Raw genomic sequence first — 72,089 nt, forward strand, 5'->3', positions numbered from 1 at the left:
CTTTTGAGGTAAATTGATGCAGAAACTTAAATTAAAGCCTTGAAGAAGAAGTTGAATTAAGAGAGCATCTTGCTTAGCGCACAAGACACGCCCAGTGCGATGCCTCGCTTAGCGACCAGCTCAAGCTTAACGCGAAGTAGGCCCACAAAGAAACTTGAAGGCATGCGTAGCGCGAACTTCGCGCTAAGTGCGTGATCACCGCCATACTCACTAAGCACAATTGTCACACTTAGCATGAGGTCGTGTGAATTTTAAGCTAAGTACAACTATAAAAAGAGGAGCAAGCCAAGGAGAAAGACACACCAAGACTTAAAGCTCTCTACTTAATACACCTAAAACCCTGAGCATCTCAATAGGGGAAACTCTATCTAGAGCCATCTCTTCCCTCCTTCTCCATCCCTATTATTCTTCTTCCATCCCCATTAACTCCTAAAATGTAAAGTCTCTCATGACAATGAGAAGTTAAAACCCCATTGTTGGGAGCCTAACAACCAAACTCTTGTAATGTAATTCTCTTTTCCTACTATCTATTGAATGCAATTCCAATTTTCATTGTTCCTTTTATATGCTTATTGTTATTGATTGTGGTTTAATCATCCATACTCATGCATCTTTTTAGGATTTAGGCATTGGGAAGTGTTTATTTTCTAAAGAATTGGGAAAGAGCATCTAAATGAATCATATCTAGGGATAGAGTGATTTTGTTTAGCCTGTTCATGGATCTCTATTCTTAATGCAATTTACTGCTTTATCTCTGCAAAGGGATTTGGGAGAGAAAATAAGGGTTAGAGTATCAGAGTAGATGTAGGTAAAAATTGGGATAATATTAAATAGAGAAAAATTATTAACATTACATCTAAAGTAGTTTTGGTATGCTAGACCGCAACACATTTGCATTCTGAATTGACCTTCACATCAAAGTGTTCATTTTTCTTATCTTTCCTAAATTTTTCCTGTGCTTGATAATCTTACTTTACTTTTCATTTCCCTTCTCTTCAATTCTTTGCTTAAAAATTAGGTATACACCAATCCAAGTACAAACAAAATCCTTGTGAATTCGACACTCAAACTTTCATTTTAACTTTACTACTTGTGACAACTTGGTACACTTGCCAATGAGTTAACAATCCCCATAATTGGGTTCCCTGACCCTAACTATGGTATCGAAAACTGTAAACAAATAATAAACTCCTCTCGCCTATCTATATTTCTCCATTATTTCCTCACGGTGTTGTTCTGAGATCTCTTAGGTTTGCATCCTTTGGTCCTAAAGCAGAGCTCTATATACCAAATCAAAGAAAATTCAATATAGATATCAAAGACAAGGTTAATATTAACATTTGAGACCAAATACCCATTCAATTTTAGAAGTGACTAAAATGATGTTTTTGGGTTATACATCAAAGAGATGTCTTTTTGAAATTCTGATCACGCCAATATGATTGGGGTTTAGCAAAAGTCACAAAAACGATATCAATTTTATAAAAAAGCAACTTTTACAACGTCTCCTTTTTAAAGGTTTTTCAAAGTGTAAAAAATCCAATAACGGTACCTAGATCACAAGAGATACTAAGAGAGGCTCAATCTAACTAGGAGAAGACAAAGAAATCATGGTTACATCGAAGAAACCACGAAAGGAGGGTTGAGAGCTTCGTTCTCTATTGAATCCTCAAGATGGGTTTTGAAGATTCTGCTTTGATTAAAGTGTTCCTCTCCATGTGGTGGTCTAGCGGCAAGCAATGAAAAATCTTGATGGTCATTGATGGTCGTGGGGGGTGGAGGAGGAGGGTTAGTGCTTTAGGTGAGGGTTTTGGGAAAAGAGAGAGAAAGGAATGCATTTTCTGGCACTGATGGGCCAGTAGGTGTGTAATTTTAAAATTCTTTTTTACATTGTAATTTATTAATTTTGGATCTTCCAGACACCGATTCATTTTATATATTTGGGCAGTGGTGGTGTTCCGCATTGTTTTCCACAATTTGGTCCTAGTCCAATTTAGCAGGTATGTGTGCACCTTTAATCCACACTATTGTTTGCACTTCATCTTGTTCTTTTTTCCTGTATATTTTACTTTTTATGTTATATCTGCTGAATTAAAATACAAAAATTTGAGTATTTTTAATCAATAAAACTTGCTTCTCTTCAGTGAAATCATGAGCGGTGTGATGATTAATATGATAGTGCCTTATAAAAATAAGTACCAAATTAATAGTTTATTATTAATAAAACGTTGAGTGTATTTTTTTTCCTTTTGAATTAGGATACTAAACATGACAGAAGAAAATGGTGATTGGAAGCCAAAAATTGGTTTAGAGTTTGAAGATGTAGAAGAAGCATGGTAACTTTGGAGTAAATATGGTGAGAAAATAGGTTTTGGAGTTAGAAAGAAATTCAAAAACAAGTGAAAGGAAGATGGTGTTATAACCTCTTATAGATATGTTTGTTACAAGGAAGGGATTAGAAAGCTAGATAAAAGAGATGGAAAAGCTACCAAGCACGGAACTGAGACCAGAACTAATTGTTTTGTAAGAGTTGGCTTGTCATTGGGGAAGAATAGAAAATATATAATCCATGAGTTTGTAGAAAAGCATAACCACCCATTACAACTTCCAGAGACAACACACATGCTTGCTTCACATCGTAAAATAACAGAAGTTCAAGCTCACGAGATTTAGTTAGGTGAAGACTCTGAATTATGCCAGAAGGCATCATTTCAACTTATGAGCACACATGCGGGGCATAAAGCTAATATTGGATATACTCGGTTAGATGCAAAGAATTATCTGAAAGCAAAAAGACAAAGATATATGGTGTACAGGAAAGTTGGTTGTCTACTGCAATATTTTCAACAATAATTATTAGAGAATCCCTCATTTTTTTCATGCATACCAGGTGGACATCGATGAACAAATCACAAATGTATTCTAGGCAAATGCAAAAATGGTGTTGGATTACGGGTATTTTGGTGATGTTGTCTCTTTGGATACTACTTATTGTACCAATCAAGCAAATAGGCCACTTGCTTTGTTTTCAGGTTTTAACCATTATAGGAGTTTAGTAATCTTTGGTACAACTTTATTATATGATGAAATGGATGAATCTTTCAAATGGCTATTTAAGACATTCTTGGAAGCACATAGTCATAAAAAGCCTCAGACCATTTTCACTGGTCAAGACCAAGCAATGGCTAAGGCACTTGTTGAAGTAATGCCTAAGACACATCATGGTTTATGTACATGGCACTTGATGCAAAACGGAATTAAACACCTCAAGCCAGATGTTGATATAAAGAAATTCTTTTGTCACTTTGAACGATTTGTTGAGGAAAAGTGTTACAATGAGCTAGTTTGTGAGTATGACTATTGTCATAAGCTAGTAAAGTTGAAATATGAAATGTCTCCAATATTGAAACAAATGGGAAAAGTTTACACACACGTTGTGTTTGATTTATTCCAACAAGAGTTTGCATTATTCTTCACCTCTTGCATTTCACAAAGAAATGAATCACTCCCTTTGTTTGAATATATCATCATAAGGATCAACCATGAAACATCCTCGAAAGTTTTATTTGATCGTGCTTCAATATCTATATCTTGTAGTTGTAAAAAATTTGAGACAACTGGTATATGTTGTTCTCATGCATTGAAAGTATTTGAAGCAAATGATATAAAGGTTGTTCCCAAAAAATTACATTCTTAAGAGGTGGCAAGAGAAGGTCATAGTGGCATTATACATGATTTTAGGGGAAGAGAGGTTGAAGATGATCCTAGACTTTCTAGCACAGGGAGGTATCAACATTTGGCATCTAAATTGATTAGGGTGGCATCTGATGTATCTCTTTCTAAAGAATATTGTCAGCTGGTAGAGGAAAGTACAAATGTCATGTGCAAGAAAATAAAAGAGCTTCGCTTACAAGCACATAGCATTTACAAGAACAAGGATGATGCCGTTGCATTGGCGATCAATGATGATACACAACCTAAGGGGTTCAAGAAACGACCTAGCATAAAGAGGCACAACCAAAAAAATTTCAAAAGTTGGTCTGTGTTACAATTAAAGAAGAAGAAAAAAGCTCTAACTAGGGTCAATCACAAAGTCAAACATCTAAGGGGTATGTGTGTGTGTATAACTATTCATATACAAATTATTTCTTATTCATTATTTTTTGTTCCTTGTTATAACCATATGTTAATTTGTTATGAAAACTTTAGGATTATGAACCATGTGAAATCCAGTCTTCGACAGCTCCATGTTATGATCTACCTCAAACATTTGAGAATCAATTTAGGTTCACATCATTCTTGATGGGACAATCACTTAACTTACATTATATTTCCTTCTTTTTTAGTTTGTAATGTTGGGTATTTGGTCTTATTATGATGCAGACACCCCTTGATAATAGAGATGTTTCAACATTAGATGACATAAATTTTAAGAATCTTTGATTAGCCTTGACTAGATTCTTATCACATGTTGCACTTGATCTAAGTTTCATGGATTTATATTAGTATCTTTTGGATGAAACGTATATATGATCCCTTTTTTGGTGGAATTTTTTTGTGATCATATTAGCTAATGAAATGTATAAAGATATTTGTGATCATATTTTGTAATTGATGTCAAAAACTTTTGTCAATGGTATTCTCCTTAATAGGTGGTTGGAAAATATAAAAAAAAGGCAATAGTCTCAAATGTTATAACTGCGGGGCTTATAATTTAAGGCACTGAAATGATGGAATAAATGTTGGAGGAATTCATGTGGGCTCAAGACAAATTGAAAAGAAAATGCAATATTTTGTTGCCCATGTCTTAAGTTACTATTTATTTATAATGTCTTTTTATACATAGGTAGTAACACAAGTACTTTGCTAATAGGTAGCAACACAGTCACAAGATGCATTTTTTTTTCATGAAATCTATGTGTTTATGTACTTGGGTTGAAGTACCATTTGTACCATTTTTCAATATATATATAGATACAATAAATCACAACAACTTTAAAGACAAGAAGAATCTCAAGTTAATAAAAATTCTCATTCTCATTACAAATATCATTAAATAGCACAAAAGGTATAAGATTATAAGAATACAAGTCTCATTTCAAGACAAAAGTTTGATTTCAATGCATAAATTTTCCTAATGAATTTTTCATCTTAAACTTTAGGCACATCTCAGTTCTTGAACAAAATCAACTAAAAAGTTTCTCCTCTTGCAGTCTTGCTCATCTTGGTTCTTGCTTCCTATCTTTGACAAGTTACAATATTGATGCAATTTTAAATCCTTTCAAAAATCTCATTTCAATACAAAAGTTTCCCTCTTGTGACCCAACATGCAGTTGTAGTTGTGAAAAGAAAAGCTTATATAGACACCAATTTTAGTCTTATGACAACAAAAACATTGGATGATTAAAAAAAGCAAAATTTAATATCTTTGAAGATAAGAATCCAAAAAATCTAAATAAAAAACTGTACGGATTTTCTGAAATTTAGGAAAAATAGAAATTTTAACAATATATACAAAAAGAAGTTCAATATTCTCCAAGTATATATAATGAAGGCAGAATAGTTGAAATTGTATTGGGCAAGACTAGGCCAATACCTTGGGTGGCTTGAATGGATAATCTGGAGGAAAATGAATAGTAACTAGAAAAACACCCCCAACATAAGGGCTATAAGGGGGATCCATTTTAGTTGCTTGCCAATGAAACATATGTTCCGCTACGGGACCTATGAAATGTAATAATCATTAGAAAATAACAAACTTAACATTGATTTCAAATATAGTATTAGAAAATAATGTATAACGTGTAACAGACAAAAGAATGGAGTTTAAATAAAATATTCAAATATATACAGACTCACAACTTATATCTGCTTGTTTAATGAACACATTCATACAACTCAGATACATAATAAACATCTAGAAAGATAATAATCCCAGCCAAATATAATCTTAAAGTAAGAGTTATCTTTCAATGGATTCAGCAACCAAAGACAGAGATAATCACAATAGTCTCTCTATCTTCAATCCATGATAGTTGTTACAAATCCATAACACAAACTTAGAGAAAATCTCTAACAAAAGAAGGCAATAGAGACTAGAGAGATTCTAATTCCTAAACAGTCACAACACTTGTAGGATTTCAACTTCAGTAGAAAGAACACAGAGAGGAATTAGTTTTAAAAAAAATGAAGAAATTTGAGACAATTAAAAACAAAGTTAAGATACAACAAACTTATGAATCGTTGGTTATCACTCTTAACCATGAAAAGCTTCTTCTGACTACCAGAAAAGTCTCACAAAACATCATATTGACAATAATCTTTTGAGGTCACTACCTAGGAAGTGAAGCTTATAACAAATATCTCATCCTACTTCCTTAAAGATTGTAAATTTATTACATTAACGTACGTAAATCAGCATCTAGAAACACATATAACAAAACCCTAACAAACTTACAAAACAAGGAGGGGGAAAAATACACAACGACCCACATACGTGTAAATTCCAAAAATTCATAGATTGAGCAACATATGAAGCTTAATAAGGGTTTGGGATAGATACAGAGCAAAAGGGGGGCAAAGAGAAGAGGAAAAATGTACCGGAACTGCAAGAGGTTGGAGGGTCTTTCTAGAGGTCCTTGAGTTCCTTTAGAATCCGCTTGGAGGCCATGGAAGAATATTCTCTTTCAATCTACGAAGGAAGAAAAGGAAGAGGGGAATGGATCTCCTCAATTTATAAATAGCTTTATAGCAAATTATGCACCTACCGGTCGGGGAAGTGAGCATAAGCTTGGACAAATTCGCCTCTCCCTCCATAAGTCGCACTCCCAAAGATGTACTACTTGCTTGTTAGCCATAGGAAGATAACATGAAAGAAGTTGTAAAAGGAAGCAACCTTTGACTGACTTAAAAAATATGTGAAGTAAAACTGTAAAACAGTGAATTTTGTTAAAATTCATCGTAACCATTAATTTTAATCTACCGATTATTATTTGTTTAAATTGAAATTCTCCAATTTTTTATAAATTGAGGAGATTCATTCCCATATATTGGTCTTTGAGTATAATATTCAATAGAAAGAGATAATTTTAACTTATAAGGTATTCTTCTAATACCGTGGGTAGAATATTTGTTTAAACAAATAAATTATGCAAATAGTGTTCATAATAAAATTAAAATGGTTAAAATAATTGGGTTAAGCAAAATATTTTTAGCCTACATTTGAGATTTTTTTTTTCTTTCTGAAAGTAAGATATCCTACCGACAAAATTTATGAGACTAATCCTTCAAAGAAGTAAAGTATCGGATTATCACGTAAAGGAAAATTCATCTCCCATATGTGTTGCTCTATTCACATAGTCAAGGATAGGACTCTTAACATATACTTAAACGAGATATTTTAGAACATATTAAAATAAGGATTATTTAATTATATTACACTATTTAATTCTTATTATAATTTTTTTCAAGCTTTATTAGCAGCAATTAAAACAACAAGTAATTACAATATAATTTATCAGTTTAATTGGTAAAATTCATATTTTAATGCTTAAATATATTTTAAATCCTTTAAATTTAGAGGTTTATATCTTTTAGTCCTTCAAAATAGAATTTATATTTGTGATAAAAAAAACTTGTTACAAATTATGCATCCAAATTGTAAAAAATAATCAATCAGGAAGGACTAAAAAACCCATTTTACAACTTAAAGAGACTAGAAGAATACAAATTTTAATTGAAGAAACTAAAAAACATATTTAAGTTATATATTTTTTATCATTATATTTAAGTCTTGTATAAATTATTAAGTGATGTAAGTCAAGATCTTTACAGGTTAAATTACAAAATTATCTTAATTTATTTTATGATAACATTGATGTAGAATATCATTAATTTTATTAATGATTAATCTACTTCCAAAATTAAATTTAAATTGATCATATTTAATGATGTCTCACTTTTTAATTACATTTTTTCAACTCAATACTCCAGGTAGAGATTTTGATTAAGAGAATGAGTACCGGTAAAACCAAACACTTGATGGTGTTTTACTAACATAAAATATAACTGTCCGGCACAAAGAGTTCCAATTATTTTTCCGACCGAAGAGTTAGATACATGCGGTGCAAAGAGACCCACATGCACCCAAACCATCTGAATGGTGGAAGTTGAAAGATCCCACTTCTATTCTGTCCTTTATACCGAATTTAAATAATTTAAATGAAATAAAAAAAGAACGAATTATTAAAAAAATCTGTATAATATTGCTACGTGTTCCAAGTCCACTACTAGCCTGAACGTTAAAACTTATTTGAAGCCAGAACATCCTAGTACCTCTGTGTTCTCTGCGGAGGGTGTCTCTGTTGTCCCAGGTATGTAACAAATTTCCACTTTCAACCTGAATTGTTTCTATCAATTTGGTAATGTTATTCTGTAAGTTATCTCATGTGGGCATGTGATTTTTCCTTGCAAATTTGATTAAACTTAATCTTTCTGGGAGTCTCATTCAAAGGGTTAAGTTACAACGTTGTGATTCCAGTTGCTTTGAATTTCTGAGCAAAATTTGTTCATGTCCAATGGAGTATAGGTTTCTCTATTGCTTTATACGATGTTCTTATGTTTTGTGTTGGGAGTATATGAAACTCTAACTTTTGTATATGGGTTGGGGTACTCCATTTAATGAATTTCTTTTAGCTGATAAAAAAAACTGATAAAACTCTAACCTTTTCCTAGTTGGCTTTAGGATTTTCTTTTTCTTATTTAAGTTTGATATATGACAACAAATTGTGTCTAACAAAGTGGCTAGTCTATACCGGAAGATATGCTCACATTTAGTACTTGACCGTGAAAAGAGCAAGATTGGCTCCATTGAAGGATATCTGTCAGAAACGAAACAAAAAGTTTATATCTGAGATGGAGTTCATTACCTTTATGTTTTATTGGTTGGTTTCCTGTATGAAGAACATTTTCTTTCTTTCAACCCCAAAAATTGTGTTGGCCCTGTTTAACTACACAACATCACATGTTTGCTGTCTTACTGATTCTCTTAAACCTGGTGAAGAGAAAGATATGGCATTGGCACATGGAGGTGTTGCCAAATTAATTGAATTTCATTTATTTCTTGTTTACCATCTGAAATTCTTAACACTTTTCTGGAATTTTTTCCTGATCCTTCAACCTCAATCGACCCTCTCTTTAGTCTCCTTTATGCCTTGTTCTTTTGTGCTTCCATATATCTTGATTTTTTTTTCTTGTGTTAAGAACTAACTGGACATTTATTGTTCTTTTTCTTTTTGTATTGATGTTTTTCAAGGTAACATCATCTTGAATGGCAGTAATAATGGCTTTGAATGGTTATTATTACAACAATATAAAGTTGGGAAATCAACGAAGAGCACCACACAATCTCAGTTTTCCAGGATCAATTTCAGTTCATAAATTGCCAAAGAATAGAAGGTCAAAATCTTACAAGTCAGGGAATGATAAATTTCCTAGGTTCCTGGTAGAAATGCGACAGACAGAATTACCTCCATCAAAATATGGTACAAATGGTAGAGCTGTTAAAATGGTTCCAGCAAATGAGGTAGTGAAAAGAAAGACAATGTCAGAGAATAAAGTGGAAATGGCGAGGGGTTCAAAGCAAGCTGTTAATGGAGCAAGTTTGGTAGAAAGAGATCCTAGCCTGGCCTTGACAAAGACAAAGAAATCTACAACCTCTAAAGAACTTCCACCACTGGAAGAGCTAAAAGTTTTGCCCTCAGATGAAGGATTCAGTTGGGCCAATGAAAATTACAATTCCTTGCAAAGATCAATTGATGTTTGGTCTTTTGTTATTTCTTTACGTATTCGAGTTCTGTTGGACAATGCAAAATGGGCATATTTGGGTGACTTTACAGAAGAAAAACAGGTAGGTTCCGGAAGCTATTTTGTTGCCAAATTCTTCTCTTCCTGACTTTAATCATTGCCGGTGGAGACCCTCTCAACAAACATTTCTCCAGCACTCATCCCAATTAGTTTTGTAACTGATTAAGTTTCTGTTGTGTTTTTGCTTTGCTGACTTGAAGTATTTTAATATTGCATTTCAGAAAAGCAGAAGGCGGAAAACTGCTGCATGGCTAAGGGAGTGTGTATTACAGCTTGGTCCAACTTTCATTAAACTTGGACAGTTATCATCAACAAGGTCGGATCTATTTCCCCGTGAATTTGTAGAGGAGCTTGCAAAATTGCAGGTACTTTTGTAGATTTTTGTTAACTTCTTTTTACAAGGCTTGTAAGTGATTCTTTAATTTAGATTATTAATAAACTTGGATGCCAGATTAAATATATTAATAATTTTTATTCTTAATGCAACATTCTGCAGGACAGGGTCCCCGCATTTTCTCCAAAGAAAGCAAGAGGCTTTATTGAGAGTGAATTAGGAGCTCCCATTAATATATTGTTTAAAGAGTTTGAAGATCGGCCCATTGCTGCTGCTAGTCTTGGTCAGGTGAATTATGCCTATGCAGACAATCATCCTTTTCTTTTTTCTTGTATTCTAACTAGCGATCTGATGGGAACTTAGAGTTAGCAGCAGCTATGACAGTTATGTGTAGAAAATAACCGACTTAGAAATCAGGTCTGTATTAGAAACTCAGATAGCTGCTTTAAAAAACAGTTCTGTATTAAAAATTGCAGAATGGTAGTTATGTGTAGAAAATAACTGCCGGTAGTTATGTATTAGGAGTATTTATTTAATAGTATGTTGTGTACTTAGTCAGACTGAAGTTATTTGTAATTTGTGGACAGAGAATACTCTCTGTAGGGAACTTTTGTCTCTTGGACAGTAATTGTATTGCTGTATTTGTGTCATACGAGACTGATAGGGACTTGGGTATTATGGGTTCCTAAGTCCCACATTGACTAGTATGAGATGCTCGGTGTAGTATTTAAGTGCTTGGTTCTCCCCCCCTTTACAGCTAGCTTTTGAGGGTGGGTTCCCTAAGTGCTTGGGTGCTTATCAATTCATTTCAGAGCCTTCCACCATGTCTCTTAGCTGCAAACAAGCGGCACAGGTGGTGATGCCAGCATTATTGTGTTCGCCTGGGATTAGTCAAAGGGCTAGTGCACAGCCAGCTCATGTGGGCACTCGGGCTGTGGAGTGTGTTGGGATGTTAGGATCCAATTGCAAGTATGGGACTTGAGTCCAATGTGGGACTCAAGGCCTTGGGCTCTCCAACTACAACAGCTAGCTTTTGTGGTGTGGTTCTCCCAAGGTTCTTATTTAGAGACTTTTTTTTATCTAGGACAGCAAGTGTATGCTGTATTGTGTGTGATTTCAGTGTTCAATATTCTCTTCTATTACTTTTTTTTTTATCGGCAAATGTTAGTTTGTTAGAATGTTAGCTAGTAGAGGGGATCAAATCCGCGACTTTTCCCCTCTTCCCTTCTCCCTTAACCATCCAACCAATCTTATGTCTCCCATCTTTTATTACTTTTATCAACTGGTGTTCCATTATGATCTTAATGTGTTGATATTAGTGGTGGCCTTCACATAGTGCTAGAACACTAAATTTGGAAGCAACTGCTTTGTAGTACAGACAATCAGATGAGATAATTAAGCTCTTTTTTACTTCAATTTTGGGGGCCCTATTTGTAGGTTCATCGTGCTATTCTACACAATGGAGAAAAAGTAGTTGTCAAAGTTCAAAGGCCTGGCCTAAAGAAGCTTTTTGACATTGACTTGCGTAAGTTGTGGGCATTTTGTTTCTTCCATTTGCTAAATGTTGTGATTTTGATAAAGTTGTTGTCACACTTGAGATGGATCAAAGGATTTCTGAAGAAAAGATATATACTTCCATACATGGTTTTCAACAAATTCAAAGAAAAGATATCCTTATTTATTTGTTTTATCTTGTTTTGAAGTCTTATAAATATAAATATTGTTTCAAAGTGACGCTACTTGAATTTTATATAATTGAGTCTGATCAATGGATCTGGTTGAATTATTTTTTATCATTGTTTTGAGCTTTAGTGATACCAATTATGGTCAACTAGTGAGACTAAAGCTTGGTAGTTGTTGAAATTTTGCTTTACTCTAACAAGTTTGCTTGTCCGTCCAGAAAACTTAAAGCTGATTGCAGAATATTTTCAGAGAAGTGAAACTCTAGGTGGTCCAACGAGAGATTGGGTTGGTATATATGAAGAATGTGCAACGTAAGTAATACAAACATTATGTTTGAAGCAACATTGCATGTTAAAGTCTTAGACTCTTAGTAACCTGTTTTGGCTTCATTTAACTACTATCATTAATTACAGTGTCATTGGTATTTTGCCTCAAGTAATTTATATTGTCCTGCACATGCTACTTTTCAGGATTTTGTATCAAGAAATAGATTATATAAATGAAGGAAAGAATGCTGATAGGTTCCGCCGAGATTTTCGAAACATAAAGTGGGTCCGAGTACCTGTATGTTTCTTGTTGCAATACTACATCCTGCTGGATATTCAGATAGTTTCAGCTTCCTTGAAACTTAATTTACCTCTCCTGTCTTCCTAATTTCCTGCCTAATATGTTTTAAACACGTTGAATGTAGCACATATTAATCACTAATGTCTAGCACCAATGTTAATTTTAACTCCCTATCCTTCATTTTCACCTTTGCAGCTGGTTTATTGGGATTATACTGCATCAAAGGTGTTGACATTGGAGTATGCACCAGGTTGTCAACTTGACTAGTGTATATTACTTGTTTTCTTCTTTTTCCTTACAAATGGAAGCTAATAAATAATTTTCTCTCTTCAAGGGTTGTATGTCATCATGCCATTGAACTTTAGTTTTACTATCTGGAAACAGGTATCAAAATAAATGAAGTGGATATGTTAGCTTCACGTGGTTATGATCGATTACGAATCTCATCTCACACTATTGAGGCATACTTGATTCAGGTACACGGCCTTGTTTCTCTCTGAAACTTGATCTAATATTCAATATTCAATATATTCATCTCTTTGGTTCATGTGAATGTTTAGTTTCCTATGTTCCTGTGTTTTTATAAACAGAAAAAAGACATTGTTGCTTCATGATAGTTGTAGATAAAAGTATTTTGAGTATTAAATCTTGTCATTCAGATATTGAGAACGGGTTTCTTTCATGCTGATCCACATCCTGGAAATCTTGCTGTTGATGTTGACGAAGCAATTATTTATTATGACTTTGGCATGATGGGGGAGATAAAATCTTTCACCCGAGAGAGACTGCTTGAACTGTTCTATGCTGTTTATGAGAAGGATGCCAAAAAGGTCTAGTTTCTACTATACTTGCATCTTTGAAAAAACTGGAGACATGTTTTCCGTTTTTGTCTTCATGGACCTAACTCTAACTTGACCCCCATATTGTGATATATTGGGACTAAGGTATATAAACATTTTTTATGTACAATTTGAGCATTCATGTGAAATCAATATCCATTTTGTACATGTCACAATACTAATCAAGATTCATCAACATATGTTGAGGTTAGCTCAACCTATCAATTCTTATCTTTAAGGATTGTGGCATTGTTCTATCACTTCTAGACCTCAATCCACTTTCTTTTCTATATTTTCTTGAAAATTCATCCAAAGATATTCAAGGTTATGATGCTGAACTTTGATCCATAGAAAGGGGTTTGCATCACAGTAAGTCTAGAATCATTTGCATATTAAACACATTAGAATAGATGGATGGATAAGTGTCACTGCTGAATGCTGATAGTTATCTAGTGCGTAGGATATAAGTTTGCTATTGATTTATGCTAGAATTGAGAAATCAGTGTTCTAGATGGAGGTAACAATTTCCCTTAAACTTTTGTTTCAACAGTAATTTCATAGTTGACTTGTCCTTCTGTTTTTAGTACAACTACAATTGTATATTTATAACTGATTAACCTGTGACAGTTTCCAGAATAAGGAATTTGAAGTTACTCAGAACTTGAACTTAACATTTCCGGGGCCCCTTTCACATTTACTCTAACTTTTTATTGACAATGGTGCAGGTTATGCAATGCCTTATAGATCTGGGAGCACTCCAACCCACTGGTGACCTGTCATCAGTAAGGATATTTAGTACCTGTACTCTTATAAGATGATCATTTAACAGTTTGAAATTATGACTCATATCTTGATCTTATAAGTTTCTTTATTTGGCTTCCAGGTGAGGAGATCTATACAATTTTTCTTGGACAATCTTCTAAGCCAGACACCAGATCAACAACAGACTTTATCTGCAATTGGGGAGGTATGTGAGTATTTAGTAGTATTGAATCAATAATAGCTTAGTTCCTTCATAATTTTATTGGGTGATTATTTCACTGTAAATGAGGATCGGCCAAAGATGGAAAATCCTTGGTTTTCTAGGGTTTTGCAAATTTTCTACAGAGTTTATACTTATTGATGGAGTTTTGTGGCAGGATTTATTTGCAATAGCACAAGACCAGCCATTCCGTTTTCCATCTACCTTCACCTTTGTTATTAGAGCATTTTCTACACTTGAAGGTTTACTCCCTTCTCTTCCCTACTCTTTTCTCTCAATTGGTGATCATTCTTTGAAGTATTTTTATTCTTTAATTTACCCATTGTATATTATTAATTTAAATTCCCATTCGTTTGTGCATTATAAGATGATATTCCACCTTTTTGTGTGGATAGTGCTGTAAGACTTCACAATTAGAATAAATGCATAATTTTTGTAGAGTGCATGATTATTTGATATGGTTAGGACAGATCCCAAATTATTTACCTTAGATTTAGATTTATTATTGGCAGTTATTTCTTATGTAACTTTTCATTGTGACAAGCTTTATCCTTGTGCTATCAAGGGTGTTTTATTGGGTTATGCTTTTGACAAAATGGGATAGAAATTATATCATCCTTCAACTCATCGTTTTTAGGTTTCTATTGATGTCACCTTTCATGAAGATGAGTCATACTTCATTCATCCTCAGCTTCAAGGGGATAGGATTCCAGAAGCCTAGTCCTTCTCTGAATCCTTCTTTCCTTCTAATGGCATTCCTCTATCTTTGCTTCATGAGCCTGTACCAATGTGCAGGTCAATCGAGGCTACCCTTTCTAATGTGCATGTGATCTAGCACCTCTTCTTGGTGTACCACATGTAAAATAGATAAGGTCAACCTACCTAAGGCCCCGACACCAAAGTTGGTGTATTAAAATGAAAGTGGACCTATATTGTGATAATTAGTATGATGGTATAGTGGTTTGTTATTATGCAAGATTAGTTACTAAATATGGAATTAACTACTAGGAGACACTTGCTTTAGTAGCAAAGGTAAGCATTGTGTTAACAATAGGTCTATGTAGAGAGAGAATGAGAGGAGAGAGAAACAGAGGGTGGGAGAGAGTTAGGCATAGAGGCAAGGTATTCGAGAGAGAAAGAGTGAGACTGAGAGCGGGTTCTCAATGGACACAAGCCAGGAACGGGGATGGGCAACAGCAATACTACAACCAAACAAACTAGAGGGATCGAAATGAGATATCATCCTCCTATTTCACGCGATTCTCCGACGATGTCACCGAGAAGGACCTGTGGTATCAATTCAAAAAATGGGAAGACGTGAGGGAGGTATTCATATCCAAAAAAAGAAACAAGAATGGTCGAAGGTATGAGTTTGCTAGATTCAAAGGCGTAGACGACGAGCACATACTTGAGAGGCAACTGGACAGCATTGTTATCGGAGGAATGAAGCTATATGTCATTATCCCACGATATGGGAGACAGAGGGGAGGAAAACAACATGAGCAAGTGCACAGGAATGAGAACGAAGCATCTCGTCCTATCCAAAAAGGTGCAAGAACAAACCACGCATCTTTCGCGGAGGTGGTTGCGAGGAAAGAAAATAAGAATGCATCACACAGCCGCGAAGGTGGGCTATCATCAATATACCTCGAGCCCTCTTTGGACATGCTGAAATGGCTTAGTGAAGCTTGGGTAGGGAGATTGACGAACCCGACGATGTTTGACAAGGTGGAAGATGAACTGAGGTGGGATTTTGGAGTGGATATCTCAACCAAATACCTGGGGGATGACATGGTCCTGCTACTTGGTTTGACTGGCGCAAGAGCAGAACAACTGATTCAAGAAGAATGCCATGGCACACTTCCTCTGTTTTACTCGTTGCAGAAGTGGATGCCGAGTCTGCGTCCGGGCTACAGGCTGACCTGAGTCCAGTGTTGGGGAATCCCAATCCTAGCCTGGGACGAGATGTCCATCAAGAAGATAGTGGGGGGTAATGGGAGAGTTGGTGGAGGTTGACGATGACGTTGATGAACGCCGGTTGCTGGAGAGAGCACGGGTGCTCATTAAAACACCATGGAAGCCCTCCATCCAGCACACTGTAGATGTCTACATAGATTCAGAGGTGTATGAAGTGCACATACTGGAGGAACGCGGATACACCACTGACAAGTGCCAGTGTAGAAGAAGCAGCGTTACGGCGTCGTCAGAATAAATTGACTCCGACGGAAGCTTCATGGGGTCTCCGGCTACGGAGAAATCACATGAGCCGGTGATCGATGTTGGTGCGTGGGATACGAAGGCGCAGCCAAACAACGATGGACCACGACAGAACACCTCTAGTTTCGATGGCGGGGGCATTGAAGACCAGCACTCGCCTTTACCCAGCGGTCGAATCGAAACACAGACCAACGGGTAAGAGTATCTTCCTGCGGACAAAGGGGGTGAGCCAGAAAGGAACTGCAGAGGACCTTATAGGGGGTATCGATGCAGAATGGGCAGCGTGCCAATCAAGGGGGACTGGAGGCAACCTTCCATATGAGGAAAGGAGCCAAGCTGGTAGCAGACAGGTTGTCGGGAGGGACAAAGGCACAGCAGAACAGGATACTAGCTATGAAAGAGAAAGTGGGTTAGAGATAATGAGTGGGTATGAGGCACGGGACCTTAGTAGGAAGAAGAAAGAGGCACGTGAGCACAACGTGGAACAGGAAGTTTCAAATAACATGGCCTTTTCTATTCACACCCCTGCCAGAACCCCAACACCCCAAGTTTCCAGCCCACCAACTAATAAGTCAGCTACAGCTACCTCTTGGAAGGTGTACTCTCGAACCAGGAGGTGTCAAAAGCAAGTGAAGGAGGGATGGGCAAATTCTGAAGCCCAACACATTGGCCCAACACTACACAAAACAAGCATCCAGCAACAACAAAATAAAATAAGTCCACAGCAGCAACAGCTATTGGACAGCGACAAGGAAGGATTGCGCATCCAACACAATACTGGTTATAGAGGAGAAACAACAAATCAGGATGTAGTGGAGGAGACAAGCTTAGGAGAAAATAAGACGCAAGAAGCAACAGAGATATGGGAATTAGCAAAACAGTTGGGGGCAATTGGAGTTGAAGACCAGGGGAGGATGGTGGAGAAAATCATGATAATGGAGGATAGAGACAGGAAAGAGGCAGAGAAAAAAAACATTCAACAGGGGGAAAAAACATCCAACAGTATCCTGGGAGGCGCAACCGACATCTAACTCAGCAGGGGGAATCCTATGCATGTGGAGTGAAAAAACATTCAAATTAGAAATGAAAGTTATCGGAAATGGGTTCATTTGGCTGACAGGTCAGTGGATTAAGGAGGCACTGCAGGTTCATATTGTAACCATATACTCACCATGTGACATGCAGAATAAAAGAATCCTATGGGATGCCATCAAACAATTGAAAACAGCAAATCAAGGGGGACTATGGTGCATTATAGGGGACTTCAACAGCATCAGAGATCTTTCGCAAAGGTTGGGAGTTTGTCAAAGGGGGATGGAGGAGAGTAATATCAAAAAGTTTAATGAATGGATTGATGAGCTGGAGGTAGAGGACGTGCCATGGGTATGAAGAAAATTCACGTGGTTCAAACCCAATGGAGCTACAAGGAGCAAGCTGGACAAATTTCTAGTATCTCCAGAATGGCTTGCCAAATGGCCCGGAAGTACACAACACCCACTGGATAGGAACTTTTCTGACCATTTCCCGGTTTTGCTTAGGTCCAAGTTTGTAGACTGGGGCCCAAAGCCGTTCCGGATCCTTGACTGCTGGTTCCTGGACAAATCTTTCAATTCAATTGTGCAGGTTTGTTGGCTGTCCCACCAGCAAAGGGGTTGAGGAGGGTACATGCTTAAAGAAAAAATAAAGGGATTGAAAGAAAGGCTGAAGACATGGAATAGAGACCAGTATGGTGATACTCTTAAGAAATATAAGAAGATTGAGGTAGAGTTAAATCAGTTGGAAGTGAGCACAATTGACAGACAGCTTTCTCCTCAAGATCGAGGTGCTAATAAGAAAACAGCTCCAAGAAAATTTGTGGGTAGCTGCACAATCTCCTCAAGATCGAGGTGCTAATCAGAAAACAGCTCCAAGAAGATTTGTGGGTAGCTGCACAATCTCATGAATCTTTACTACGACAAAAGGCGAGATTTAGATGGGTAAAAGAAGGTGATTGCAACTCCCGTTATTTCCATTTGATGGTTAATGCAAGCCGTAGAAGTAACTCTCTGAATGGAGTATGGATTGATGGAGCATGGATTGAAGAACAGGCGAAAGTAAAAGAGGCAGCTAGATTATTTTTCTTCCATAGATTCCAAGAAGATGATCAACATAGACCCTGTTTAGATAGTATTTGCTTTCAAACCATTGGCCACCACCAAAATGACATGCTATCGGGCAGATTTCAGGAGGAAGAGGTAAAAGATGCAGTTTGGGGATGTGGGAGTGAGAAAAGCCCGGGCCCAGACGGAATTAATTTCAAATTTATCAAGAGATTTTGGCATTTATTCAAACCTGATGTCCTGCGGTTCTTGGATGAATTCTATGTCAATGGAATTTTTTCAAGGGGTTGTAATGCCTCATTCATAGTTTTAATCCCTAAGGTGGAAAATCCACAAGCTCTGGATGAATACAGACCTGTATCACTCATTGAATGTATGTACAAGATAGTGGCCAAGCTGCTGGCCAACAGACTGAAGAAGATTATGCCACTTATAATAAATGAAAGACAATTCGCATTCATAGAGGGCAAACATCTGTTACAAAGTGCATTGATAGCAAATGAGGTGGCTGAAGAGGCTAAAAGAAGACAAAAGCTGTGTATTGTTTTCAAAGTGGTTTATGAGAAGGCATATGATTCGGTCTCCTGGGAATTTCTAGTCTACATGCTCAAAAGGTTGGGCTTTTGCTCCGAATGGATCTAGTGGATAGAGGGGTGCTTAAAATCTGCATCTATTTCGGTATTGGTAAATGGTAGTCCCTCATCTGAGTTCTTCCCACAAAGAGGGCTTAAGCAAGGGGATCCATTAGCACCCTTCCTCTTCAATATTGTGGCGGAGGCATTGAATGGACTGGTGAGAGAGGATGTTAAGAAAAACATATTTCGGGGATTCCCAGTGGGCTCAAACAATGTCGATATTAGCATCCTCCAATATGCGGATGACACAATATTTTTTGGAGAGGCATCAATGGAGAATGTCAAGGCAATTAAAGCAATTTTGAGGACCTTTGCACTTGTATCAGGCCTCAAAATTAACTTTGCAAAAAGCAGTTTTGGTGCAATTGGTATGTCGAATAGGTGGAAGCTTGATGCAGCCAGTTGTTTGAATTGTAGTTTGCTGTCCATCCCATTTGTCTACCTAGGAATACCTATAGGTGCAAATCCGAGGCGGGGTCAGCTGTGGGATCCTATTCTCAAAAAGTGTGAGAGAGTATTAGCTAAGTGGAAGCAAAGACACCTTTCGTTTGGGGGGAGAGTGACGCTTATCCAGTCAGTCTTAACTTCCATTCCCATTTATTTTTTGTGTTCTTTCGGGATTCCCAAGAAGGAGGTGGACAAGTTAGTCAGTTTGCAATGTAGATTCCTATGGGGAGGAGGAGCAGATCAAAACAAGATTGCTTGGATTAAATGGGAGACAGTATGCCTCCCAAAAGAAAAAGGGGACTTGGGTATCAAGGACATAAATACTTTCAATCTTGCTCTGCTTGGTAAATGGAGGTGAAACCTATTTCAGCATTAAGGACAGTTGTGGGCTAGGGTCCTGGAGTCTAAATATGGTGGTTGGAGGGGTTTGGATGAAGCACCTCGTGATAACAATGAGTCCATTTGGTGGAAGGACCTAAAGATGGTTTTTCAAACCTCACAACAAGGTGAGGATGTACAAAAGAGTATACAGTGAAGGGCTGGCCGCGGAGACAGGATCAAATTCTGGGAGGATAAGTGGATAGATGGAGAGGTATCACTAGTAACAAAATACCCCAGACTGTTCCTAATTTCGTGTCAACAAAACCAATTAATCCAGCAGATGGGAGGCTATAAGGAAGTGGCGTGGGAGTGGAAATTATCATGGAAGAGGCCATTGTTCGATAATGAGATACCAATGGCTATTAATTTCCTAAAAGATATTGAAAGGAAGCCTATCCAAATACATAGAAGAGATGAGTGGGTGTGGATGGCAGATCCAAGTGAGCGATACACGGCGCAAAGTGCTTACAATTTGTTGAGGGGGGAAGTAGTTGAGGGGATCCAGGATCGGGCTTTTGAGGAGCTGTTGAAGCTAAAGGTTCCAATCAAATTTGCAGTGTTTGCATGGCGGCTACTTAGAGATAGGTTGCCTACTAAAATAAACTTACACATGAGACAAATAGAGGTCATGGATAGAAGCTGTCCATTTTGCAGAAGTACAGAAGAGAAAGCAGGACATTTGTTTTTTCACTGCAGTAGAATCATCCCTATTTGGTGGGAATCCTTATCTTGGGTGAACAGTTCTAGAGCTTTCCCGAAAGACCCAAAACAGCATTTTCTCCAACATGGATCGATAATGATTGATGGGATTACGGCTAATAGGTGGAAATGCTGGTGGCTGGCTGTGACTTGGACTATTTGGCAGCAATGAATAGGCATTCACCAACATGAGTGATGTAAGACTCCACAACTAGAATAATTGTGTAATCATTGTTGATTATATGAATATTAGGACTGATTATATGGTTAGGACACATCCAAAAGTATTTTTTTCTTAATTTAGCTCTACTCTGCATATTTATCCTCCAAGTCTATTATTTTTACAGAATAATTATCAGAAATAATATTCAATTTTAATTTTCCATTCAAGTGATACTAAAACCTAGTAACCTACTCATAGTATAAATAGCATGAGAATGAGAAAACAATATTTTTCAATACTGTTTTTTTTTCTTCATTGATTAATCTTTATTTTACATTTTATTTTTCTGTAGGCCTAGGTTACATACTCAATCCAGATTTCTCCTTTGTGAAGATTGCCGCACCTTATGCACAGGTTCAGACAGTCTATAACCAGTTACTCTGTTCTTATTCCCTGTTAAAATGTAGTACTAATATATACTTTTCTTATAGGAACTTTTAGACATAAGGCAAAAGCGACCGACTGGGCCACAACTCGTGGAGGAGATAAGGAAACAAGCAGATGATGTACCACATTACTTGAAACTTCCAATTTAGCTTTTCATTATAGATGATGTTTATTTACAATATAAAAATCTTATGGGAGCCATTATTTTAGTCATGTCATTGTGTATTCACTTAAATTAACAAGCCTCGTGGAACATTTCTAGGCAAGAACCAATTCAATATCGATGCCTTACAGAGTTCAAAGAATAGAGGAATTTGTCAAGCAACTTGAGGCAGGAGACCTGAAACTCCGAGTCCGAGTACTTGAGGTGAGCAATTCTCTTTCTTGATTTCTTCACATGGTATATGTAGTATGTCCAAATTGAATCACACTAGATCTTGCATTTTCTTGTGGAGATAAGCCATTTTCAATTAGGATTAATTTGATAACAACTTAGAATTTCGGTTGAAGGTTCTGGGACTTTTAACTCCAATTTTTCAAGGTTATTAAATTGTCCAAAGTAGGCAGACATTTTGCAACTTTTTTCTCCCTCAATTGAAGCTGTGTAACTTGATTTGCTAGTCTGAAAGAGCTGCTCGAAAAGCAACAATATTACAAATGGCTACCATGTATTCAGTATTGGGGGGAACCTTGCTAAACCTTGGTGTCACTTTGAGTAGCCAAGGCAATCAAGCTTTTGCAAATGGATCATTCATTGGTGCAGGTGACAGTTATATCATACAGCTTTTCTCAAATATTGTTTGATCATGTTCTTGTTTACATCAGCTGTATTCTTGTGATTTTATTGATATCTACTTGTCCATTTGCAGGCATTTTAGGGGCTCTATTTTTAAGGTCTATGCAACGGGTGAAGAAACTTGACAAGTTTGAGAACATGATATAATTCGTTCCCACCAAATTCAACTCCTTCGGGCTTCAAGCATATGCATGATATATATATATATATATATATATATATTCTTGATCTCTTTTTCCATTCATATTTTTCTCATAAGCATAAGATATACGAGTACGAGTTGTACAGAAACATGATTGGAGGGTAATGAAGCTGCAAGAAACTGTTCCTTCATGATAAAGTGAATATCATTGTTTTGTAAGGAGAAAAGAAATTTTCATCAACCATTGGTACAATAGTTAGCCAAATAACTTTTAGTTTTCACATTTTCATTCTAATTATGGCTTCCTCAATCCTCCAAGTTAAATTAAGTATACGCCCTAGAGGCAAATTGTATATTGATCTTACTAGTTTGCATCGTACCATGTCGTTTATTGTATATACAAGACATTCCATTCATTGTGTTATTTATTTAGTTTACGACCAAATCTAATGTGGACTATTCTAGTATGTGGTTTAGGGTGGACCTCTTTTTAATAGCCATTTGATATATTATTAAAATAATGAATGGTTTTGATATGTTATCTTGTATTTTATATTTATAATTAACAATATATTGTAGTTTACTGATTTGTGCTCGATTTGATTATGAATTAAAATTAATTATTAAATGAGATTTATATTTATATTAGTAATTAAAATTAATCACTACATAAGATATGTAGCTTTCATTTTTGTTTCCACCAAAGTGTTGGGGGCAAGGGCATACTTGTCGTCCGTAGTTGTTTAATTAGGGATCGATCATCTTTCACATTCTGTCTGTGACGCGTGAAACCTGTGGTGGAGGGAAGAAGAACGAAAGAGGATAAAGGGGGTTTGGTTGTCGAAGCATGACTTTTATATCCATGCATATATTTGTGTCTTATGGGAAGATCTTACGATAGGTGTTATGATATTTTAATTTACGATTTTTTTATCTCCCTCGATCCTGTGCAACATCTCTATTTTCACAACATTGATCTCCATCTAAACATGGTTCATCACGTCTTCTTAGAATATGTTCTAATGTAACATGTTTATATATGTGTTACATTACTATTAAATGATAATTGGAATCATTTTAAAAATTTAAAGTTTATGAGAATCAAAGGCAAGAAAAAAATACGGAAGGTTAAAATCAGATTTTCCTATATTTATAAGGATTAAAAATATATTTAAACATTATCTAAGATATTATAGAGAATATTATAAAAAATAGTGAATTTAGGAAACCTAATAGAATTATTAAAATTGTTATACAAGAATTACTATAATTAGTCAAGTTGTCTATAGCTTCTTTGTACTTAGGGTAATTATCCTGGTTTGGATCAAATTGAAGAGCAAGTTTGCTGTTTATCCTATGAGCATTTTCTATCATTTTATTTGTGGACTTGCAATATTTTCTATTTAAGTATTGGATGATTCTATTTATACTTTTTTTCCCTCTCCACATATCTCGGTTTTTTCTTTACATTCCAAAAGTTAGGTTTCGAAATATAAAAATTAATTTTAAGAAGATTAAAATATGTTTTTTTCCCTATAAAATTGATAAAATTAGAAGTTAGTCCCTGTAAAAAAATTTGTCCATTTTTTCTCCTCCCAAAATTTTAATGTGTTATTTTTTAACCCAAAATTAAATTAAGTTATATTTAAATCTATGCGGGATTCTTTTTTATTTTAAAATTTAAAATGCGGTTTATGGGGTTAAAAAACCCGCCACAAATTATATGAAAATACCACAATACGATTTTTGGCATTTAGAAACTTCCACAAATTGAATATATAAATAAAAAAATACAAGAATAACTTGAGAAGAGCCAAGCCAAATCCGTAACCCCTGAATCTTATTTTGAACAAAGCAAAACAATTTTATTTTTCTTCGTACCCCATTGCCCGGAGGCTCTTCGCTATGCGAAGGTATGGGGGAGGGATGTTGTACGCAGCCTTACCCTTGCATATGCAAAGAGACTGTTTCCGGATTCGAACCCATGACCAACAAGTCACCAAGGCACAACTTTACCGCTGCACCAGGGCTCGCCCTCAAAGCAAAACAATTTTATTAATGAGAATCAAACAAACACAAGATATACCAATTTGATCCTCCAAAATTACAAGAGTACCACAATAAATTAAAGCATGTGCCCATCTCTTCCTATATTGACAGGACACATAAAGTATAAAAAATATATATATATTAAGAGGACACAACATAACACTCATAAACTCTATGAATTTGTCATCAGCCATGGGAGTAATAGGACACAACTCCACTCCCACATGAAGATATACCGAAACCAGAGTGGGAGTAAAAGATACAAAACACCTCTACCCAACATGACTACAGACTTTCTAAATGTCCATCTATTACCAATCATACAAGCCATTGAATTAGTGCTCCAAGATGAAAGTTGTAATGTCTCAATTTCTTTTTTTTAGAAATATAACTTTAAAATCAATTATATAGTAAATATTTTTTAAGTTGACAATATATATATATATATATATATATATATATATATATATATATATATATATATATAAAATTAAATGCTCATGAATAAAAGGTATTGTCAAAATGCGTAAGAAAAAAATAAACATTTTGAAAGTTGTTACAAATTTTCTTTTATCCTTATGCAATGCTATGTCATATCTTCAGAAGGATCACTCTCGACTCCCAAGGAATCACGTTCCCCGTTGGATGAAAGCATCTCTACCTCAAGTATCTCTTCACCGATAACGCCTCAGTAGTAGCAACCTCGGATGATGTGAGATCCTCATCATCACTGAAATCTTCCACATACTCGTCAACTTCAACGGCCGTGTCCTGGCATAAGGTAGTTATACTAGGCCTCCCGTTGACATTGTGCCTGAAGAACTGCTGCACGAACCGCAACGGGTTAGGCGGTTGTGCAAGTCCAAAATAAGCGTAGTAGACAATGATACGGGCAATATCACAGTAAGAGGTACGGTTGGAACAAGTAGTGATATGAAGCATTTGACATTATGGTGATCAGTGGAACATGGGGCTCATCTAACAACAAAACGTGGCATCGGATGTATCCAAAATGTGCGTGGAGGTGTGCCTCTTCCTCCATCGTGTAGCTGTAGCGATAGCTACTGATCCATCTAAGCATCCTCTGCTAATGCTCCATGATCTTCCCCTAAAATTGGCGGTTGCAAGGGTGAGTCCTCCGCTCCTCGAACGCCACAAATAAGAGACAATAGTAAAACAAAATTAACACATACAATCTATGTAACCACTATGTGTAGTGGTCTAACAAACAACACTCTCACATCCTATGCACGTAACTATCACATTAAATTCACTGTTGGGCCCAATCACTGCAACCAATCATCCCAAGTCTTGGTGGTCTTACAAATCATGTGAATGACAGTTGGGAGCGATCGCTACATACAAATATATAATACACTGGCCCCTCATCTTCCAACTCAAAAAACATAGTCTCGGAGCTCATTAGGAGTAGAAAAGTGAGGCTTATGAGTTACCCGCACTAAATGAGTGCACCAAATGTCAGGTAGTCACCACTCTCTAATTCTCCTAAGTTCTTCGAACCTCTTCACGCACTATACCCCAATGTATCTTTGCCCATCATCTACTTCTTCAATGCAACCTCAGACTCTCACAAAAGGAAATAGAACCAATGATTCCTTAATATCTATCCAATCCTCTTGACCATTGTCATTGCATCATGTGTGTAGCCCTCATGCCAAGTGCATCAATAGACGTGTACAAACAAACAAATAAGGAAGAGAGACGAGGCTCTAGCCTACATACTACTCTCAGGAAACCAGTCGTGGCCCCTTAAGCGGTAAAACCACTTGTCACACAAAATAATCAGACAACATAACATAACAATTTTAATTATGGCTATCTAACCATACATAACAAACAAGTTACCGAGAGTCGAGCACCCCCGGACCCAAATCACAACGCATATAGACAAAAATAACATGCAAATAATATATATATATATATATATATATATATATATATATATATGTATGTATGTATGTATGTATGTATGTGTGTGTGTGTGTGTTAATGTATATTAATGTAATTTATTACCTGTTTTAATAGGTTTATAGCTGTTAGGAAATCTTCGATAATCTCTCATTTCCCTATATATCTCCAATAATAGGAAATCTCCTAGAATCCCTCTCTTCCTTGCATAACTCCTGTAATCTCTCATCTCCTTAAAGAGCATGTATTTTGCTGTCTATTTAAGAAAGAAAGGTCGTAGAAGGCAAATATGTTTTTCCAAAAACAAAAGCTCTTATCATACTGTAAAATGTTTTCTGGTCTCTTGATATTTTGACATGGTATCAGAGCCATAACTCTAAACCGTGGTCAACTCTTGTGTTCTGGTCCATAGAAAATGTTATTCTTGTCTTGTGATCTTGTGGGTGTCTTTGTGACTTATCTTCCTTTGAGATCTGGAGCAAGCAAAGTGATTTGCTATCAGGTTTTGTTTCAAAGTCTTAAGCCTTCTATTTGTGCATTTTCATATATTTCTAATTTTGTTGTTGTGTTCTGTCATTACTTCAATTGTTGAACCTTATTACTCCATCATGTCTTATGAAAAGTCTGATTCCTTTCTTGTTCGATTCAATGGAAAAAATTATTCTACATAGGAGTTTCAATTCAAATTATTTGTCAAAGGGAAAGATTTATGGGGTCATATTGATGGGAAAAAAACCAGCACCTACTAGTCCGGAGGATTTGGCAAAATGGGAAATCAAAGATGCTCAAATCATGACCTGGATACTTAGCTCAGTTGAGGCTCACTTTATACTTAATCTGAGGCCTTATAAAATTGCTAAGGAAATGTGGGATTATATAAAAAAGGTGTATAATCAAGAGAACACAGCTAGGAGATTTTAATTGGAATATGAGATGGCTAATTTTACACAAGGGAGTCTCTCAATTGAGGAATATTTTTCTGGTTTTCAAAATCTTTGGACTGAAGATTCGAACATTATTTATGTTGGAATCTCTAACGAAGCCCTCTCTGTTGTCCAAAAAGTGCACGAAACCAGCAAAAGAGACCAATTCTTGATGAAGTTGCGATCTGACATTGAAGTCACTTGTTGTAATCTGATGAACCGCGACCTAGTACCAGCTTTGGATGCTTGCTTGAGTGAACTCCTTCAAGAGGAACAACGCATAGCAACTCAAGCAGCTATGGAACACAAAACCAATACTAGTGCTCCTGTTAATGTGGCATATGCAGCACAAGGAAGGAATAAGAGCAGAGATATGCATTCTATCCAATGCTACAACTATAAAGGATTTGGTCATATTGCAAAAGATTGCCCACAGAAATTTTGTAACTACTGCAAGCAGCGAGGGCATATCATCACAGCTTGCCCGATTCGACCTGCAAGGAAGCAAGGAACTGCTTATCATGCCTCTGTTGGTGCCTCCAACTTTATTACATTGTCTGTTTCAACTTCTGTTCCTACACCACCTGCAAACACACTTACTCCTTAAATGGTACAACAGATGATTCTTTCTGCATTTGGGCTCACAGGTAATCCTAATTTTTCTTTTGAACCTTGGTACCTTGATTCTGGAGCTTCTAACCATATGACCAATTCTTCTGTGTCTCTTTCCAATGTGCAAAATTATAATGGAAATCAGAAAATTCACGCAGCTTATGGCAACTCTTTGCCTATCAGTACTATTGGTGATATTTCCCCTTCCTTGACTAATGTTCTTATGTCTCCCAGTCTTTCCACAAATCTTATTTTTGTTGGCCAATTGGTTGATCATGATTATAATGTCCAATTTTCTCGTTCTAGTTGTATTGTGTAGAATCAAGTGTCCAGGAAGATAATCCTGAAGGGACCTAAAGTGGGATGACTTTTTCCGCTACACTTATCTTCTTCCACAATTTGTCCCACTTTTCCTTTACTTTCTCTAGTCTATATTGATGATAGACAAATAAATAAAATGTGGCATAATCGTTTAAGGCATCCAAATTCTCATGTACTTAGTACCTTGTTAAAATCTGGTTCATTAGGCAATAAAAATTTTTCTATTCATTTTGATTGTACTACATGCAAACTTGGCAAAAGTAAAGTTTTACCATTTCCAAATAATGCATCTCGTGCAACCCATTGTTTTGACATTATTCATAGTGATGTTTGGGGGATTTCACCTATTGTTTCTCATGCATGTTATAAGTATTTTGTTACTTTCATAGATGACTACAACCGATTTACTTGGGTATACTTTCTTCAATCTAAGGCAAAAGTTTTCTCTGTTTTTCAATGTTTTGTCGCACTTATTGAGACTCAATTCTCTGCCCACATAAAAAGTTTAAGATCTGATTCAAGAGGAGAATATATGTCTCATGAATTTCAAAGTTTTCTTCAAAATCAAGGGATCATATCTCAGCGTTATTGTCCATCCACACCGCAACAAAATGGTGTTGTCGAAAGAAAGAATCGTTACCTTCTTGACGTAGTAAGAACACTTTTGCTTGAATCATTTGTTCCTCCTCGTTTTTGGTGTGAAACACTTTCTACTGTTGTTCATTTAATAATTCGGTTACCTTCTCCTACATTACAAAATTTTTCTCCTTTTTTAAAGTTGTTTGGGCATTCCTTCATACTCTGATCTTCGTACTTTTGGTTGTGTTTGTTTTATGCATCTTCCTGCTCATGAACGTAACAAATTTACTACCCAATCTATTAAGTGTGCTTTTCTAGGATATGCTATTACTCAAAAAGGGTATGTTTGTTATGATCCACAGTCCCGTTGTATTAGAATCTCTAGGAATGTGGTTTTCTTTGAAGATCAATATTTCTTCCCATCGTTTATTGACCCACCATTTTCCTCTTTATCTTCTATTCCACACTTTTCAAATTCTTCCACAATTGTGGAACGGTTCAAGCCTGGTTTTGTGTATAAAAGACGTTGTCTAGCTGATCCTGGTTTCCTTCATGATTCTGCCTCGGCACTAGATCCTGTCACTCTTGTCATACCTCTTCGCTGGTCCACTCGACCATCTAAACCCCCTGATTGGTATGGTTTTTATACACCTATATCTCTATTAGCTACTTGTCTTCTATTTGCATTCCTTCTTATTACACACAGGCTGTGGAACATGAATGTTGGAAACAAGCAATGCAAGAAGAAATACAAGCACTTTAAGAGAATCACACTTGGGACATTGTTTCTTGCCCTCCCATGGTCAAACCTATTGGAAGTAAATGGGTTTTCTCTTTCAAGCTTTGTTCTGATGGCTCTTTGGACCGTTATAAAGCTCGATTAGTAGCCCTTGGTAATAAACAAGAATATGGGGTTGATTATGAGGAGACATTTGCTCCTGTTGCCAAGATGACTACCGTTTGTACCATCCTCACCATTGCTGCTTTCAAATCTTGCCCCCTGCATCAAATGGATGTGAAGAATGCCTTTCTTCACGGTGATCTCAAAGAAGAAATCTACATGAAGCTTCCATCTGAAATGACTACTTCCTCTCCTAATGAAGTTTGTAAACTACAACATTCTTTGTATGGGCTTAAACAGGCTCCTCGGGCTTGGTTTGAGAAGTTTCGTACTACACTTCTTAATTTCAACTTCACACAAAGTCAATATGATTATTCTTTCTTCTTCCACAAGTCTCCCTCGGGTATAGTTCTCATCTTGGTTTATGTGGATGATCTAATCATTACGGGAACTGATAACGGGTTGATTACTAAGCTTCAACTTGTGCTACATGCAACATTCCGCATGAAAGATCTTGGCCAACTCACATGTTTTTTAGGATTGGAGGTACATCATCGATCAAATGACATATTTTTAAACCAGCATAAGTACATTCAAGATTTGATAACTTTGGCTGGTTTGGAAGGCACTACTTCAGTTGATACTCCTATGGAAGTAAACGTCAAATACAGGAAAGATGAAGGGGATCTTTTGGCTGATCCAACTCTCTATCGGTGTTTGGTGGGAAGTCTTATCTACCTAACGACAACTCGATCTAACATATCATATGTTTTTCACCAAGTCAGCCAGTTCATGTCTTCTCCTAGACATCTTCATCATGTTGTTGTTCGTCGCATTATCTGCTATCTTATAGGGTACCCTACAACTTATGGCATATAGCGATGCTGATTGGGCAGGGTGTCCGGATACCCTGTCGGTCTACTACAGGTTGGTGTATGTTTCTCGGCGGTGCCCTCATTTCTTGGAAACGTAAGAAGCAGGATCGTGTTCCTAAATCTTCTACTAAGGCTAAATATCGTTCAATGTCTTCTACATGTTCTGAAATTGTGTGGTTACACAATCTTTTGAAGGAGCTTGTATTTTCACAGCCTAACTCTACCCCTCTTCATGCTGATAATGTAGAAGCAACTGCCTTTGGTGTTTTGATGATGATCATGATGATTTGATGCAAATGATGTAAATGGGCTTTTCAAGTTTAAATTCAAGACAATGATTCAATAATACAAGCCACAACATCAAGATGATCACTAGTATTTTAGGAAGGGAATTCCTAATTGATATAGCAAAAGGTTTGGCCAAGTAATGCATGTTAAAAAGTTTTTTTCAAGAGATTTTCTCTCTGGTAATCGATTACCAGAGGATGTAATCGATTACAAATGGCCAAAAATGATTCACAACAACTACTAAATATTTGAATTCAAATTTTAGACTGTGTAATCGATTACACAATATTGGTAATCGATTACCAGCAGTTAATAAACGTTTTAATTCAAATTTTAAAAGCTGTAATCGATTACACAAATACTGTAATCGATTACCAGACAAAATTTTCAGAAAAATCTTTCTAAGAGTCACAACTTCTCAAATGGTTTTTGCATGACCACCAATGGTCTATATATATATATGTGACCTAGAACACGAATTTGCTCAGAGTTTTTCAGAACAACAAGTGTTTATTCTCTCAAAGAGAAAAATCATTTTATCCTCTTAAGAATTCCTTGGCCAATCCACTTGCAATTCATTAAGGAATCATTTGAGTGCTCAGATTGTAAAATCTATCTCTTTTAAGAGAGATTCATTCTTCTCCTCTTTCTAATTCTCTAAGGGATTAAGAGACCGAGGGTCTCTTGTTGTAAAAGAATTCTGAACACAAAGGAAGGATTGTCCTTGTGTGTTCAGAACTTGTAAAAGGATTTTACAAGATAGTGGAACTTTCAAGCAGGTTTCTTGGGGACTGGACGTAGGCACAAGGGTGTGGCCGAACCAGTATAAATCCAAGTTTGCACTTTCTCTTCCCTTAAACTCTTTTATTTATTATTGTTTTATATTTATATTCAGATTGTTCTATTTGAATCAATATTTAAGAAGTTCATTGTTAACGGAATTTGTAACTTGAATAGAAAGTGAAATAGAATTTTAATTGGGGAAATAGTTTGTAATATCTTAATTCAACCCCCCTTCTTAAGATATCTGAGGCCACTTGTCTAACAAGTGGTATGAGAGCTTCATTCTTGTATAAAGTTTAGAAGCTTCAAGAAAAATGGCCTCAGCAAACTTCTTATTTCCAGAAGGAAATTCAATCAATAGACCTCCAATCTTTAATGGAGAGGGTTACCACTACTGGAAAACCCGAATGCAAATTTTTATTGAGGCAATAGACTTAAATATTTGGGAAGCCATAGAAATAGGGCCTTATATACCCACCACAGTAGAAAGAATTACAATAGATGGAAGCACATCAAGTGAAAGCATAACAATAGAAAAACCTAGAGATAGATGGTCTGAAGAGGATAGAAGACGAGTACAATACAATTTAAAAGCCAAAAACATAATAACATCTGCCCTGGGAATGGATGAATATTTCAGGGTTTCAAATTGTAAGAGTGCTAAGGAAATGTGGGACACTCTACAATTAACACATGAATGAACTACAGATGTTAAAAGATCGAGGATAATCACATTAACACATGAATATGAACTATTTAGGATGAATGCAAATGAAAGCATTCAAGACATGCAAAAGAGATTTACACATATAATAAATCATCTTGCAGCCTTAGGGAAAGAATTTCAAAATGAAGATCTCATAAACAAAGTGTTAAGATGTTTAAGCAGAGAATGGCAACCTAAAGTAACAACCATTACTGAATCAAGAGATTTATCTAACATGTCTCTTGCTACTCTATTTGGAAAGTTACAGGAACACGAAATGGAATTATTGAGATTACGCCAACATGAAGAAAATGACAAGAAAAAGAAGGGAATTGCTCTTAAATCCTCATCTTCAATCCAAGAAGAAAGTGATAAGGAAAATGATCTAGATGAAGATGATGATCTAAGCCTTTTTGTAAAAAGATTCAACAAGTTTCTTAAAGTAAGAGGAAATCAAAGGCGACCCAATTTTAAATCTAAAAGAAGGACAGAAACTTCATCCTCTACTCCAAAGTGCTTTGAGTGCAATCAACCTGGACATCTGAGGGTTGATTGTCTCATCTTCAAGAAAAAGATGGAGAAGTCTGAAAAGAAAAATTTTAGTGAAAAGAAATTGAAGAAAGCATACATCACATGGGATGAAAATGATATGGAATCTTCTGAAGATTCAAAAAATGAAGAGATAAACCTCTGTCTTATGGCTAAAAGTTATGAAAGTGATGAAGAGGTAACATCTTCAAATAACTTATCTATTTCTTTTGATGAATTACAAGATGCATTTGCTGATTTGCATAAAGAGTCAATTAAACTTGCAAAGTTAGTATCATCTTCTAAGAAAACAATTTCAGATCTAGAAAATGAAATTTCAAAATTAAACAAAGAATTAGATCATCTTAGAAATGAAGTCTCAATTTCTAAATCAAATGAAAAAGTTCATATCTCTACTATTTCTGACAAGAAAATATCAGATTCTTGTAGTTGTTGTGATAAATATGAAAAAGAAATTAAAGAGTTGAAAAACTCACTTGCAAAATTTTCTTATAGTAAAAATAATTTAGATGTCATATTAGGAAAACAAAGATATGTCTCCAATAAGGCTGGAATAGGATATAAATCTGAAAAACAACAAAAATTTCATAAAAACTTCTTTACTTCCACACGAAAATATAATTTTAGTTTTATCACTTGTTTTTACTGTGGAAGAAAAGGACATGGCATATCTACTTGCTACTTTAAGAAAAACTACAGCAACATTAAAATGATATGGGTCCCAAAAGGATCCTCATTTTACACTAACACACAAGGACCCAATAAAGTTTGGGTACCTAAGTCAAAAACTTGATTATGTAGATGTCTTTGAGGAAGGAGTGGTACATAGATAGCGGATGCTCAAAACATATGACTGGAGATGCATCAAAGTTTACACATACTCTCCCAAGAAAAGCGGGCATGTAACATATGGTGACAACAACAAAGGTAGAATCCTTGGAGTTGGTAAAATAGGTACAAATTCTTCAAACTCCATTGAAAATGTTCTACTTGTTGAAGGTCTTAAGCACAGCCTGCTTAGTGTTAGTCAATTATGTGACAAAGGCTATCTAGTATCATTTGATTCTCAAAAATGTCTTATAGAACATAAGCATGACATTAATATAAAGCATGTAGGACATAGAGTCAACAATGTATACATGATAGACTTAAGCCTAAAACTAGATAACAATCATTGTTTTCTTAGCAAAGATGATGATCCATGGTTATGGCATAAAAGAATTGCTCACATAAACATGGATCACTTAAAAAAATTAATTTCAAAAGATTTAGTAGTTGGTTTGCCTAAATTGAAATTTGAAAAAGATAAACTATGTGATGCATGTCAAAAGGGCAAACAAACTAGAGTCTCATTCAAACCTAAAAATATTGTTTCAACCACTCAACCCTTACAATTATTGCATATGGATTTATTTGGTCCATCTAGAACCATGAGTTTTGGAGGAAATTACTATGCTCTTGTTATAGTTGATGATTTCTCTAGATATACTTGGACATTATTTATTACTCATAAAAGTGATGCATTCCAAGCATTTAGAAAACTTGCTAAAGTTATACAAAACAAGAAAAATCTTAAGATTGCATCCATTAGAAGTGATCATGGGGGTGAATTTGAAAACAAAGATTTTGAATTATTTTGTGAAGAACATGGTATTGAACATAATTTTTCTGCACCTAGAACCCCTCAACAAAATGGAGTTGTTGAGAGGAAAAATAGGTCATTGGAAGAAATTGCTAGAACTTTATTAAATGATACTTTTCTTCCAAAATATTTTTGGGCTGAAGTCGTCAATACTGCATGTTACATCATGAATAGGGCCTTAATAAGACCCATTTTAAAGAAAACCCCATATGAGTTATATAATGGTAGAAAACCCAACATTTCACATCTACATGTTTTTGGTTGCAAATGTTTTGTGCTTAATAATGGTAAAGATAATCTAGGAAAATTTGATGCAAAATCTGATGAAGGCATCTTTCTTGGATATTCATTGCAAAGCAAAGCATATAGGATATATAATAAAAGAACTATGAATATTGAGGAATCCATTCATGTTACTTTTGATGAATCTAATGCTATCATGTCAAGAAAGAATATGTTAGATGATATTGCAGAATCTTTAGAACAAATTCATATTCATGGACAAGATTCTAAAGGAAAAGGGAAAGGAAGCAATGAAGATCCTCCAGAAGAAGACAATCAAATAATGAACTTCCAAAAGAATGGAAAGCCTCAAAAGATCATCCTTTTGACAGCATTATTGGTGATATCTCATAAGGGGTAACAACTAGACATTCTCTTAAAGAATTATGCAATTATATGGCTTTTGTATCTATAATTTGAACCTAAAAATATAAAAGAAGCCATAGTAGATGATAACTGGATTATTGCCATGCAAGAAGAACTGAATCAATTTGAAAGAAACAATGTGTGGGAACTTGTAGAGAAACCTAAAAATTATCCCATCATAGGAACAAAATGGTTATTTAGAAATAAGTTAGATGACCATGGAATAATCATTAGAAATAAGGCTAGATTAGTTGCAAAAGGATATAATCAAGAAGAAGGTATAGATTATGAGGAAACATATGCTCCAGTTGCTAGATTAGAAGCCATTAGAATGCTCTTAGCATATACATCCATAATGAATTTTAAGCTTTATCAAATGGATGTTAAAAGTGTTTTTCTAAATGGCTTAATTCAAGAAGAAGTATATGTTGAACAACCACCAGGTTTTGAAATATTGGATAAGCCAAATCATGTCTATAAATTGAAAAAGAATTTATATGGTTTGAAACAAGCCCGTAGGGCTTGGTACGAGCGTCTAAGTAAGTTCCTTTTAGAAAAGGACTTTTCTAGAGGAAAAGTGGATACTACTCTTTTTATAAAGAGAAAATCACATGATATTTTATTAGTTCAAATTTATGTTGAAGACATTATTTTTGGATCCACTAATGAATTGTTGTGCAAGGAATTCTCCCATGACATGCAAAGTGAGTTTGAAATGTCAATGATGGGAGAACTTAACTTCTTTCTTGGATTGCAAATTAAAAAAACTAAGGATGGTATCTTTGTCAATCAATCCAAGTATTGCAAAGAGTTAATCCACAAATTCGACATGGAAAATGCTAAGCACATGGCTACACCAATGCGCACTGCTTGCTATCTAGATAAAGATGAAGTCGGTCAGTCAATAAATGTTAAGCAATATCGAGGTATGATTGGATCACTTCTTTAGTTATCTGCTAGTAGGCCTGATGTAATGTTTAGTGTGTGTGTGTGCTAGATTTCAATCAAATCCTAAACAATCACATCTTAGTGCTGTTAAAAGAATCATTAGATATTTGGTAGGCACTACAAACATAGGTTCATGGTATCCTAGAAATTCCACATGCACCTTAATTGGATATTCTGATTCAGACTTTGCCGGTTCTAAAACAGATAGAAAGAGCACTAGTGGAAGTTGTCAATTCATTGGATCTGCTCTAGTTTCTTGGCACAGTAAGAAACAAAATAGTGTTGCTTTATCCACTGCAGAAGCGGAATATATTTCTGCCGACAGTTGTTGTGCTCAAATCTTATGGATGAAGCAACAACTTTCTGATTATGGAATCCTTCTTGACCATATACCTATTAGATGTGATAATACAAGTGCAATTAATCTCTCCAAGAATCCAGTTCAACACTCTAGAACTAAACATATAAAAATTAGGCACCATTTTCTTAGAGATCATGTTCTAAAGGGAGATTGTGTATTAGAGTTTGTTGATACTAAGAATCAACTTGCTGATATTTTCACAAAACCTCTCCCCAAAGAAGCATTCTTCTCTATTAGAAGGGAATTAGGCCTCTTAGATGTTAGTGATTTAGATAAATAAAGATTGATTGATTAATTTACTCTTATGATTGATTGTTTATGTTAAGTATGTTACTTTGATTGATTTTGTTTAAATTCTTGTTATTATGATAGAATTTATGAATTCCTGTGTGTTTTATATTTGAATGCTTGAATTAAGTGCATTAGTAGTGATAATTAATAATATTAGATGTATTTAGCATAGACATAGGTAATTTTTTAGAAACTAGCCTAGTTTATGCTCTGGTAATCGATTACCATCCAGTATAATCGATTACACAAGAACAGGCAGCCTGTAATCAATTACGACATCCTGTAATCGATTACCATAAGGCTTATTACTCCTGTAATCGATTACCAAGCCTTGTAATCAATTACAACTCGTCCTCGTCAATAAATACCCATGAAACCAGTGTTGTTGCGCAGCCAAGGCCTCTCCTCGTGCCTCCTCCATCCCCAAATCTTTAAACCTTCGTATCTTACTCAAATCTTCACCAAAACACGTCCCGTAAAGCCCAATCTTCCTCTTTTTCACTCCTCTTTCACTTCCACCGATTGAAATCCACTAAAACTTCATCAAATGGCAGAACCATCGAAGAAGAGAAAGGGATCATCCTCCACCGCCGCTGCTACTGCCCATCGCCGCCACGGACCATCCAAAGCACCCACAACACCTATTCATCCCTCTTTGTCATCTCCAAGATCATCCACGTTGTTTTCATCCGATGATCAGCATCTATGGTACCTTTCTCAATTTTCTTCTAGGATCATCTTAGACCCTAAGTACCTAGACGTAGATTTCTTTAATGATGAAACGTTTGATTGCTATCAAGTGTTTCAAAATTCTGGCCTGGTTGATTTCTTGTCCTTAAAATTGCCACATTATCCTGAACTTGTAAAGGTCTTCTACTGCAATTTAAAAATTCAGGATGGCATTATTTCTTCTGAGGTGCATGGTATTCCTATGATCATGGATCAGTCATTGTTCTTTTCTTTAACTCATTTACCCAGTCAAGGTGCACCTTTTGAAAGCACCATTGTTGATTACTGGAAATTTGATTATTCTAGTCATGATGCTCGCCGTATGGTCTACAATGACCAGGCTGAAATGACCGGTAGATTGCTGGCCGGGTCATTAACATTTGATAATCGTATCATGCACTATATAATTGTTAGAATTTTGCTTCCCCGGTCTTCAAATTTAGCCCAAGCCTCTGAGGAGGATTTGATTATGATGTGGGCTTTCCTTACCGGTCGTCAGATCGAATGGGCTCACTTGGTTCGGTACCGAATGCTTAAGGCATTACGGGCCAATGCACCTCTCCCTTACCCTCAATTGATAACTTTGTTTCTGCTTCATTTTCAAATTCCGCTTGATGATGAACCATTTGTTCAAGTCAAGCGTTCCTTTGCAATTGGTGCTGGTGCAGTGACTTCCTTTGGATACTGTAAGGATCGGAATGGTCAATGGCTGAAGAAAGACGCACTCCCTCCTCAAGATGAGTGTACTCCTTCACCTCCTCCTCCGCGAGATGATTCAGCACTCATGACTAAAGTTCTTTACGAATTACGGGGTCTTCATTCTTATATTGGTGAACGTTTCGACTCACTGGATACACGTTTTGTTGGAATGGATATTTGCCTCACACAGCTTGAAGAGGATGTGGGCTCCACCTTCTTAGAATTTAGTCCCTAATTCTATGTCTCTTATAAGCCGTGTATTTTGGCTATGCTACTTAGATTATTATTTTCAGTACTTTATTTATCTTGTAGTATTAGGATTTCAGACTTTTATGCTTTGATACTATGTGTTTTTGAATTTTGAACTGTTTGGATTCTGGTTTGGTTATGACTTTTTTATGAGTTTGGTTGGTTATGCCTTATACTTTTTCATTGATCTGTTTCCACTTCATTATTATATTTGTTTTGATTCCCAAGTACTTTGGCTTTTTGATGTTGCCAAAGTTGGAGAAAAATGGGGTGCAGAAAGGCTTAGAAAAAGCTTCGAAATCAAGTGATCATCAATTCCAAAACATAGGGGGAGTGAACGCCAAATTTTATATATATACATTGCTTGCTTGTATCTTGATTTCAGGACTTATATTGTCATCATCAAAAAGGGGGAGATTGTAGAAGCAAATGCCTTTGGTGTTTTGATGATGATCATGATGATTTGATGCAAATGATGCAAATGGGCTTTTCAAGTTTAAATTCAAGACAATGATTCAATAATACAAGCCACAACATCAAGATGATCACTAGTATTTTGGGAAGGGAATTCCTAATTGATATAGCAAAAGGTTTGGCCAAGTAATGCATGTTAAAAAGTTTTTTTCAAGAGATTTACTCTCTGGTAATCGATTACCAGAGGATGTAGTCGATTACCAGTGGTCAAAAATGATTCACAACAGCTACTAAATATTTGAATTCAAATTTTAGACTGTGTAATCGATTACACAATATTGGTAATCGATTACCAGCAGTTAATAAACGTTTTAATTCAAATTTTAAAAGCTGTAATCGATTACACAAATACTGTAATCGATTACCAGACAAAATTTTCAGAAAAATCTTTCTAAGAGTCACAACTTCTCAAATGGTTTTTACATGACCACCAATGGTCTATATATATATATGTGACCTAGAACACGAATTTGCTCAGAGTTTTTCAGAACAACAAGTGTTTATTCTCTTAAAGAGCAAAATCATTTTATCCTCTTAAGAATTCCTTGGCCAATCCACTTGCAATTTATTAAGGAATCATTTGAGTGCTCAGATTGTAAAATCTATCTCTTTTAAGAGAGATTCATTCTTCTCCTCTTTCTAATTCTCTAAGGGATTAAGAGACCGAGGGTCTCTTGTTGTAAAAGAATTCTGAACACAAAGGAAGGATTGCCCTTGTGTGTTCAGAACTTGTAAAAGGATTTTACAAGATAGTGGAACTCTCAAAGAGGTTGCTTGGGGACTGGACGTAGGCACAAGGGTGTGGTCGAACCAGTATAAATCCAAGTTTGCACTTTCTCTTCCCTTAAACTCTTTTATTTATTATTGTTTTATATTTATATTCAGATTGTTCTATTTGAATCAATATTTAAGAAGTTCATTGTTAAGGGAATTTGTAACTTGAATAGAAAGTGAAATAGAATTTTAATTGGGGAAATATTTTGTAATATCTTAATTCAACCCCCCCCCCTTCTTAAGATATCTGAGGCCACTTGTCTAACAGATAATACAAGTGTTATTCAAATTGCTGCAATTCCCGTGTTTCTCGAACGAACCAAGCATATTGAGGTTGATTGTCATTATATCAGGGAAGCCTTGACCAGTAAAGTTATCTCACTTCCTTACCTCTCCACAGATCTTCAAGTGGCTGACATCTTTACCAAAGCTATGACTAGATAGTGCCATCAGTTTCTTGTTGACAAATTGTTGCTGGTTGACTTACCAACATCAATTTGAGGGTGGATGTTAATGTATATTAATGTAATTTATTTCCTGTTTTAATAGGTTTATAGCTGTAATTTATTACTTGTTTTAATAGGTTTATAGCTTTTAGGAAATCTTCGATAATCTCTCATTTCCCTGTATATCTCCGATAATAGGAAATCTCCTAGAATCCCTCCCTTCCTTGTATAACTCCTGTAATCTCTCATCTCCTTTAAGAACATATATTTTGCTGTCTATTTAAGAAAGAAAAGTCGTAGAAGGAAAATATGTTTTCCCAAAAACAAAGGCTCTTATCTTACTGTAAAATGTTTTCTGGTCTCTTAATATTTTGACAGCATACCAGAGAAACATCACACTTTCAAAACATACATTAGTCATTAGATCTCGCATTTATCTCAGCAATATAGAGTAAATAAATCAGTAGTTCCTGAAAATAAATAATTCTAAGATAATTTATATAAAGGCAAAGATTTCAAAGTTAAGTTATATACCGTCTAAAATCTCTTCGTCACTTGGTTTTTCACAGTTTCGCCCCTAACTTATTCTTAGCGCTCTCAGTACTCCGAGAGTTCGATTTTCATAAATCTTATATGTTACCCTACATTTTCAAACCTAAAAAACTAATTTTTGAGGTCAAAACTTTAATAAAATAGTTCATGTTGTTGTAACTCAGTCCAAATTCATGGCAAATTTTTAATTTTACTAAAGGTCCTTAAACTTGTCTTATTTGTACCTTTTGCTAGGAAACTCCGATTTAGGTCAAAATTAAGGCTAACTCTATGTTTTAACATGCAGAGAACTCAATTTTGGCATAAAAAATTCAAGGAAAATAGCTCAGCAAGCAGATTCCGAACATGACAGGAAGCTCAAAAATTTCAAAGCAACATGATGTTCAAGGAAGTTCAACAACAAGCACATTGTTCAAGAGCAGAAGAGACCCCCTTTACCTCTAGAAGAGCTCACGAAATCTTGAAGGAGAATGAAGAATATTCAATTTTTTTTCAAATTTTTGCTTCATGAGAAAAACAAATGACAGTTCCAATTTATTAGAGAAACTATAACAATAGAATGAAGAGGAATCAAGTCTAGGATGAAGAATGAAGCTCCTTTGCCTAAACTTGGTGACTCAAGGGCTCAAGAGCACAAAGGACCACCTGGGAAGAAGAACAACAGCTGAACTCCCCTCCCTCAAGCTTTAATTTCATGCACAAATGAAGGGATAAGACTCCAAAAGATTTTTTTTTCAAAAAGGCCAATAAGTTATTGTGTAGGCTCTCTTTGACAAGGCTTTGTGAAACTTTGAATGACCCCCTTGGAAGCCAATTTGAAGGTGCCAAGCCATACCACAAACGGATAGTTTTGTTTTTTGCAAAACTACCAAAAATTGGAAGGGATAAGATTTGTCCAAAATGGATATTTTCGCTTTTTACCAAAACTAGTAAATCTTATCTTTCCTAGGTTATTGTGCTAATATTCCTAGGAATACGTGTAGCCAGAGTGATCCTCACACATAGAACACTCTCACATGGAGTAAAGTTACATTGTCGCTCAATGCACTCTGTAATTTCGCTACTGATGGGATTTTTTATTTAGATAGTTTTCCAAATTTTTTCCAACTAACTAAATAAATTATTTCCACTATAAATAAATTAAACTAACTCTAAACTTATATAGTTAACATCATACAGAGCATAAATTAAATCACACAATCATATAATTAAATTACACAGTTAAAATTTCCACTGTCTAGTCTTTAATAGTGAAAATTTTTACACATGTAAAAAATAAATGTAGAAGGAAATTTTATGGTGTTACAACTCTCCCGCCCTTTTTGAAATTTCTTCCTTGAAATTAACTAACCTAGACAAAGATTTGGATTTAATTCCATCATCTTATCTTCAGGTTCCTAAGTTGCATTACCTTCATCGGTTGTGCTCCATATAACCTTCACCAACAAAATCGTCTTACCATGCACTTGCTTGATTCTCCGATCACCAATCCCACAAGGATGACAACATAAGTGAGATTATCTCGTAATTATGCTCCATAAAGGCATTCTGCACTTTCTACCGTACAATGCTTTAAATGGTGTCATTCTGATATTAGCATGAAAGTTATTGTGTGTGAATTCCAGTAGAGGCAAACACTTATCCCAACCGCCTTGTTGCTCCATCATGCATGCCCTTAAAAGATCCTCTAAAGATTGATTGGTTTGTTCTGCATGTTTGTTGGTTTGTGGATGACACACTAAAATAAGCCTCAACTTCATTTCCAAAGCTTTTTTGTAGACACACCCAAAATCTTGAAGTAAAATGTGGACCTCTGTCAAATACAATGCTTAAAGGTACTCCATGCAACTTGAAAACTTCCTTGATGTACAATTCGATGAGCTTCTCCAACTTGTACTTCATGTTGATGGGAATAAAATAGGACGACTTCGTTAATTGATCCACAATCACCCATATTACACCATAATTATGCCTCATCCTTGGTAAGCCAGAAACAAAATCCATTGAAATGTTATTCCATTTCCACTCAGGGATCTCTAATGGTTGTATTTCTCCAGGAGCTTGTTGATGTTCAACCTTCATCTTGCGACAAGTCAAACATTTTGCTACGTATCTGGCCACATCTTTCTTCATTCCGTTCCACCAGAAATTCTTCTTAAGGTATTGATACATCTTTGTTGATCCAAGATGAAAACTCAATCTACTCTTGTATGCCTCATCTAGAATCGCTTGCTTCAACTCGTCTACTTGAGGTATGCACACCCTCTCTTTGAACTTGATAAGTCCACTGGCACCACGCTGGAACTCTAATTAGCTGCCTTCCTCTTTTTGCATTATCATGTCTTGTAAGAGTTGGTCTCCTTGTTGGGACTCTTCAACTTGTACTAAAAACTTGTTAGTGATCTTCAACATTCCCAAATACAAGCTCTTTGGTCATACTTCCACTGCTAAGTTCAAGTCTCTAAACTCCTTGATCAATTGCAATTCCTTCACCATCATAACGGACATATGCAATGACTTCCTTCTCAAAGCATCCGCCACAACGTTTGCCTTGCCGGGATGGTATGATAACTCGAAATCATAATCTTTTAGAAACTCCATCCACCTCCTCTTCCTCTTGTTTATCTCTTTCTAGTCAAATAGGTACTTCAAACTTTTGTAGTCGTTGAACACCTCGAATCTTGCCCCGTAGAGATAATGTTGCCATATCTTTAACGCGAAAACCACTGCCGCTAGCTCTAAGTCATGAGTGGGATAGTTCACTTCGTGGGATCTCAGTTGTCTTGAAGCATATGCAATCACCTTCCTTTATTTCATCAAAACACAACCAAGCCTTGTCCTGATCTGTAACAGTACACATTGAACTTCTTCTCGAGGTCAGGAAAAATCAAGATTGGTGCAAGCGTCAACCTCTTCTTCAATTCCTGGAAACTCAACTTGCAAGCATCATTCCACACTAATTCTTTGCCTTTTTGGGTCAGCTTAGTTAGTGGTAATGACAATCGAGAAAATCCTTCAATGAATTTTCTGTAATATCCCGCCAAACCCAAGAAACTCCTAATCTTTGTAGGCATTGTAGGTCGTGCCCAATGCATCATTGCCTTAACCTTAGCTAGGTCTATAGTGATTCCTCTGGTCGTCACCACGTGCCCTACAAATTGTACCTGCTCGATTTAGAGAGTTCCGCATAAAGTCTTCATTCCTTTAAAATTTGCAACATTATCCAAAGGTGCTTCGCGTGTTCTTCCAAACTCTTTGACTATATCAAAATATCGTCAATAAATACTACAATGAACTTGTCTAGATATTGATGCAAAATCTGGTTCATGAATATAACAGGTGCATTAGTCACACCAAATGGCATAACTAAGTACTCATAGTGTCCATAATGCATTCTAAAAGTGGTCTTTGGAATATCTTCCTTCTTGACCTGAATCTGATGGTACCCCAATCACAAATCAATCTTCCAAAATACTGAGGCACCTCTTAGTTGATCCATGAGGTCATTAATCCTTGGTAACAGATACTTGTTCTTGATTGTCACTTTGTTGAGTTGTCGGTAGTCCACACACATCCTCAAGCTACTATTTTTCTTCTTTACTAAGAGCATTGGCGCTCCCCACGATGACACACTTTGTCTCACAAATTGTTTATTCAACAACTCTTTTACTTGCTCCTTCACTTCGGCTAACTCCATCAAAGACATCCAATATGGTGCTATTCATATAGGACTAGACCCAAGCAGTAGGTCTATGGCGAATTCAAGTTCCCTCTCAGGTGGTAACTTAGTCACATCCTTAGGGAAAACTTTAGGAAATTCACATACTACAGGCATCCCTCCAATACCAAGAGACTCCTTGGTATTGGATAAAAATAAAACCATAAAGACTTTAACATTTTCTACCCTTTTGGTTTCACTCACGTTGGAGATCTCTAAACTTGAAGATCTTGGGATATCTTGGGCACAAGCACCAAAGATCAAGGTCTTGTTTTTACAGTTGAGAAGAACATGGTTGAACGATAACCAATCCATTCCCAACACCACATGAAGATAAGAAAGAGGGAAAAAAAATCAAATTCACAGAGAAATTATTGTCGTCAACCATCACAGAACAGTCTAAGCATGCACTAGAAGTAGTAATTGGTTTGTCAGTAGGGGTAGACACTATAACTTCATATGGCAAAGAAGACATAGGAAAATCTAGACTCTTCACACATTCAAAATATGAGTGAGTGTGTGGCTCCAGAATCATATAGCACATCTACAAGCCTATCTCTTATGATGCATTTACCTTAGATGAGATCATTAGATGTTGTTGCTCCAGACTCGCTCATTGCAAACACCTTTCCTTGTACCTTTGGCTTCACCCCATTGTTGTTCTTGTAGCCAACCTTGGCTCCACTTCCATGGTTGTCGTTCCTCTTAGGTGCAAACTAGAAATCCTTCAGTAAGTGCCCCGCTTTCCCACAATTAGCACAAGCAATGGTTGAATGTGGACAATCCCTCTTGTAGTGCAGTCCTCCATATTGGAAACACTTAACCTGACTGGTGTAGTTGTTGTTGTTGTTAATGTACCCTGTTCCATCTCCCTGAGCTTAGTTTGGTCGTTGATATGGCTTCTTCTGGTGCATGTGGTGCTTCTTGTCTCTCTTATACGACCCTCCAAACTTAGACTCCACTTGCTTCCCTTTGTCACTGGTCTCATAGATGCAACATTTTCTTACTAATGTCAACAGATCAGTGAGCTAGAACATGCTCACTGCAGTGCGGATGCCAGTCCTCAACCCATTCTCAAACTAGACATAAATGTATTCTCCATTCTCGCCATTTCTGTAATATGGCCAGTGCTTCATCAGCTCGTTCAGTTTTGATGCGTGCTCTCCCACAGTCATGCTTCCTTCTTTTAACTCTAGAAATTCCCTCGCTTTCTGCTTATGCAAGTCCCTCTGAAAGTAATTCTCCAAGAAATTCTCCTTGAACATGTCCCAAGCTATGACTCCCTCCTCTCATGGTAAAGTTTGGCTAGCAAACTTCCACCAGTCTTCAGCTTCCCCACTCAACATGTAGGTAGCACAAATGACCTTGTGCTCTTCATAGCACCCCATAGCTTTGAAAATCTTCTCAACATTGGAAGCCAACGCTGGGCTCTGTCCAGATCAAAGTTGCCTTCAAACTTGGTTTGATTGTGCTTAGTGAAAGTAGACAACCCCGATGCTCGACTAGTTTAGCATCACAGTCTTGCACTAAGGTTTGTAGCACTGGTGTCATACGAGTTAGAAGTTGATCAATAGTGTTGTAAGGTCTCCCATCCATGATTTCCTAATATCCTTATGTTAGTTTTTCAAAGAATCATAACCTTGAGCGTGCAACTACTCCTATTAGTTACAAATATACACATCACAAAACAATCAATTCACACAAATCCCTACTTGGAGTACCAAGTAAGTCACACAAACAAGCACTCTTCTTGTATGTTGGCTTTCGCAAGAATACAAAAGCACACAATACAAACAATGGACAAGTCCATACCCCAGTCTTGATAGGACGAACTACTTTGATACCACTATTGTAACGCCTCAAAATGCATAAGAAAAAAGAGAAACATTTTGAAAGTTGTTGCCATTTTTCTTTTGTCCTTTTGCAACGCTATAATTTAGTACGAAGTATAAGGAAAGAACTTGCACAAAATTAAATGATGAAAAGAACTAACAGGAATAATAAATATTCATATTGAGTCTCAGTGATCCTTAAAGTTTACACATAATTGTACTGAAATCTTACAACCGTAACAAGAAATAAATAATCACCCCCTCCCCCTCCCCCCTCCTAAAACATGACACAGTATCACCAAAAGGTTTTATACAACAAAATATTACATCACTGAGTATAGAAATCTTTCCACCCCAAATATACATCAAAAGGGAAAACCATCCTACACTCAAAGCAGTCACTACCAAGGACCCACAACTACCTAGGGTGAAGTCATATCTTTGAAATGGTCACTCTCGTCTCCCAAGGAATCACGTTCCTCGTCGGATAAAAACATCTCTCCCTCAGGTATCTCTTCACCAATAACATCCCGGTAGTAGGCAATCTCAGACAACGTGAGATCCTCATCATCGTTGAAATCTCTCACATCCTCGTAAACTTCAACGGCCGTGTCCTGGAGGACGGTAGTTCTACTAGGCCTCTCGTTGACATCGTGCCCAAAGAACTATTGCACAAACGCAACGGGTTAGGCGGTCTAGCAAGTCTAAAGTAAGCATAGTAGACAATCATATGTGCAATATTATGCTGAGAAGTACGCTCGTAAGGGTAGTGATATGAAACATTTGCCTTTATGGTGATCAGTGGAACATGGGGCTCATCTAACTGCGAAACATGGCACCAAATGTATCCAAAATGTGCATGGAGGCATCCCTCTTCCTCCATCGTGTAGTTGTAGCGATAGTTACTGATCCATTTGAGCATCCTCCGCTAATGCTTCATGATCTTCCCCTGAAATTGATGGTTGCAAGGGTGAGTACTCCGCTCCCCGAATGCCACAAACAATTGGCAATAGTAAAACAAAATTAACACATACAATCTACATGACCATTGTGTGTGGTTGTCTAACAAGCAACACTTTCGTATCCTAAGCACGTAACTATCACACTCAATTCTCTGTTGGGCCCAATTACTACCACCAATCCTCCCAGGTCTTTGTGGTCTTACAAATCATGTGTATGATAGTCGGGAGCGATCACTACATACGGATACATCGTACACTGACCCCTCATCTCCTAAATCAAAAAGCATAGTCTCGGAGCTCGTCAAGAGTACAAAAGTGAGGCCAGTGAGTTACTCGCGCTGAGTGCACCAAATGTCGGGTAGTCACTACTCATTAATTCCCCTAGATTCTTCAAACCTCTCCGGCCACTACACCCTAGTGTATCTTTGTCCATCATCCACTTCCTCAACAAAACCTCACATTCTCACCAAAGGAAATAGAACCAATGGTTCCTTAATTTCTATTCAATCCTCTTGTTTGTTGCCACTACATTGTGTGCTTGGTCCTCATGCCAAGTACATCAACAGATGCGTATAAACAAACAAACAAACTAGAAAGAGAGACGAGGCTCCAGTCTACGTACTACTTTCTGGGAACCAGTCATGGCCCCTTAAGCGGAAAAACCACTTGTCACACAAAATAATCGAACAACATAACAATTGTAATTATGGCTATCTAACTAGACATAACAAACAATTTGCCAAGGGTGGAACAGCCCCGGACCCAAACAACAACGCGTATAGACAAAAATAACAATATGCAGACAATATATATATATATATATATATATATTATAAAATAAATTTTCATCTCACAAATATAATTTTCGGAGTTCACACTTTGTCGGTCTGATCATTCAATAATCATAATAGAATACAGGCACACATTTCAATAATTCTATCGACAGAGAAATATTATACTTTCAAAACATACATCAGTCATCAGATCTCACATTTATCTCAACAATATAGAGTAAATAAATCAGTAGTTCCAGGAAATAAACAATTCTAAGATAATTTATACAGAGATGTGGATTTCAAAGTTAGGTTATCTACTATCTAAATTCTCTCTGTCACTCAGTTTTTCACAGTTTCGCTCCTAACTTATTCTTAGCGCTCTCGGTGCTCTAGGAGTCGGATTTTTGTAAATCTTATATGCTATCCTATATTTTCAAACCTAAAAGACTCATTTTTTATGTCAAAACTTTAATAAAAACAGTTCATAGTATTGTAACTCTCAGTCCAAATTCGTGGTAGATTTTTAATTTTTCTAAAGGTCCTTAAACTTGTCTTATTTGTAACTTTTGTTAGGAAACTCTGATTTGGGTGAAATTTAAGGTTAAGTCTATGTTTTAACATGAAAATAACTCATTTTGGGCATAAAAACACAAGGAAAATAGCTCAGCACACAAGTACAGGACATAACAACAAGCACATGATTCAAGAGTTAGAGAGACCCCTTTACCTTTTAAAGAACTCACGAAATCTTGAAGGAGAATGAAGAATATTCAATTTTTTTTTTCAAAGTTTCCCTTCATAAGTAAAACAAATAACAATTCCAAGTTATTAGAGAAACTAGAATCAAGTCTAGGATGAAGAATGAAGCCCATTTACCTAAACTTGGTGACTCAAGGGCTCACACAAAGGACCAGTTGGGAAGAAGAAGAAGAACAGTTGAACTTGCCTCACTCAAGCTTTAATTTCATTCACAAATGAAGGGATAAGACTCCAAAAAAAAAAATTTCTTCACAAAGGCCAATAAGCTATGGTGTAGCCTTTCTTTAACAATGCTTTATGACACTTTGAATGACCCCCTTGGAAGCCAATTTGAACGTGCCAAGCCATACCACAAATGGGTAGTTTTGCTTTTCGCAAAACTACCAAAAATGAAAGGGATAAGATTTGCCAAAAATGGGTTTTATGCTTTTTACCAAAACTAGTAAATCTTACTTTAATCACCTAGGTTATTGTGTTAATATCTCTAGGAATACATGTACCCAAAGTGATCCTCACACAGAGTTAAATTACATTGTCGCTCAATACATGGTGTTATTTTGCTACTGATGGAATTTTTTATTCATACAGTTTTCCAAATTTCTGTCAACTAACTAAATAAATTATTTCGACTAAAAATAAATAAAACTAACTCTAAACTTATAGAATTAATATCATACAAATCATAAATTAAATCACACAATTATATAATTAAATTACACAGTGTAAAATTTCCACTGTCTAGTTTTTAACAATAAATTTTTTTTACATGTGTGGAAAATAAATATAGAAGAAAATTTTAGGGTGTTACAAAAGTAAATACACCAAACCTAACCCCCAAATATGTTTTTTCATCACCCCCCAAATAGATTAAATTGAAACAAACATTCTAAATGCATCTATGACCAATCATACAAACCATCAAATTAGTGCTCCAAGATGAAAGTAAATACACCAAACCTAACCCCCAAATATGTTTTTCGTCACCTCCATATAGATTAAATTGAAACCAGATTTGTTTAAGAAGAGAAACAGATGAGTGATTTGAGCGAGATCTGTAAGCGAGATATTGCCCTTTTTCCATTTCTAGCACAACCTTCTAGACAATCGCAAGAAGCATGTCGTCATCGATGAGCTTGTTGGAGTCCAAGCACGCTTCCTTAACCTTCTGCATTATCAACACGAATAGCAAGAAGAACTCATTCATGGCTTCATCATCATCGTCATTGACAACATTGTTTAACAAAGTATGGAGTTTTGGGTGGATGAGGATGTTGGTGGTTTGGAGGGAATGAAGGCTCGTGGTGAAGGGTGCCTAAAGGAAGAGGCGTGTGGGTGGAAAGGAGAAGGGGATCAGCATAGAAGAGAAAAGGAAAGAGAAAGTGAAAGAGAAAGAATGAACATAGCTACACACATGTTCAATTTTTGGTGGACAGGCATCAGGCACATGCCCAGATATAACCGAACCTAGTTGCAAGCCAAAAAATGACATTAAAATTTTAAGAGGACAAAAAACGGATGAAAAATTTTAGGGAGTTGCTAGGTGCACCCAGCAAAATTGCTGGTGCACCCAGCAATTATGTGATAGGACAAAACTGCCCTTGTTTAAAAAACGCAATTTTGAACTGCGGAAGAACCTTCTTCCGTGCCATCTTGCGGAAGAACTTCTTCCCCAGGAAGCCACGGAAGATGGTTCTTCCGCGAGATCGCACGGAAGAAGGTTCTTCCGCTGTTGTTATTTTCAACTGTGGAAGAACCTTCTTCCGCGAGTTAATTTGCTTTTTTTATTTTTAAATTTTTAGATTATTTTGTATTTTGTATTTTACTATTACAAAATTTAATGCATATTTAATTCAGGTTATTATTACAAAATAAAAAAATTATTTAATATATATTAAATTTTGTAATAGTAAAAAAAATTGTGATAGTAAATAATTTTTATTTTTAAAAAAATATACGAATTAAATATTTTTTATTTAATTTGGGTTATCATTATAAAATTTAATTTGGATTACTATTACAAAATTTAATGCATTAAATATTTTTGTAAACATAACCCGAATTAATGCATTAAATATATTTTTTTTAATTCGGGTTATTATTACAAAATTTAATGCATTAAATATTTTTTATTTAATCCAAGTTACTATTATAAAATTTAATGTACATTTAATTCGGATTACTGTTATAAAATAAAAAATATTTATTTAATATATATTAAATTTTGTAATAGTAAAAAATTTGTGATGATAAATATTTTTTATTTTAAAAAAAATTTATATCAAATTTAATTATCATAAAATTTATTATTTAAATTTACATGCGCATTAAATATGCATTAGAAATTATCCCAATTGGTTATAACTTTGTGCTAATAACCTATATATTGTTTAATTTGTATATTTTTTAAAAATAAAAAATATTAACTATCACAAATTTTTTTACTATTACAAATTTAATATATATTAAATAAATATTTTTTATTTTGTAATAATAACCCGAATTAAATATGCATTAAATTTTGTAATAGTAATCCGAATTAAATAAAAAATATTTAATGCATATTTAATTCTGATTACTATTACAAAAATATTTCATGCATTAAATTTTGTAATAGTAACCCGAATTAAATAAAAAATATTTAATGTATTAAATTTTGTAATAGTAATCCAAATTAAGTATACATTAAGTTTTATAATATTAACCCAGATTAAATAAAACATATTTAATCCATATATTTTTTTAAAAGTAAAAAATATTTACTATCACAAATTTTTTACTATTACAAAATTTAATATATATTAAATAAACATTTTTTATTTTGTAATAATAATCTAAATTAAATATGCACTAAATTTTATAATAGTAACCCGAATTAAATAAAAAATATTTAATGCATATTTAATTATGGTTACTATTACAAAAATATTTAATGCATTAAATTTTATAATAGTAATCCAAATTAAATAAAAAATATTTAATGCTTTAATTCGGGTTACTATTACAAAAATATTTAATGCATTAAATTTTGTAATAGTAATCCAAATTAAGTATACATTAAATTTTATAATAGTAGCCTAGATTAAATAAAAAATATTTAATCCGTATATTCTTTTAAAAATAAAAAATATTTACTTTCACAAATTTTTTTACTATTACAAAATTTAATATATTAAATAAATATTTTTTATTTTGTAATAATAACCCGAATTAAATATACAATAAATTTTGTAATAGTAAAATACAAAATACAAAATAACATAGGCAAATACAAAATAATCCAAAAATTTAAAATCGAAAAAAAAAAAATTAACTTACGGAAGAAGGTCTTCCGTGGCTTCCTGCGAAAGAAGTTCTTCCGCGAGATGGCACGGAAGAAGAGTGTTCTTCCGTAAGAACTCACGGAAAAGATTTTTCCGTAGTTGTAATTTACAACTACGAAAGAACCTTCTTCCGTGAGATGGCACGGAAGAAGATTTTTCTTCCACAGTTGTAACATTAACTGCGGAAGAACCCTTCTTCCGCAGAAACATTAAGGGGTATTTTGGGAATTCTAAAAAATAGCTGGGTGCACCAACAATCTTGTTGGGTGCCCCTAGCAATTCCCAAAATTTTAGAGGGACTAACTTTGTCAATTTTACAAAGATGAAAAACATATTTTACCCTTTTAAAAACTAATTTTTGGAATAAGAGAGTAACAAAAGAAAGGGGGTGTGAATTGAATTACCTTTGAGCCTTTTTGAATTATAGACCTATCAAAATTTTCTTACGCTCTAGTCACGTACATTTACAACCCAACTCCCAACAATCTTAGGGGTAAAAAAGATCATGTCCATAAGCCATAGCCTTATACTATTTATATTTACATATTAGCAAAAAGAAACAGTAAAATCTGAAGGACAAATAGTTAAGAAAGTTGTTCATTAGCTGCAAATATCTTTCCTTCCTCAAGTGCAAGCTTCTTGCGTAGCCGCTCTTGGTGCTCAGAAAATTCAAAAAACAAATCCCTCTTATTACTAGCTATTTTGAATTCTTTAGTTCCTGAATGTACAACCTTCAAATTGTTGCTCGTTCCCCTCTTTATTTTCTGCAAAAAATAAAATCAATATCAAAGAAAACAGAGAATTGTCATGGTTATTATTACTCGAACCAGAAGGAATAACATCTAAACAAGTCATTTTATTCTTAGAATGTGAAAACTCTGCATATTTATGGAGAACATGGGGTATGGAGGCACGTAAGTATGTGAATACCACAAGTCATTTTCTCCAATTCAAGGGATTGATTAATTGCTCTAGGAAAAAAACATACATCTGGTATATTGTTTGGTTTGCAGCTGTTTGGAGCATTTGGAAGAACAGAAATTTTTTGGTGCTCACAGCAAAGAAAGGCCTAGAAGAGATGATGGAACTGGTGATGGTCCAGTAGTTGCAGTGGTTAACAAGCATATGCGGGTTTTTGTATCCACTTACGTGTTTGTTTACTGATCCATTATCATGTCTGGTGGCGTCTTTAAGTATGCAGCAATTCTGCATCGGCAGGGACAAGGGGTATGATGGGTAAGGCGTGTTGTTTTATGCGAATGGTTTTGGAAGAGGGGAGCATATACTGAAAAAGTGGGTGATTAGCAAATGGCCAGCGTGGTGATGCATGGATACTGAATTATAATAGCACAATATGTTTGGCTTATACAATAACCTCTCAGATTCAGAGAGGATTCAAATACCAAAAAAGCAACCAGTGGGATGGGATATAGTGAAATGCATATTTTATTTCATTGGAAAATTGCCACCGGTAGTTTTTTCAGTATGCACAAAGTCCCACATCACTTAGGAGTCAAAACCAAGGACCTCTCCACTCACATCGAGGTGCCTTTTAAGGACAAAACCAATGAGGTTTAGACCAATGCCAAAGCAGACAATACCTCGGATCCGATGACCTAACAATGTAGTAGACTTGAGGTTGGAACATTGGCACTGAAAGGAGGGCCTAGGCCACTCTTGTCCTTAGCCTCGATCAGGAGGCTAGTTCCGGTAGCCATAGAGTCTCACATCGCTTAGAAGTCAAGGTCAAGGATAGCACCCTCTCTCCTCAAACCCACCGAGGCATCTTACAAGGGAAAAACCATGAGGTTCACAAATCTTTAGGATATTGTTTAGAATTAAAAAAGATATTATCTTATTAGGAATTTGTTTCTTCTTTTAAGATTAGGACTCTAGGCCTATAGATAGAGGTTAATATAAGAAAAATCACTCCACTTGATCCAACCAGAGAGTGGGGTCATATAGGGTTTGAAAGTTCCACAAAAACTTGTAATGACCATGAAGGAAATATTGATGAATCTCCTCTACAAAACATATCTCTTCCGCAAAACATATCTCTTCCCTTTACAAATACACAAACACAAAATAAAACCCCATCAGTGGTATCAGAGCTTACAAAAAACATATTAATGGTATCAGAGTTGATAGTTATTGAGGACTAGTGATCAGAGAAAAGAAGAAAGATAAAAAGGAAGAAAGCAAGCAAGCATCAAAAGGAGGAAAGGCAAATTTCAAACATGAAAGCCAGATCAGATACCCAAAGATATTCAGTCAAGGAGCGTTGAGATATGTCTAATATCTTTAATTTTTTAGAAAAGAACAATTTAGTTTATCTTTTAAGAATTTGTTATTATTTGTTTCAAATCTTTAGGATATTGTTTAGAATTTACAAAGATATTATCTTATTATGGATTTCTCTTCTTTTAAGATTCGGATGTTAGGTCTATAAATAGAGCTTCTTGATATAAGAAAAATCACCCCACATGATCCAACCAGAGAGGGGGTCACATAAAAAAAGGATCTGTAAGTTCCACAAAAACTTGTAAAAAGTTGTAATGAAGAAAGGGTTTGCAAGTTCCAAAAAATCTTTTAATGAAGATGATGTACAAGAGTTTACAAGTTTTTATAAGTTTTCCATAAAAACTTGTAATGACCATGAATGAAATATTGATAAAAGCTCCTCTACAAAATATATCTCTTTTGCATATCATATCTCCTCCTTTTAAAAATATACACACAACACACAAATAAAAAAATAAAAATAAAAACATCACTGTTGATTCATGAGGAGTGAAATTATAGTGAAGACCTGTTTTGGCTATTTATTTTAGTGACAGACAATGTTAAATGCAGCAACAGCAGGAGTTAGGTGACTAATGGTTTGGGCTTATTGTATAGGTTTGCAAGCTGTTGAGGTAGGGACGATTACAAATGGCAGGGTGATGTTTTATTGTTAAATGATGCATATATTGTTGCTTTGGGTTTTGGTGGCTTTAGGCTATAACAATGTAATTATTTGGTTCTAACATGCAACACATCTTGTGTTAGTCAAATCTATCAATAAAGTTTCATTTTGTGTTTCGAAAAAAGAAAAATACTCTAAACAACTTTCGGAGTTCCCTCCTGAACCTGCTGAAGTAAAATTAGGGGTACAATTTTATCTAAAACTAGAGTCAGGGGAATATAATAAGATTTTCAGAAACAATGGATAAGATGGCTTGTACAGTGCCTCTAGTGAAATGAGTGCCCCTACAATGCCAGACTGATCAAAGTACTTAATCAATTTAATGATTTTTTTGGTGTCTCAATTTGACCATGGGTGCCCCTATAGTCTTGACCAACTACCATACTCCACTACTAAGCCACAAAATATGGTTAAAATATACAAATGATCTCTTAACTTACTTTTTTGGTTTTAAATTAGTCTCATAATTTTTTAAAGTTCTAAAACGATCTCGATTCATAACAAGTTAGTTGTTATGAAAAACATACCATTTTTTTAATTTCAGGTACAGTTTTGAACTTTTTTTTTTTATTGATTCAAGATGTGAAATTTGTCTCATTGGATTCATCTACATGAAAATTGTGTAAACCAACTAATGTTTGGACCAAAAAGAGACGTAATCAAGGCGAAAAGTGCATGAAAAGTAAGTCCCATGAACAATCATAAAACTGAAAAATCTAATATCACATTCTTTTCTTACTGCTCATGAGACTCACACTTTTCATGTGATTTTTACTATGTTTATGGCTTTCTTTGTTTTGACTTTCAAACATTAGTTGATTCGTATAGTGTTTAAGAAAGTAAGTTAATAGGACAATTTTCACATCTTGAATCAATAAAAAAACACGGTTCAAAACCGTGTGCCCAAAATTCAAAAGCAATAAGTTTTTAACAAGGACCAACTTATCATGAATTAAACAAGGGGACTATTTTAGAACTTTTAAAAATTAGAAAAACAATTTAGAACCAAAAAATAAGATTAGGGATCATTCATATATTTTAGCCTAAAATATTCTTTTTGTTGGTAAAAAGGAGGGAAGGAAATGGGGTATGAAATCTACCTCGGATGTATGCACCAATGCTCCTATCGATGCTTTAATATTTTTGAATCCCACTACCTTTTCAAGTATCACCCAAGGCCTAAAAACGACATTGAATAGATTAATTCTAAACAACAAATGGAAACAATAATACTACATCAATATTTAAGAACTATTCATGCAAAAAGCAAAATACCTGCCAGTTGAAGATGTTATGATGCGGTTGGGATTATTCAAAAAGTCACACAGCTCTTGGAACTCTCTTGTAGAATTCACCATAATGGCTCCTTTGGTATATACCTCCATTGAAAAACTTGGAAAAATAACGACCCTGGCTGATACAGAAGTATGTCTCCTTAAGAACTCTGTAATTGTCAGTGGACATAACTCTTTGTCGATATTTGTAATCAATATCATACACACGTCTTTTGTTCCTTCAAGCTCCTTATCTTCCATTCTTCTATCATGACAACCAACTATAAACCAAATAAAAGACAAAAAACAAATGAAATCCAAGGGAAAAAAAGGTTAGAAGATTTATATTATAGAACTTCATTGTAAAAATATAAAGAATTAAATATGTTTTTGTCTCTCTAAAATTTTCAAATTTCAGTTTTAGTCCCGGTAAAAAAAATATTTTTTTCCTCTTGCTAAATTTGAAATGAATCATTTTTTGTCCTTCAAAGTGCGTTAGAGAGCGCTTTATAAGGATATGAAAAATGATTTAGATAGCACTTAAAACGAAAAAAAAACGGGCATTTCAAAATTAGAGGGACAAAAAATTTAGGCCTAAAATGATGAACCACACTATACTGAAAGAGATGTCTGCTCTGGTATCATTTGTAACTCCCCTTATTATAGACTCTTTGACAACTCTCACACTATGACACTTCATATGATGACACTTCACTCAACATTCTTTTTGGTCAGAACCCTCCACCAGTCAAAACCCTATAAGTAGTTCTTTTTGAGACCAAGAATTACTTGAGTTTGCTAAAGTGTCAAATGTTGTCTATTAGGATGATGAGGATGGAGCTGCAAGAAAGGATGCAGTACTGTATGTTGTTGCAGATTAATTGCACGTTCTTTGGCGTGCACACATTTTGGTTCTAAAAGTTGACTTGATCGGGGAAGCAACACACAAGGAGATTTGGTGATTTGACACATTTCATATCTTTTTTTTTAGAGAACACATTTAATATCTTTTGTTTAGTTTCCTTTTAAATAAATATTAGTACTAATTCTTGTTGAATTTTTTTTATTTTCTACCCACGTGTTAAGAAGCTTCTTCTTTTGATTGGTACCCTTGTTATCATTTGCTTGGTTCTGCCCGTCTGATTTCTAACTTGGATAGGATTTTGGCTTGTGACACTTGTGGATTGTAACTGCCCCTATGTCTTTTCATAGCCCTTCCCAAGCCCGGGTTAAGGAGGAGGGTTATATTAGGCTCTCGGCAGCCAAATGTAAAACTCATTGTTATACTTATCATGGATTATTCACGACATATTTCAGCTAATGCTAGGTCGTTGCTAGAAAATAACGTGCTATATCGCCCATGTATAGTGTCCAGTGTTGTTAATGGCGGATGGCGGTTCATGGCGGAAAGCCAAAAATCCACCATAAAAATATGGCGGATGGCGTAGCGGAAAATGGCAGACGTCATGGTGGACAAAAAAAATTATATATATATACATATAAATATTAACAAAAACAATAAATAAAAAATAAATATGAATAAAAAATTAAAAAAAAACAATGGATTGTATTCAAATAAACTAAAAAAGTTTCATGAGTTCACACAATAACCAAGTACCAACACCAATCATTCAAGAGTTCAAAATAACAAAAGGATAAAAGCATAAAAAACAGAAAAAGGGATGTCAAACAGAAAAAGATCATAAAAAAGGGCTGAACAAAAAAAAAGGGGTGAACAGAAAAAAAAAAAAAAGCAGAACCAAAAATAAAAAAGGGGTGTCAAACAGAAAAAAGATAAAAAAAAAAAAACAGAACAAAAACAACAAAAAAAGAAAAAAAAAAACAGAACCAGTTGCCCTCCGTCACAGACGGTAGCGCTGTTGCTGCCGCTGTCATCGCCGTCCGTGCTCGCATGCGTGGTGCGCTGATGCGGGGTGCCGTGTCGCGTGCATGGTGCTGGTGTGGGGTGCCAAGTTCGCCGTCGTGGTGCAGGTGCTGGTGCGGGGTGCCGCGTCTCGTTCGCGTGGTGCCGTTCCTGCTCCCACTGCTCACCCCTTTTGCATGCGAAAATCGGGTTAGGGTTGGGTCAGGTCGGGTCAGCCCAACACCTATCCCGCAAAAAACAAAAAAAATAGCCGCAATTCCGCCATAGCTATGGCGGCCGCCATGGCGCCACCATCCACAACCCGCAACGCCACCGCTATTTGGTGGCGGTTTTTCAAATTCCCGCAACGCTATTCCGCCATGGCGCCACCATGGTCGCTATTTGATAACACTGATAGTGTCAAAAGAGCAAGGGCCGTAGCATCAGTGCAAAAATGTAGTGTTAAATGTGCAAGGACTCTCACATTTTCTTGGACGAATCTGGGTAAAGAAGCTAGTTTAGAAATGTTTGATCAGATTTGCTACTTAGAATATTGGTACTTTGATAGGTACGTCTATTGAGGTTGTGGACACCATTATTAGGAGAATGATTAACATTATGTGCCTACAAGAGACTAAATGATATGGAGAAAAAGCCAAGGAGATAAATATTACAGGTTTTAAGCTATGGTACACCGGGAAAGTTAGAGGAAAGAATGGAGTAGGTACTATGGTAGACAAGGTTTGGAAAAAAAGTGCAGTGGATATAAAGAAAATTGGAGACAAAATATTAGCCGTAATATTTATGGTGGCACAAGAGACTATAAATATCATCAATGCTTATGCACCACAAGTAGGAACAGAGGCACATGTGAAGGAAAAGTTTTGGGGAAGACTTGGAGGGATTGATATTCCATGAGAAATTTTTCTTAGGTGGGGATTTAAATGGACATGTTGGTATTCAAAAAAGGCAATTTACAGGTGCACATGGTGGTTTTGGTTTTAGAGATCTAAATAAAGAAGGCCAAACAATTATTGACTTCTCTATGGCTTATGATGTTAAGATTATGAACACTTGTTTCCAGAAAAGGGAAGAACATCTTATAACTTATAAAAGTGGAAGCTCAAGGTCTCATATTGATTTCTTTTTGGTGAAAAGTGTTGACAAAAGGGTTTGTAAGGATTGTAAGGTGATACCAGGAGAGTCTAACCACACAACATAGGGTATTGATTCTTGATGATTAGTGTAGAAAGTGAGTTATGAACCTAACTCAACCCGACAAAACCAGCTTAAAAGATGAGAATTGTTCCTCACTTATATAGTCTACCTAGGTATTATCTATAGTCAATGTGGGACTTCAACATGTCCCAATTTTGCCCATGGCTACCCACCATGTGAGACTTTCTACATACCCCTCTATCTAGGAGTGACCACAACTTAGGTGGCTTTTTCAACATTCAGTTCAAAAAACATATACAAAAAAACAGACAAGTGACAAGACCCAAACCCAAGGAGTGGTGGCATTAGAAGGGAGATGAACTTTTGACTTTAGCAGAATTTATTGGAGGAAGGTAGTTGGGAAACAAGGCAATGCTAACCTCATTTGGGATGGTATGGCAAAGAAGATAAGAAAATTTGTCAAAGCAGTCATGGGTGAATCAAAAGGTTTTGGGTTAAGAGATAAGGAATCTTGGTGGCAGGATGAAAAGGTTAAAGAAAACGTCAAAAACAAAAGACAGAGCTTGGAAATCTTGCTGGGGTGCAACAATGCTGAAAATTGGTCAAGGTATCAATATGCTGGGAATGAGACAAGAAAAGTGATAAGTGAAGCATGATCTGAATCATATGAAGAGTTTTACAAGGACCTAGGGACAAAGAATGGAGAACATAAGATATATAAGCTTATAGAGAAAAAAGATAAGGGATTTGAAAAAGCTTATAACCATGTCCCAAGAGATGCATTGTGGACGACTTTGGAGAAAAAAGGCGTGGCACTATTTTTTTTTTTGCTCAGCAAAAATATAATATATATATATATATATATAGACTAGTACCAGTGGTACTGAAATTACATAGGAATAGAAGTGAATCCAGCTATTCCAAAAAATTGAGAAAGAGCTGGAGACACAAAAATGTGTTACAAGAATCCACCCACACCCGCCCCCCCTAAATACAGAATCCTTCCTTCAGATTGGAGGACCATTGGTTAAAGTGTATAGTGAAATCCTTGTCCATTGCTCTGTTCCAAGACCATAGTAGGAGTAAAGCATCGTCGAGCAGCTTAGAACCATGAAAAGTTCCATTTTGGAACACCACCTTATTTCTATGCTGCCATATAGTCCAGGTTAAGGCAGTCCACCAGCATTTCCACCTTTTAGACTTGACTCCGTCGGCTAGCTCGGTTCCATGTTGTAGGAAATGGTCCCTAGGGTTTTGTGGTAAAACAGTGGTGAGATTGACCCAGGACATTGATTCCCACCATAACGGGAGGGTTTTGCTACAATTGAAGAACAAGTGATCAGCCCCCTCCTCCTTATTTCTGCAAAAATGGCACAGCATATCATCTACTTCTATTTGTCTCCTTCGAAGGTTTGTCTTTGTTGGTAATCTATCCCGAATTAGCCTCCAAGTGAACACTGCTGTCTTTAGGGGAATTTTGAGTTTCCATATTTCCCCAAATTCATGTTCCTGTCTTTCTTCCGTCAATTCCCCCCATAACAACTCGTATCCGCTTTTTGTTGAGTAGTGGCGTGGCACTATTTCTAGTCAATGTGGAACTATAATTTTTCCCAACACATCCCCTCACACCCAACAATTTTAAACTTAGTGCATGGATAATATGGTAGGTGGACTGGCTAATGGATCTAATATAGGCTCTGATACCCTCTTATAATGTGGGTTTGGGTCTAACACATTACTAAAAACTAACTTCTAAGACAGAGTATACAAGTGGGGGGACTACCCTCGTCTTAGAATGAGTTTTGTAGCATTGAATTAGACCCAAATCCATATTTTAAGATGTTATCAAAGTCTATTCTAGCGATTGTTGTTGGACATATCAGACCACCCATTATCGAGCTATTATTAGACCAACCACAGATGTCTAGTCTTACAAACTTGACACTTGAGATGTTTGTTGTAAATAACTCATTACAGTTGCCTCATATTCAAGAGCATATGATAGACAACTCATTATGGTTGCAAATGGAGATAATGTACCCATAGCTGGCTCCAAGAGCATTCAAATAAAGCCCTCTCTTCTCTTACATAATGTTTTACATGTCCCAAAATTGGCTAATAGCCTTTTTCCTATACACAAGGTTATTAGAGACTTGAATTGCTCAGTAACATCTTTCCATTCTCATTGTGTCTTGCAAGACCTTGCCACGAGGAAGACAATTTTAATTGCTAAAGAGCAAGGTGGGTTGTACTTCTTGGAGCACAAGAAGATTCATGATCAGAATCAAAACTTACCATCAAGCCAACAAGTAAAGTCAGACACTTAGGTTACCTCTCAAATATGGTTTCACCACAAACAACTTGGGCATCCTCCATTTAGTCTTCTTAAGTCCTTATTTCCTTGTTTTCAAAAGAGTCAGTTGAGTCATTTTAATTGTGATATTTGTCAGTTGACAAAGCGCCATCGTGCATCTCTTCTTGTTAGTAATAATAAAAGTTCTTTTCCTTTTGATTAAATACATTGATGTGTAGGGACCAACTGTGGAATCTATATCTGGTGCGAAATGGTTTGGGACCTTTATTGACGATTATATCTGAGTAACATGGACATATCTTATGAAAAGTAAATCCAAGGTTTATCAAATTTTTGCGAGTTTTTTTTGTCTTGTCCAAAATCAATTTGTTAAGATCATCAAAAGAATTAGATTGGATAATGACAAAGAGTATGTAAATCATGAGTCCTCTAAATTTGTTTTTGATAATGGCATTATTCATGAGTATTAGTGTATTAAGTAAGTTTTACTTTGTGATTCAGTTAGGGCATCTGTTAGAACAGTTATGATTCAATTAGGACAGATGTGGTTTTGTTATTTTTGTTATTTTGTTGGAAGCTATTATTTCTGTTAAAGCAGTAACTAACTTTGGTTAGTTAACTACCTTAGTTAGGTTATGTTTAATCATATTTGTTCTCTATAAATAGAGAAACAAAATCATTTTGTAACCAACCTTTCATTTTGAATCTATAATAATATCTTCCAACTTTCTTCTTCTTTTACTCTCTCTCAAACTCTATGATGGTATCCAGAGCTTGAGGTCTATCCATGGCAACAAATCAGAATTTCGCTTCCGCTACTCCTTCATTTCATCTGATTTCTCAGAAGTTAGATGATTCTAACTTCCTGCTATGGAGGCAATAGGTAGAACCTGTCATCAAGGCTCATAAACTTCAGTGTTTCATGGCAAGTCCTCAGATCCTGATGCGCTTTCTCACAGATGCACATTGTGAAGCTGGAAATGAAAATCCAGTATACACTGATTGGGAACAACAAGATCAAATTCTCCTATCGTGGCTCTAATCGACTCTTTCAGTTTCAATCCTATCTCGAATTATCGGATGTGTTCTTTCATATCAGCTTTGGGAGCAGATCCATGACTATTTTCAAAAGCAAACACGTGCGAAAGCTAGGATTCTTCTAACAGAACTCAAAACTACAATGCTTGAGCAGAAAACAATGCGTGAGTTTCATCTGCGCATCAAATGCATAGTCGATGCACTTGGATCGTGTGGAGATCCTGTTCTTCCGCATGAACACCTTGATGCAATTCTTGAAGGCCTACCAGAGGAGTACAGTCCAGTGATCGAAAGTAAGTTTGAACCACTTCTGATTGGAGAAGTAGAGGCATTGCAGCTCACACATGAGGGAAGCATGAAAAAGTTTCAGAAGCACTTCCCTGATTCATCATCAATTAATGTTGCTCAAGGTTACAATTCATCTTCGAATTCTTACAATTCATCCTCGAATGATTTCAGTTCACAAAATCGATCCAATTATTCTGGAAATCATGGGGACTTCAATCGTGGCAGTGGCTACAATCGTGGAGGCAGTGATTCTGACCGTGGCGGTGGCTACAATCGTGGAGGCAATGGCTTTGGTTGTGCTGGAGGTTGTTGTGGTGGCAGCAGAGGCCGCGGTCGTTATGCAAATTTTCAGTACCAACGTTGCTTCAAATTTGGTCACACAATTGCGGTGTGTCATTTTCGCTATGATTCTGATTTTCAGCCAAATGCGTCTCTCACATTGATGGAACCAGTGTTTCAAAGCAATTCATCAAACACCTTCGGTTCAAAACAGGATCAGGGAACTAATTCTCACAAAGATTCCCAACCTAGTGCAATGCTGTTAATTCTGAAAATCAAGATCCTAACTCTACTACTTGGATACCTGATTCAGGTGCATCGTTCCACGTAACTGGAGAGTCTGAAAACATCCAACAACTTGGTCCATTTAAGGGACCAAATCAAATATACATTGGTAATGGCCAAGACCTTTCTATTAAGCCTTCTGGTTACACAAAGTTTGTTTCCCCTATTAATCCTAGAGTCAGTCTGTCCTTAAAAACAATTATTACATGTACCTACCATCACTAAAAACTTAATCAGTGTCAGCAAATTTTCTAAGAATAACAATGTTTTCTTTGAATTTTATCCTAATCATTGTGCTGTGAAATCACAAGGAACCAATGAAATCCTACTTCAAGGTTCACTGGGTCCTTATGGCCTCTACATATTTCCACATCTTGAACTCAAAGACTCTGCCTCAGCCACCTGCATACTTTCAAATTCCAGTGTTGATTCTGCTATTACTTCTGTTTCTAGTGGTTCTAATACACAAATTTCTAATTCCTTTGTAAACGCAGTTTCTGATGTTAAAACAGCACCTAGTACTAGCTCTCAAACTATATGGCACCTTAGATTGGTCCATCCTAATGCTAATGTACTAAGGCTTGTGCTTAATCATTGTAATATACCCATAGTTAATAAAACTATGTTTGAATTATGTGTTGCTTGTTGTGTTGGAAAGTCACATAGACTACCATCTTCTTTATCTCAAACTGTATATTCTGCTCCTCTTGAACTTATATACAGTGATTTGTGGGGACCATCTCATATTTCATCCTCAAATGTTTTCTCTTATTATATCTGCTTTGTTGATGCCTATTCTTTGTTTTTTTGCACTGCAAAAATATGATGCCTATTCTAAGTTCACTTGGATCTATTTTCTTAAAAATAAATCAGAAACATTTTCTGTTTTTCAGCAATTTAAAACCATGACTGAACTCCAATTTGATACCAAAATTAAGAGTGTTCAAACAGATTGGGGAGGTGAATTTAGACCTCTTACTCATTTCTTCAAACCCATGGGATCATTCACAGGCTAATTTGTCCTCACATACATCATCAAAATTGGCAATACATTGAGTTAGGCCTCACTCTTCTCAAACAAGCTTCTCTCTCTTTAAAATTTTGGGATTTTGCCTTCTAAACTGCTCTTTATTTGATAAACAAACTTCCCACTGCTTCTCTTCAATTTCAAGTTCCTTATACTGTTTTGTTCAACAAGTCACCTAATTACAATTTTTTTAGGAACTTTGGATGTTCTTGCTATCCTTTTCTTAGACCCTATAATAAACACAAACTTAATTTCAGGTCACATGAGTGTTTGTTCCTTGGTTATTCCACCTCTCACAAAGGCTACAAGTGTCTCTCTCCTAATGGCAAATTATATGTTTCCAAAGATGTTATCTTCAATGAGCTTAAATATCCTTACAATGATATTTTTCCACCTTTATCCAACTCTATCACTTCTTCTAAGAGTGATTTTTTACCTACTGCTCATATTCCTCTTGTTTCACCTTTACCTAATGAACTCACTCATTCTTCTCAACATGCTGAAACTAATTCTATTTCTGTAAATGTTAATCCCTCTAGATCCCTTAATACTGAATTCCCTAATTCTTAAAATGTCACATCATCTTCCCCTCTTTCAAATGCTGAACCAAATTCTGTTACTAATGAACACTCTAACACTGTTTCTGACTTAAACAGAAATCCAAGTGAACTGTTCAGTACCTCTTCTCAGTCTCACACTGTCAGTTCTCCTTCCTCGAATCCTGTTCTTACCTCACAAAATGTCCATCCTATGCAAACCAGATCCAAGTCTGGAATTCATCAATCTAGGTTGCATCCTTCACTGTTTTTGGCACATTGTGAACCTAAGACTGTTAAACAGGCTCTTGCTGACCCCCAATGGTTTGCTGCTATGAAACAAGTGTATGAGACTCTTCTTGACAATAAAACATGGGATCTTGTTCCTCTTCCCAAAGACAGACAAGTTGTGGGTTGTAAGTGGGTCTTCAGAATTAAGGAGAATGCTGATGGGATTGTTAACAGGTTCAAGGCTAGGTTAGTGGCTAAAGGATTTCATCAAGTTGTTGGTTGTGACTTTAATGAAACCTTTTCTTTTGTGATAAAACCTGTTACAATCAGGCTGATTATCACTCTTGCTCTCACTAATAAATGGGATTTGTTCCAGTTAGATGTCAAAAATGCCTTTTTAAATTACCATCTTGAAGAAACTATCTACATGCAGCAGCCACAAGGCTTCGAAAGTTCAGATAAAACCTTGGTTTGCAAGCTACAAAAGTCTTTGTATGGCCTTAAACAGGCCCCAAGACAGTGGTTTGATAGGCTCAAATGAACTCTTTTACAGCTTGGGTTTGTGGCCACTAAGTGCGATCCTTCGTTGATATTATTATCACTGGTACCTCCAATGTTGAAATTCAGCAACTCACCACTAAGCTGCATTCCAACTTTTCTCTTAAACAATTGGGTAAACTTGACTATTTTCTTGGTATTGAAATCAAATCAGTGGCTGATGGAACTATTCTACAGACTCAAAGCAAATATATCAGAGATTTGCTTCAGAAAACCAAAATGGCAGAAGCACAACCTATTTCCTCCCCTATGACTGCTAATTGCAAGTTAACTAAAGCTGGCACGGATTTATTCAGTGATCCATCTCTCTATAGGTCTGTTGTTGGTGCTCTTCAATACATAACCGTTACAAGACCTGAGTTAAGCTATGTTGTGAAAAAGGTCTGTCAGTTCATGGCTAATCCTATGGACTCTCATTGGACAGCTGTTAAACGTATTCTAAGGTACCTTAAAGGCTCTATTCATCATGGTCTGCATTTCAAGGCTGCTCCTTCCTCTCAGCCTTTTACTATCAAAGCCCTCTGTGATGTTGATCGGGCCTCGAATCCAGATGATAGAAGGTCTACCTCTGGTGCAGTGATTTATTTTGGTCCTAATTGGGTCTTGTGGGGGTCCAAGAAACAACAAATTGTGGCTAGATCTTCCACTGAAGCTAAATACAGGAGTTTGGCTCAAGCCATGACTGAAGTTACATGGATTCAAACTCTTTGAACAGAGTTATCTGTTCCGTTTCAGACCCTAGAGATTTACTGTGACAACCAAAGTGCAGTAGCTATCAGTCATAATCCAGTTCTTCATTCCTGAACTAAGCACGTGGTAATTGACATCTTTTTTGTCAGGGAGAAAATCTTAGCTAAAGAGCTCAAATTGTATCATATTCCTGCTATAGATCAATGGGTTGATGCCCTCACTAAGCCTCTGTCACCAACTCGATTTCTCTTTCTAAGGTCCAAACTCAATGTAGTTGAGTCCATTTCTGATTCTCAACCCCATTAGTATTAGTGTATTAAGTAAGTTTTACTTTGTGATTCAGTTAAGGCAGCTATTAGAACAGTTATGATTCAGTTAGGACAGTTGTGGTTTTGTTATTTCTGTTATTTTGTTGGAAGTTGTTATTTCTATTAGAGCAGTAACTAACTTTGGTTAGTTAACTGCCTTAGTTAGGTTATGTGTAATCATATTTGCTTTCTCTATAAATAGAGAAACAGGATCAGTTTGTAACCAACCTTTGATTCTGAATCAATAATAATATCTTCCAACTTTCTTCTTCTTTTTCTCTCTCTCAAACTCTATGAATGAGCTAAGATGTGTTAATACTCCCTAACAAAATGGGATTGCAAAAAGAAAAAATTGTCATCTTTAGGTTGCCAAAACCCTTCTCTTCCAAATGTCTATTCTCAATACCTACTAGGGAGAAGTTGTCCTAACTGTCACATATCTCATTAACAGGTTACCCACTCGAGTTTTAAACGGTGTTCTTCTTGTTGAATCCTTTATGTCCTTTGTTCCCTCTTCTCCCCTAATGTCTAGTTTATCATGTCGTGTATTTGATTGTGTTGCTTTTGTCCATTCTCATAGTCCCCGTCATGGTAAGCTAAATCCAAGGGTAATCAAATGTGTCTTTGTTGGTTACCCCTCAAATAAAAAGGGTACAAGTATTACCATCCCCAGAGTCATCGGTTCCTCGTCTCCATGGATGTCATCTTTCATGAAACTGAGTCATTCTTTGTCAATCCTCGACTTCAGGGGAAGAGAAATCTAGAAGTCATAGAAGCTGAAGACGAGTCTACTTTAGAGTCATTACCCTTGTCTTTACAAGGTGCCCAAGGAGCCAATGGTGAAATCACAAATGAGATAAAGGAGGAAGCTCATAATAAAGCTGAAAAGGAAAAACGTTTCTTTGGCACGATATATTGAAGGAAGAAGAAACCCACTCTGGTCCCAAAGCAAGAAGAGTTGTCTAACCCGAAGATGAGTGCCCCTAAAGGTAACACTAAGGTGGTAAGGGTTAATCATAACATACCTATTACCTTGAGGAAAGAAAAAAGGTCTTGTGTTAAATATCTTATTCTCAATATGTCTCCAGTGACCATCTCTCTAACCAGCATCAAAGTTTTATTGCTGCCATTGATGAAACAAAAGCACCACCAACTTCAATTCAAGAAACTGAGTGATGAACGTTGGGATCAAGCCATAAAGGAAGAGATGAGGGCCTTTGATAGAGGTCTAAAAAAAGGAGGCTTAAGGCTACACTAGAGTCAAATAGTAGATTAGGGAATTGTGCAATTTTGTTTTGGGTCTTTGTTGGACTTTATTTTTATGTAATTTTTTGTTTAGCTTGTTGGGCCTATGTGTCAACTGGGTCTTATTAGTTAGTAGTATAAATAGGACTACAAACATTTTGTAAACTAAACTTTTTTATGAAATTGGACATTAGTCTTTGTGCTATGTGAGAGTTCTCTCTTGGTTCTTGGATTAGAACCTTTAGATTCTTATCAAAGAAACACTTTCTTTGTGGCTAATCCTTCTTTGACTTATCAATCGAGTTTTGATTGTGGCGTCACTACCATTTCTATCTTTTCCATTTTGATATTTCTTCATCTTTTAGTTCCATTTCTTTGAATATTTATGCTAAATTTTCTTATGATCCAATTAGGGGTTTCTTATTAACATTAGAAAAAAATTCAACCTGGGAGATTGTTGAAAAACCCAAAGACAAGAAGGTTGTAGGGTGTAGATAAATATTCACGGTGAAGTACAAATTTGATGGGACAGTAGGCCGACACAAAGGAAGACTAGTGGCAAAAAGGTATACCCAAACTTGTTGGATAGCTTATAAGGAGACATTTGCCCATGTAGCAAAGTTGAATACAGTACGAGTTATCCTTTCTCAAGCAGCCCATGTTGGCTGGGACTTGTGTAACGCTCCTGATTGTTGATGTCCTGATGAATCACACTCTATGACACTTCACACGTTCACTTCATTTAACTTCATTGTTGGTCACCTTCCACCGATCAGAACCCTACGTAGGTAACCCTTTCCGAGACCTCGACAATGTGTTTTGGTTACTTCCAGGATCAATGACTGTCCTCACAAACCAATACGAGAATTTTTTGTGTGCTTTATCCTAACTCACATCTTCTGGGAAAATTTCCAGAAGGTCACTCATCCCATAATTACTCCAAGTCAAGCACGCTCAACTGTGGAATTCTTAAGTAATAGGCTATCAAAAAGTGGATGCATCTTGTTAGCATAGATAATACCAATTAATTCTTATAAGTCATCCTCAATTGTACAATCTTATACCAACACAGCCTTAGATTTCTCTCATTCTGATATGATTCGATCAGGGTGTTACATGTTCACCCACCTTGTTTGTCCTCAAACCACACCGTACTGGAAGAGAGGTATGCTCTAATATCATTTATAACGCCTCTAATTGCTGACGTCTTGACGGCTCACACTCTACAACACTTGACACGATGACACTTCACTCAACTTCTTTCTTGGTCAAAACTTTTCAACGGTCAAAACCCTCCATAGGTAGCTCTTTTTAAGACCTCTACAATCTATTTTGGCTGCTTCCAGGATCAATAATTGTCCCCACAAACCAACACAAAACTTTTCAGCATGTTACATGGAAATCCCCCCAGGATTTGGAGCTCATAGTAGATAGAACAAGGTTTGCAGATTGAAGAAGGCATTATATGGCCTCATGCAAACTCCGCGAGCTTGGTTTGGGAAATTCACACAGGAAATTATTTCTTTGGAGTACAAACAAAGCCAAGGTGATCACACTCTACTCATAAAGCATTCCCCTACTAGAAAAATCACCATACTTTTGGTATATGTAGATGACATGATCATTGCAGGAGATGATGTAGTAGAAAAACTGACCTTGAAGGAGAAACTAGCAACCCAATTCAAAATGAAACAGTTAGGGAAATTGAAGTATTTCCTCGAATAGAGGTGGCCTATTCAAGGAAAGGCAATTTTATCTCTCAAAGGAAGTACGTTCTTGACTTTCTCAAAGAAACAGGTAAGTTGGGATGTAGGACCTCGAGGGTTCTAATTGAACAAAATCACAGGATAGGAAGTGAAGGAAGTCCATCTGTGGAAAATCACACAAAACCATAGCACATTCTCTAGCTTTTCTTTGATAAAGTGCTTGTCGATCTCAATGTGTTTGGTCCTGTCATGTTGAACTAGATTGTGAGCAATGCTAATGGCTGACTCATTATCACAAAATAACTTCATAGGGATCTCAAACCTAATCTTGATATCATCAAGAATTATCTTTATCCATACTCCTTCATATATACCTTATGCCAGAGCTCGAAATTCAGTTTCTGCACAAGATTGAGCTACTACATTCTGCTTCTTGCTCCTCCAAGTCACCAAATTTCCCCTAGAAGCATGCAGTATCTTGAAGTGGATTTTCTATTATGTCTAACCTTGCATAATATGCATCAGCATAAATCTCCTCCAAGTCACCAAATTTCCCCTAGAAGCATGCAGTATCTTGAAGTGGATTTTCTATTATGTCTAACCTTGCATAATATGCATCAGCATAAATCTCCATAGACAAGGAGCCTTCTCTTCTGAATAATAGGCCTTTCCCTGGACTTGCCTTCATGTATTGGAGGATCCTATCAACTACTTGCATATGCCTTTCTCGAGGGTCATTCATAAGCTGACTGACAACACTGACCACATAGGCAATGTATGGTCTAGTGTGATATAGGTAAATTAGCTTTACAACCAATCTCTAATAAATAAAATCATACGATCCTAAAAGTTGACATTTGATTTTGACAGCTATGGTTTACAAAGTCCTAACAGAATTAGATGGACAATCATATGAAGAGAGCCATAAAAATATTTGAAAAGCAGGAAAAACGTTTTTGAAGCAAAATCTAGTGAGTTGAATCCAATTCTAGTGTTAACTACTATTACATAGAAACAAACCTTCATGTGAACATGCATCGACAACAGACCGCCTAACACGTTCTCTTTCCTGTAAAGAGGGATATATTATAAGATATCATGTCAGCCACTGAACACATCCAAGATTAGGAACTTGTCCTGTATGGCTATTATTATATTTTTCTCAAGCTAATGGAAAGGACTCATGGTTACATAAAGATACACATACTACTTGCCTTTATCATTTGTCCAGAATAAGTCATTCTATGAGTAGTGTTTGAGCTTTTGGGGCAATATGGCATCATTTCAAAGCCTTTCTTTGACACTGAAACAGAACGAATAGAATTAGGAAGAGATTGAGTTATGACACATCTATGAATGCCATCATATTGTTCATAATTCATGGCTGTATAACAATAGATCACTGCAGAAGTCAAAATTGTACTTGTTTGCAAGTCAGGTAGAATTTGACTCAATTCTATGGGTCTAGTAAAATCATATGATCTTTAACATTGACATGTGATTTTGATGGCTATGATTTACAGAGCCAGACGGACAGCATATGAAGAGAATCATGAAAATGATAAAAATATCAGAAAAGCAAGAAAAGGTTTTTTAATCAAATTCCAGGGAGTTGAATACAATTCTAGTGCTAACCTCTACTATTAAATAGAAACAAACCTCCAGGTGAACAAACATTGTCAACAGACTGCATAGCACGCTGTGCTTCCTGTAGAGAGGGATATATTATAAGATCATGTCAGGCACTGAACACATCCAAAAATTGGAACTTGTGTTGTATGACTATTATTATAATTTTCTCTGCATGCAAGCCAATGGAAAATGCTCATGGTTACAAAAAGATGCATATACTACTTGCCTTTTCCATTCGTTCAAAATAGCTCATTCTATGAGTAGTGTTTGAGCTTCCGTTGCAGTACGGCCCCATTTCTAGGCCAGAAACTCCTGATGATGCTAAAACATAACGAGAAGAAAACAAATGTATTTTCTTCCCTGCCATATCCAGAAATGAAGTCACTGCAGGATCTAGCTCCCATGCAGACTGAACTTCACAGATATTATCAATTGGTTCAGCAGTCAAGTTTCTTGCATTTGGCCCATGCAACCAGTAAAGTAGAAAGGTGCACAAGCATTCTTCCTCTCCTATTTCCCAAGAATGCTCGTTTTCTTGCACCTATGAAAGCAGACACAATATCAAAAGTACATAAAGATACAGAAGAAGCAATTTCATCCAGAATTTTAAAAAGTTGACTGTAATTTTCCCCAACACTAAATAAAAAGACATCAGCTTTGTATTCTATTGAATTTAGTATCTAGTACGACTTGGTCAGTTTCCATTGACAAATATAGCTAGTTAGTCAGTAGCTTGCTGC

General features: G+C 35.9%; 2 protein-coding genes, 1 long non-coding RNA gene and 1 other non-coding gene across 7 annotated transcripts in view; 2 read left to right on the forward strand and 2 right to left on the reverse strand.

Annotated features, from left to right (window-relative positions):
* Positions 1 to 5,018: 5,018 nt before the first annotated feature.
* On the reverse strand, positions 5,019 to 6,896 carry LOC100781035 (uncharacterized). 2 transcript variants are annotated; one of them, XR_417512.3, is made up of 3 exons: positions 6,768 to 6,886; positions 6,601 to 6,691; positions 5,019 to 5,724 (listed from the first exon to the last, which is right to left on the reverse strand). It is a non-coding gene; the product is annotated as an uncharacterized lncRNA (long non-coding RNA). The 2 variants fall into 2 exon arrangements; XR_001384401.3 differs by having other exon boundaries at positions 6,601 to 6,896.
* Positions 6,897 to 8,139: 1,243 nt separating this feature from the next.
* Positions 8,140 to 22,711, forward strand: LOC100794474 (protein ACTIVITY OF BC1 COMPLEX KINASE 7, chloroplastic). Its single transcript, XM_003542127.5, has 18 exons — positions 8,140 to 8,372; positions 9,314 to 9,907; positions 10,086 to 10,229; positions 10,361 to 10,486; positions 11,636 to 11,723; positions 12,099 to 12,192; positions 12,352 to 12,445; positions 12,644 to 12,698; positions 12,833 to 12,924; positions 13,108 to 13,278; positions 14,013 to 14,069; positions 14,171 to 14,254; positions 14,427 to 14,511; positions 21,263 to 21,324; positions 21,402 to 21,476; positions 21,620 to 21,724; positions 21,979 to 22,120; positions 22,227 to 22,711. The coding sequence occupies exons 2-18, from the start codon at positions 9,329 to 9,331 to the stop codon at positions 22,298 to 22,300; spliced, it is 2,127 nt and encodes a 708-aa protein (XP_003542175.1). The 5' UTR covers positions 8,140 to 8,372; positions 9,314 to 9,328; the 3' UTR covers positions 22,301 to 22,711.
* Positions 22,712 to 50,230: 27,519 nt separating this feature from the next.
* MIR4364A (microRNA MIR4364a) lies at positions 50,231 to 50,341 on the forward strand. The gene has a single exon (NR_048683.1). It is a non-coding gene; the product is annotated as a microRNA MIR4364a (primary transcript).
* A 1,980-nt stretch (positions 50,342 to 52,321) lies between these two features.
* The window catches only part of LOC100783198 (uncharacterized), a 21,206-nt gene continuing 1,438 nt past the window's right edge, over positions 52,322 to 72,089 (reverse strand). The window contains exons 2-8 of one of the 3 annotated variants that reach the window (XM_006593805.4): positions 71,576 to 71,890; positions 71,377 to 71,425; positions 70,932 to 71,020; positions 70,738 to 70,786; positions 56,171 to 56,450; positions 55,996 to 56,074; positions 52,322 to 52,694 (exon numbers count right to left, since the gene is read on the reverse strand). In XM_006593805.4, coding sequence (XP_006593868.1) covers positions 52,515 to 52,694; positions 55,996 to 56,074; positions 56,171 to 56,450; positions 70,738 to 70,786; positions 70,932 to 71,020; positions 71,377 to 71,425; positions 71,576 to 71,890 — 1,041 coding nt within the window. In that variant the 3' untranslated portion in view covers positions 52,322 to 52,514. Of the gene's footprint in view, positions 52,695 to 55,995; positions 56,075 to 56,170; positions 56,451 to 70,737; positions 70,787 to 70,931; positions 71,021 to 71,352; positions 71,426 to 71,575; positions 71,891 to 72,089 lie in introns of all 3 variants that reach the window. The other 2 variants (XM_006593804.4, XM_026124990.2) reach the window with 2 other exon arrangements.

This window comes from Glycine max, chromosome 13 (assembly GCF_000004515.6).
Source record: "Glycine max cultivar Williams 82 chromosome 13, Glycine_max_v4.0, whole genome shotgun sequence".
In the NCBI taxonomy this organism is placed as follows: Eukaryota; Viridiplantae; Streptophyta; class Magnoliopsida; order Fabales; family Fabaceae; genus Glycine; species Glycine max.

Excerpts from the sequence above, each read along its gene's own strand:
- LOC100794474 (XM_003542127.5), top strand. The coding sequence starts at position 9,329 with ATGGCAGTAATAATGGCTTTGAATGGTTATTATTACAACAATATAAAG. Across the intron at positions 13,279-14,012 it reads ATGAGAAGGATGCCAAAAAG|GTTATGCAATGCCTTATAGA; the intron begins GTCTAGTTTCTA and ends ACAATGGTGCAG. Across the intron at positions 21,725-21,978 it reads TCCGAGTCCGAGTACTTGAG|TCTGAAAGAGCTGCTCGAAA; the intron begins GTGAGCAATTCT and ends TTGATTTGCTAG.